The sequence below is a fragment of the Peromyscus maniculatus genome, chromosome 10, assembly GCF_049852395.1.
Source record: "Peromyscus maniculatus bairdii isolate BWxNUB_F1_BW_parent chromosome 10, HU_Pman_BW_mat_3.1, whole genome shotgun sequence".
Lineage (NCBI taxonomy): Eukaryota > Metazoa > Chordata > Mammalia > Rodentia > Cricetidae > Peromyscus > Peromyscus maniculatus.
This window is the reverse complement of record NC_134861.1, coordinates 71,748,132-71,809,079: the sequence shown is the minus strand read 5'-3', so window position 1 is coordinate 71,809,079 and position 60,948 is coordinate 71,748,132. Positions and strand designations below refer to the sequence as shown.

The window sequence follows — 60,948 nt, the reverse complement described above, 5'->3', positions numbered from 1 at the left end:
TACAGGCCATCGGAATTTTTAGAGGAATTATCTTGGATATGAAGAATGTTTTGAACAGTACTGATATCTTCAAAAGAAGATAAAATCTTATTTATGAACCCAGGATCTATTTAAATTTTTTTTTCTTGAGTCTAATTTAGCCCAAACCATGCAACACTTCCAAAGTTACCATGGAACACACTGGACCCAAAGTGTCCCAACTGCTGAACAATTGCACCAAACCACATTTCACTGCAATTCACAAAGCCCCATTTTATTTTAGTATAAATAATAGCCATCGAGGAAGAGGCAAAACAAACATTTGACTATCAGCATTCAACTGGAGAGCCATTTTCTTCAGACATTCATGAAGGGCTTTGGGCTCCATCTTCAAAGTGGCAGGGGACACAGTGACAGGCACACAAGATTGAAAGCATAAAAGCATATTCTCATGAGGACCAGGCAGTCCTTGTTGTTGGAGGACCAAATGGAGTCATCGTTAATGTAAGTTGAATCAAAGTTCACGAGGTGTAAGTCCTTCTTAAGATACACATGGTTCAGCCTGTTCACTGTTCGAGCGAAGGAGTACTTAGAGGCACAGCTGTAGGCCTCCAAACGGTACACTTTGTTGAAGTGCAGGTCAAAAAATGGATTGTCCTAGAAGAGAGAGAGAGAGAGAGAGAGAGAGAGAGAGAGAGAGAGAGAGAGAGAGAGAGAGCTGGTTTACTTTCTATTCAAAGTCATTTCCAGGATCCCATGGTCTGCTGGCTGTGCCTATTGATTGTAAAGTATTAGTATCAGATATATTTCTAAAATCCACAGATCCGCTTTCCAAAGCCAGGAGAGCCAAACGGAATCACTTCTTGAAAGTCAGCAGCACAATCTTTGCTTTATCCCAGCCCTCAACTCCAGCGGGCATTCCCAGGGAGCCCACAGGCCACTCTGGCCAGAGAAGCAGGCAGGCTAGCTGCAGATCTTCATCTTTCCTTCTAGTCTTCTAAATCCAATCTACCTGACTCATACCCAGCTCTTCAGCAGACCACCTGCTGCAACCTCCCTTCCTCCTCCCCTCCTCCCCTTTCTAGTGGACCACATGATCTTCTACTCTAACCATTCCCCAAATGCATTAATTCACCCCAGCCCCCAACTCCAGCAGGCATTCCCTGGGAACCTGCAGGCCACTCTGGCCAGGAAAGCAGGTAGCCTAACTACAGATCTCCACCACTCTCCTCTCTCCTCCAAATCCAATCTCCCAGTCTCACACCATTTTTGCAGAAGACCACCAGCTTTGCCCCCCACCCCACTTCTCTGCCCCCATCTCCAGTGGATCATGCAGACCTTTTCCTCCAGCCCTCTTCCTCACTCATCTGTTATCCCAGCCCATAACGCCAGCAAGCTTTCTCTGGGAACCTGCCAGCCAAGCCTGCCAGAGGAGCAAGTAGGCCAGCAAAGACTGTAGGCAAGCTTCACATATTCACTTTTCCTTCTCTCCTCCATATCCACTCTTCTAGTCTCCTCTCCAGCTCTGTAACAAACTGGCTGTTGTGGCCTCTCCTCACTCTCTGCCTCCATTCCCGGGAGACTAAGCAGACCCTGGGGGGACAGTGTCGATGGCCATCCCAGAGACATGAAGGCAGTTCGGTTCAACACGATTCGGTAGCCAGTGTTGGTTCAAACATTGAGAGTCTGATATTCAGTAGTTTATTTTAGGCATATTTAAACACAGCACTGTTTGATAAAAAGTTTCAGGTGATAATTAACTCCACCCCACTTTGATGTACATCAAAGCCTGAGACGTGATTACATTGAAACTGTCAAGTATAAGTGATATCTTTCATAAAGACAGGTTCTACAGATTGAGAAACTAAGCTCAAGGTAAGGGTCTGGGGGATGATCTGGTGTGGTCTTGGGCCGCACAGCACAAAAGTCATCAGACGTTTAACCAGGTAGAAAACAGGTCATACATTTCTCCCTTTGAAGAGACAAGCCTGCATGTTTAACATTCTTGGTTTCTCTAGTGCTTATCTGTGAGCATAAGGACCTACATGCTTCCTACGGAACAACTTGCTTTCCTCCCTCCTGTGGACCCCCTCAACCCTCTCTAGCCCATCCCCTTTCCTAAGTGTCAACTCCCAATGCCTAGGAACACATTTACCTGAAAACCCCAATGACCACACCTATCAGATCCCAGAATAACTTCCTACCAGGCAACACACAGTCACCACACTCTATTGAGAACCAGAGAGGGCAACAGAAACCAAGGAACAAAACACCCACCCAACAAAGACAATTCCAGATTTCAGCAACTAGAATTACAGTCTCCCCAAACTCAGATGCCTAGATGCCAGCATAAAAACACAATAGAGAGTATCCAGGACAATATGTCTCCACTGGAGGCCAGCAACCCAACCACAGTAGGCCCTAAGTACTGCAACAGAGCTGAAGCATGAGAAAACCCCAAAACTAGTCTTTATGGACATGATAGAAGTCCTTAAAGACAAAATGAATAAATCCCATAATGAAATCTATGAACACACACACAAACAGTGGAAGGAAATGAACAAAATTATTCCAGACCCGAAAGTGAAACTAGAATCAATAAAGAAAACCCAAACTGGGGGAAATCTGGAACTGAAACCTAAGAACCCAAATAGGAACCTCAGAGGCAAGCCTCATCATTATAAGAATGTAAGAGATGGGCGAGAGAATTCAGGCTTTGAAAATATGATAGAAGTAGATACCCCAGTCAAATAATATGTTAACTCTAAAAACCTCCTGACATAGAACATCTAAGAAACGCAGGTCAAAGGTACAAAAAAATATTTAAAAAAAAAATCATAGAAGAAATTTCCCTTTCCTAAAGAAGGAGATGCCTATCAAGGTACAAGAAGCATACAGAACACCAAAAAGACTAGGCCAGAAAAGAAATTCCCCTCAGCACATAATAATCAAAACACCAAACATATAAAGCAAATAGACTATTAAATGCTGCAAGGAAAAAAGACCAAGTAACATATAAATGCAAACCTATTAGAATTACACTTGACTCCTCAATAGAGGACCTGGACAGATGTTGTACAGACTCTAAGACATCACAGGTGCCAGCCCAGACTACTATACCCAGCAAATCTGTCAATCACAGCAGATGGAGAAAATAAGATATTCCAGGATAAAAACAAATTTAAGCAATATCTACGAATCCATCCTTATAGAAGGTGCTAGAAGGAAAACTCCAAACTAAAGCAGTTAACTATACCCAAGAAAATACAAGGAATAAATAATCCCAGACAAGCAAATCAAAAGAGGGAAAACACACACTCACACCCCAAAACTGAAATCATAGGAATCAACAAGCTCTGCTCCTTGATATCTCTCAATATTAATGGTCTCAATTTCCCAATAAAAAGACATAGATTAACAGAATGGATGAAAAAACAGATCTTTCCTGCTGCTGCATCTAAGAAACACATTTTAACAGCAAGGAGAGACCCCACCTCGGGTAAAAGGATGGAAAAAGATATCCCAAACAAATGGACCTAAGAAGCAAGCTGGTGTCACCATTTTAATATCTGGCAAAATACACTTCAAACCAAAACTAATTAGAAGAGAGGAAAGGACAGTGCATACTCATCAAAGGAAAAATTCATTAAGAGGGCACTGGAATCCTTAGCGTCTATGCCCCAAACACAAGGGCACCCAAGTTCATAAAAGAAACACAATGGCAGCTTAAATCATGTACTGATAGTGGGAAACTTCAATACCCCACTCTTGCCAATAGACAGATCATGTAGACAAAAACTAAACAGAGAAATGCTGGAGCTAACTGATATTATAAACCTAATGAACCTAACAGATATTTACAAAACATTTCACACAAACACAAAAGAACATACCTTCTCAGACTGCATGGAACTTTCTCCAAAGTTAACCACATGCTTGGACACAAAGCAAATCTCAACAGATACAAGAAAATTGAAGTAACATCTTACATCCTATCAGATCACCACGGAATAAAGCTGGATATCAACAACAGAAACAACAGAAAGCTTATAGACTCATGGAAACTGAACAACTCTCTACTGAATGAAAAATGGGTCAAGAAAGAATTTTTTTTTTAAAAAAGTTAGTACTCCAGAATTCAATGAAAACGGATACACAGCATACCTAAACTTACGGGACACAATGAAAGTGGTGCTAAGAGGAAAGTTCATAGCACTAAGTGTCTACATAAAAACCTGGAGAGATCTCATATTAGCAACTTAACAGCACACCTGAAAACTCTAGAACAAAATGAAGAAATAATCAAACTCAGGGCTGAAATCAATAACATAGAAACAAAACAAACAAACAACAAACAAATACAAAGAATCAGTGAAACAGAGAATTGGTTCTTTGAGAAAAAAACTGACAAGCCATTATCCAAATTAAGTAAAAGGCAGAGAGAGAGAGAGAGAGAGAGAGAGAGAGAGAGAGAGAGAGAGAGAGAGAGAGAGAGAGAGAGAGAAGGGGGATGTAAATTAACAAAGTTAGAACTGAAAAGGAGGACATAGTAACATATTCTTAGGACCTGCAGAGAATCATAAGAACATACTTTAAAAGCTTGTAATCCACCAAACTGGAAAATAATGGATAATTCTTATTGATACATACCACTTACCAAAGTTGAATCAAGACCAGATAAGCAATGTAAAGAGACCAATAACCTCTAGTGAAATGGAAGTAGTCATTAAAAGTTCCTTCCCCACCAGAAAAAAGCCCAGGGCTGGATGGTTTTAGTGCAGAATTTACCAGACTTCCAGAAAAGAGTTAATGCTAATATTCTTCAAATTTTTTCCACAAAATGGAAAGAGAAGGAACATTGTCCAATTAGTTTTATGAGGCCATAGTCACCCAACAAAATTACAGACCAATTTCCCTTATGAACATACATGTAAAACTTCTCAATAAAATACTTGCAAGCTGAATACAAGCACACATCAAAAAGATCATCCACCACGATCAAGAAGGCTTCATCCCAAAGATGCAGGGATGGTTCAATATATGTAAATATGTCAATGTAATCCACCTTATAAACTATCTGAAAGACAAAAAAAACACACAGTCTCATTAAAAGAAGAAAAGGCCTTTAACAAAATCCAACACTTCTTCATGATGAATGTCCTAGAGAGATTATGGATTCAAGGAAGATACCTCAACATAATAAAGGCAGTTTACAAAAAACCAATAGCTAACATCAACTTAAATGGAGAAAAACTAAAGCAATTGTATTAAAATCAAGAATGAGACAAGGCAGTCCATGCTCTCCATACCTATTCAATATAGTAGTTGAAATCTTAGCTACAGCAATAAGACACTGAAGGAGATCAGGGGAACACTAATTGGAAAAGAAGTCAAAGTATCATTATTTACAGATGATTTTATAGTATACATAAGTGATCCTAAAAGTTTCACCAGGAAATTTCTATAGCTGATAAACACTTTCAGCAAAGTAGTTTACAATTAACTCACAAAAATTGGTAAGCCTACTATGTACAAATGACAAACTGAGAATGAGATCAGAGAAGCATCACTTTTCACAATAGTTTCGAAAAATATAAAATCTTGAAGTAACTCTAATCAAGCAAGTTGACTTGTATTATAAAAACTTCAAGATATTAAGGGAAGAAATTCAAGAAGATATCAGAAGATGGAAAGACCTTCCCTGCTCATGGATAAGTAGGGTTAATATAGTAAAAATAGCCATGCTACAAGAGCAATCTACAGACTCAATATGATCCCTATCAAAATTCCAGCACAATTCTTCACAGATCATAGAAAAAGAATCTTCAGTTTCACCTGGAAACACACACACACACACACACACACACACACACACACACACACACACACACACACACACACACACCAAGGACAGCTAAAACAATCCAAATGATAAAATAACTGCTGGAGTTATCACCATCCCTGATCTCAAGTTGTACTACAGAGCTATATTAATAAAACAGCATGGTATCAGCATAAAAACAGACATATTGATCAATAGATTTGAATTGAAGACCCAGAAGATAAATTCACATACCTATGTACACCTTATTTTTTATAAAGAAGCCAGAAATACACATTAGAAAAAAAGACAACACCTTCAGGAAATTGTGCTGGTCAAACCGGATGGCTACATGTAGAAGACTCCAAATAGACCTATACTTATCACCTTCCACAAAACTCAACTCCAAATGGATCAAAGACCTCAACATTGAACTTCATAGAAAAGAAAGTGGGGAATAGTCTTGAACTTATTGGCACAGGAGACAACTTTCTGAACACAATACCATTAGCACAGGTACTAAGATCAACAATTAATTAACGGGGCCTCATGAAACCGAGAAGCTTCTACATAGCAAAGGACCCTGTCAGTTGGACAAAGTGGCAGCCTACAGAATGGGAAAAGATTTTTACTAACTCCTTTACTAGAGAGAGGGCTAATACATAAAATATATAAAGAATTAAAAATACTAGATATCAAGAAAACAAACAACCCCAAACAAACAAAAAAAAAAGTGGTACAGATCTAAACAAAGAATTCTCGAAAGAGGAAACTCAAAATGGCTGAGAAACACTCAAAGAAATATTCAATATCCTTACTCATCTGGGAAATGCAAATCAAAACTACTTTAAGATTTCATCTTACAGCTGTCAGAATGGCTAAGATCAATAAAACAAGTGACAGCTCATGCTGGCGAGAAAGTGGAGCAAGGGGAACACTCCTTCATTGCTGGTAGGGGTGCAAACTTGTACCACTCCTATAGAAATTGGTGTGGTAAATTCTCAGGGTGATGGGCATGGATGTACCCCAATATCCAGCAATACCACTCTTGGATGTTCACCCAAATGACACTTTGTCCTACCACAGAGACACTTGCTCAATTATGTTCATTGCTGCTCTATTAATATTCAGAAACTAGAAACAACCTAGATGTCCCTCAGCAGAAGAATGAATAAAGAAAATTATGTACATTTACATAATGGATTATTACTCAGCCATTAAAAACTTAAATCATGAAATTTTCAGGGATATGAATGGAACCAGAAAAAAAAAAAGAATCCTGAGTGAGTTAATGCAGACCCAGAATGACAAAAAATGGTATATATTTACTTAGATGTGGATGTTAGCTGTTAAGTCAATGATAATCAAGCTACAATCTGTAGAACCATAGAGGTTGGGTAATGAGTAAGAGACTGGGGGTTGAAGGGAGACTGATAGATCGCCACAGGAAAATGAAATAGAATAGATAGTTATGGACGGGTTGAGGCAGAGACTGGAATGAGAGGATCACATGGAGACAGAAAGGGAAGAGGGGATGAGGGAGGGAATGTGAGGAGAGATAGCTAAAATTAAGGGTCATTTGAGGGGTCACATGGAAACCCACTACAGTAGAAGCTTCCTAAAATATATACATATATGAAGGTGATCTAAATGAAGTCACCAAATAATGGGGAGATGGAACTGCAACTGGCCATCTCTTGTCATCAAATGAAGCTTCCAGTTCAATGATTGGATGACATATAATTTAGTTGTTGGCCAAAGAGGTCCCATAGAAATCCTCAAACAACCGGGCTATCACCAAGACTAGGTATAGGTTGCTCTCCACAAACTGATTTCAAAGCCCCAATTGCTGAAGACAACACTTATAAAACTCATTGAGCATGGAGAAGAGGGGAGTCTACATAGAGCCTTTGCCCCTATGTTCCAGGGTCTTTGTCACAGGAAAGTACTCTGCAAGCTACCAGAGGAGACATGTGAACACCTACCCAGCGCCACCCTTTGATCTACAATGGTGTCCTGCCTGCAAGATGTGCTAGTGCAATGGTGGCACCAAGTCTGTGGGAGTGACCAGCCAACATCTGATTTGACCTAAGTCCCCCTCCACAAGAGGGAACCCATACCAGACACTGCCATTGTGACCAAGAATCTGAGAGCAGATAGCCAAGGGTAAAACCAAATACTACTGTAAACAAACAAACAACCCCCCAAAAAACCAAAAACCCCCAAACCAATAATAAAATTACTTCTAAAGACATCCTGCTATATCGTAGATCAGTGCCTTGTTCAGATCTAAACGGGATGTCTCCATTAAATCCTTTCTCCCAGGGCTCAGGGAACCCTGAGGAAGAGGAGGTGGAAGAAGTATGAGAACCAGAGAGGATGGAGGATACCAAGAAAACAAGGCCCTCTAAATCAACATGATAGGAGCACACACAAACTCACAGAGACTGAGGCAGCACGCACAGATCCTGTATGGGTCCGTACCAGTGGGGATCCTAGGAGAATCCCCAATTGATAACCACTTGCAAATGAAAATTGGCTTCCCCCAAGGGAGTCTCACTGGGGAATCAAACTGCTCTTAAGGGTAGGCTGCATGCCCAGCAGTAGATGGCCAAGAGAAAATGAACTCCAAGGCATCTGTGGAGGTTCCTTGTCTCATATTGTGTCAGGGCTCTTCCTTAAAAAAAAATCTTATTATTTTTATCTATATTTTATCTTTTTACCTTTTAGATTCTTTGAGTATATATTATGGTTTCCAGTTTAGTGTTTTTATGGGATTCCTGAGTGTGCGAACGAGTGGATTGATCTCTGTTTCTTGTGCCTTCTCTTGGGCTCTTTTCCTTCTGTTTGTTTTGCCAATTCTGATGTGTTAGTTTTTGTTTCATTATTATCCTGTAGAAGCCTGCTCGTTTTCTAGTGAGAGAAAGAAAGGGGGTGAATCTAGATGGGGGGAGGAGCTGGGAGGAGTAGAGGGAGGGGAACCATAATCAGGATGTATTATATGAGAAAAAAGTCTATTTTCAATGAAAGGAAAAGAAAAAGCAAAGAGGAGCAAAGAATGTTTGGAACATCCATGTCTTTTCAGTTGTATAAATAAAACGTCATATAATGTGTAGTTATCACGTTTTTCCAGTACATTTTAGAGGGTGGGTAAGGATGGAAGAAGAGAACAAATCCTCTTGTAGACTTCTGGAGGGAGCCATAGGTTTCTCCCTATGTGGATTAAGAAATCGGTCCCTTCTATTTGAACAGCCCCTGACAGTGGGATCCGGATCCATCCCTGGTGCATGAGCTGGCTTTCTGGATCCCATTACCTATGGTGGGAAAACCTTGCTCACCCTTGATGAAGAGGGGAGGGGCTGGGTCCTGCCTCAACTGAATGTACCAGGCTTAGCTGTCCCCACATGGGAGAACTTACCCTGTTGGAGGAGGGGATAAGGGGTAGATTGGGGGTGGGGAGCAAGAGGAGGGATGAGAAAGGGATCTGTGGTTAGTATGTAAAATACATTTTAGAAAAAAGAAATCGGCCCTTCACACTACTTTGGAAGCAAATGGGGACACACTGGGTGGCTAACCACCCTTTGACACTGTGCAGTTGACCAACTTGATAACTTTGAATTAACAATGTAGAATAAGCATTGGCAAATAGTGAGAGCCGTGAAGTCGTTTGACAGATATGGACAAAAAAATCCATAGCTCTTGCTGTTTCTAGTGATTTTTTGTTGTTGTTGTTGTGTTAAAATCACTACAATCCTTGCTGCTATCAATAGAAAAGGCAATGCTTTGTAGTAGTGTCCAAAACACATTTCCATTTACAAAATACACTTTCTGCCCTGCTCCTAACTAGCCTGGAGGGCAGAGTTCACATGATTTGTTTTGCATTCCTGGTATTTATCTATTGCAACTAGTAAGTTCTCAACAGATGTGTGCTGGGGTGATGTGAGTGCATCTGTGAAAGGAGGGATGGAATTAAGCATTGTCCTAAATAACAAAGAAACTGGCAAGGTCCAAACCACACAAGAATACTAAGATCCTTGAGTTCCTGTTGTGCAAATTATTTATCTGATTTAACAGCCCTCCCCTTTAGATCAGTGGTTCTTAACCTTTCTAATACTACAGCCCTAAATACTGTTCCTCATGTTGTGGTGACCCTCAACCATAAAATGATCTTCATTGCTACTTCATAACTGTAATTTTGCTACTGTTACAAATCATCACGTAAATATCTATGTTTTCTGATGGTCTTAGGCGACTCCTGTGAGGGAGTCTTTACTAAAGGGATCTTTACCCACATGTTGAGAACCACTGCTTTAGACCATCATTTTAGATGGAGTTGCTGTGACATGTTTGTGAGATCAGTTATATAAGCTGCTAGTATACAGCTTAATAAATGGATGGTCCCTTTTTCAGCTCTGCCCAGCCTTTGATACTTACATTAAGATACTCCCTTAGTTTGTACAATCAATATTTAAAAGACATAACAAAACCACGCTCTAGACTAGAGGTTGGAGAGGTGGTTCATTGGATAAGTGCTTGCTGTCCAAGTATGAGTATCTGAGTTCAAATCCGCAACACTCATGTGAGAAGCTAGGCATGTCGGCATGCACTGGTAACACTCGTGCCAGGGAGGAGCAAGCAAGCAGAGACAGGAGGATTCCAAAGGCTCAATAACCAGCGATTGTTGGTACTAACTATACTGTCCAGTCTAGCCAAAACCAGCAAGTCCCAGGTTTGTTGAGAGACCTTGCCTCAAAGAAAAGCAGGGAACAGCCTGCATACACAGTGGTAGCACACACCTTTAATCCCAGCACTTGGGAGGCAGATGCTGGCAGATCTCTGAGTTCAAGGCCAGCCTGGTCTACAGAATGACTTCCAGGACACAGAGAAACCCTGTCTCGAAAAACAAAAACAAACACACACACAAAAAAGGGGGGGCAATTGAGGAAGAGATCTGAAAGTGACCCCCAGCCTCACGTACATGCGGGCAAGCACACTTACACACATATCTGCATACATGCACCCTTCTATATTCACACCAGTGCTTTACAAAAGTAATAGACAGGTTGACCACAATAGCACACGTCTACACTCTTAGCACTTGGGAGGCCACTAGCAGGTGCATAATGAGTTCCGGGACAGCTTGAGCTACATAGTAAGACTCTATTTACAAAACAAAAATGAATGACGAACAGTGGTGCAATGATTTCAAGGCAGCACTCTGCAAGTCACACCTAGCAACTATTTTCTAGCTATCATTGTGGTAGTTGAAGAACGATTACAGAGAATCTCAACCAAAGGAAATCATGCTGGTTGTGCCTCTAGGTTATTTTCTCTCCCAATTCTTGCCCCTCATCATGTGGGGAAAATCTTTCACGTCTTTGAAATACTTAGAAAAGACTGATATTTTCCTTTAGCCTAATAATTGAAGGCTGAGCAAGTGTCTGTTCCTCCCTCTCTCCTTCCTTCCCACTCTCCTCATTTTCTCTGTTAAAATTCTAGAGCTAATAAGGCAACTCATGGATTGGTAGTAATCCTTTGTATATAATTGGGGTAATAGTTCTCGAAGAGGTGACATTTAGGAGACCCATGTAGTTACTGGCAGAGCCAGGATAAGAACTGAAATCTCAGCCAGCCCAATCCAGCTTTGGTACAGTAGCCTATCTCTTGTTATACTAGTCATTCTTCAAATCCAAAATTATTTTTGTTTCTGCTTTACAAATTGAATTTAATTGCGGTCCTTTCCATTTTAAAATTGACAACTAGCTTGAAATTGCTCTATTTACCACTGTATCGTTACCATTGATAAAAATACCACTGTATCATCACTAGTGATAAAAATCACAATAAGTACTTACTCCTGAGGATTCAACCCCAAGAGAAAGGTAGAAATTCCCAGAGGAGCCAGGAGGAGAAGTTTTTAAGAGAATGAACAACTATTTGGGTAATATAGTATTTCTCCTAGCAATTTAGTATTGCAGGTAGATCCTTAAGTAATAAGGGAAGCAGAAAGGGTGAGTTTTCCATTTTTATCTGGTTCACGCTCAACAACCATGATCTTCAAATTGAAAAGGGGATAATCAATAATTTTGCAATGAAATTAGAGGCCAGGAAAAGTAGGGAAGAAATAGAACACAGTTAAATGCTTCAGCTGGAAGTAGGCTTCATACACATGTTCCCAGACACCAGCCAAACTCAGCAAAAATAACTATGACAAAGGTAATATTTGAGAAAGAGGCAGGGGAGACAAATGGGCTAAAATTGGATGAGGACAGCTAATTTCTAAACCACGGGTTGGTAAACGTGCTGTAGATTTCTTATTAAGACTCAATGCAATAACTGGATGTCAACATGCAGAAGACTGCAAATAGATCCATATCTGTCACCATGCACAAAACTCAAGTTCAAGTGGATCAAAGACCTCAACATAAATCCAGTTACACTGAACTTGATAGAAGAGAAAGTAGGGAGTAATCTCAAACAAATTGGCACAGGAGACCACTTCCTAAATATAATACCAGTAGCACAGACACTGAGAGCGACAATTAATAAATGGGACCTCCTGAAACTGAGAAGCTTTTGTAGAGCAAAGGACATGGTCAATAAGACCAAACGACAGCCTACAGAATGGGAAAAAATCTTCACCAACCCCACATCTGACAGAGGACTGATCTCCAAAATATATAAAGAACACAAAAAGCTAGACATCAAAATACTGAACAATCCAATTAAAAAATGGGCTATCGAGCTTAACAGAGAATTCTCAAAAGAAGAATCTTGAATGGCTGAAAGGCATTTAAGGAATTGCTCAATATCCTTAGTCATCAGGGAAATGCAAATCAAAACAACTCTGAGATACCATCTTATACCTGTCAGAATGGCTAAGATCAAAAACACTGAAGACAGCTTATGTTGGAGAGGATGTGGAGCAAGAGGAACACTCCTCCACTGTTGGTGGGAATGCAAACTTGTACAGCCACTTTGGAAATCAGTATGGTGGTTTCTCAGAAAATTGGGAATAAGTCTTCCTCAAGATCCAGTTATACCACTCTTGGGCATATACCCAAGGAATGCTCAATCTTACCACAGGGATAGATGATGCTCAACTATGTTCATATCAGCACTATTTGTAATAGCCAGAACCTGGAAATAACCTAGATGCCCCTCAACTGAAGAATGGATAAAGAAAATATGGCACATATACACAATGGAGTACTACTCAGCAGTAAAAAACATTGATATCATGAAATTTGCAGGCAAATGGATGGAACTAGAAAATATTATCTTGAGTGAGGTAACCCAGACTCAGAAGGACAAACATGGTATGTACTCATAAGTGGATTCTAGCTGTGAGGGAAGGGATGGCCAGACTGCAACCCACAACTCCAGAGAGGCTAGCTAACAGGGAAAGACCCTAGGAGGGACACATGGATGACCCTGTGAAAGAGAAGTGGATGAGATCTACATGAGTGGACTGGGTGTGGGGGTGGCAGAGGGTGAGGATTGAGGGATGAGAACATAGGGAAATGGGAGGGTCAAGCTGAAACAGGAACAGAGTGGGAGGGCAGGGAGGAAGATACCATGATAGATGAGGACATCATGGGAATAGGAAAGGCAGGGTACTGGGGAGGCTCTCAGGAATCCACAAGGTTGACTCCACCTTGGTCTGCTGGCAGTGGTCTAGAGGGTGCCTGGACTGGTCTGCTCTGGTGACCAGCCTAGCAAATAACCTAGCTGTCATCATAGAGCCTTTGTCCAATGACTGATGGAGGCAGTTACAGAGATCCACGGCCAGGCACCAGGCTGAGCTCCAGGAATCCAATTGGTGAGAGAGAGGAGAGATACTGCAAGCGAGGGACGTCGAGATCATGATGAGAGGATGTGCAGAGATGATGGACCACACTAGTGGAAGCCCATGAACTGTGGACTGGTGGCTGTGGAGCCCCCATGGGACTGGACTAGGCCCTCTGGATATGGAAGATGGTTGTTTGGCTCGAACTGTTTGGGGGGCACCCAGGCAGGGGGATTGGAATCTGTCCCTGGTCTATGGGCAGGTTCCTGGAATCCGGTGCCTGTGGTGTGACACCTTGCACAGCCTTGGTGCAGTGGGAAGGGGCTTGGACCTGCCTAGGCTCAGTGTGCTGGGCTCTGCTGACTCCCCAGGGGAGACCTTGATTTGGGGGATTTGGGGATGTGGAGTAGCTTGGAAAAGAGGGCTGGGGGTGGGAGGAAGGAGGAGATGGGATCTGTGGATAGTATGTGGAGTGAGTAGAAAATTTCTTAATAAAGAAAAATGAAAAATAAAAGAGTCAATGCAATATAAAAATTTGGTAAGTGCCAAAAAGTATAATGAAGACAATAGCTCAAAATTTGAACCACTATCACTCAGGGAATTATTATTAAAGTTTGTTTTATATATAAATGCACCTACACATATGTATATTTATGTGTAAAATCTAAGGTTTAACATTTTGTATTGAGTACAAACTAATCTAATTGTAGACATGCCATAATATGCTTAATCAGTTTTTAAGTCCTCAACATTTAGGTAAAATATATTTTCAGAAAATTTGAGTACTTAGGACACAAAACAATGACATATCCCAATTCTTTGACCAAGAATCTTGTCAAATATACTCAGTTTTAAAAGCGGTATTTCTAGGTGACCAAAAAGCTAATAACAGAGTGCATAAAGATTCAGAAAATGACAAAGTTCAGACATTTTTGACTGGAACAGTCAATGAGTCACTGGCAACATCAAATGTTTATGGCCTAGAGAAGGAAGGAATTCCCAAAACTTAACCAGAAAAATCTGGGTTTGAGAGGGTGGCCTTGGAAATGTCAACTGTTGGAAAAAGTAGCATTTAAAGTTGTAAGACTGACTGGTAGATTGTGTTTAACCTGTCAAGAAGAGCTTAGGGAAGATGCTTTTAGATTTAATAGACAAAATTCAGTTTCCAACTCATAAAAGCAAATCATAAAAGCCAGTGTAGATCATCTCAGGAAATTAATCCATACCACTTAAGAACAATATAATGTCATCTTAACACTTCGGACATGCCAAGAATCTATAAAGCAGGACATCGAACGGAACGATCTCCTGCGTATCGATCCTGTGCTACCTTTATAGAATGCTAACACTTACGGTATCTGCTTCTTTTCCATCAATCATCTGAAGATCATTCAAAGACCACTTTTTTGTTACTTCATACTTTTCATCCAGGCCTACTCTGTAGTGCTTTACCATGATGATTTTTACTTCATCAGTTTTGGTCACTGTAGGACAGAAAAAAAACTTCGTTTATACAAACTCTTACTTTAATATACTCTCCAAGTCACATTGCAGTATTTATTTACCTCCCTTTTATTTAATGACCTTCTACTAAAATTATAAGTACACTCCTAATATAAATCCCAGTGTAACCTGGACTTTTGCCAACATGCTCCCAGATTTGCTCAAGACATTAACTTTATTTTGTGACAGCTGTCCGTCAGAACACTGAGCAGTGCACTTTGAACTCTGGGCTTTGTGGTGAGGCAGAAAATAAAAGGCTGGGCATGCCGGGCGGTGGTGGCACACACCTTTAATCCCAGCACTTGGGAGGCAGAGCCAGGCAGATCTCTGTGAGTTCGGGTCTAGCCTGGTCTACAAAGCGAGTTCCAGGAAAGGTGCAAAGCTACACAGAGAAACCCTGTCTCGAAAAACAAAACAAAACAAAACAAAACAAAACAAAACAAAAATGCAGTGTAAAAAAAAGGCTGAGCACGAGCAGACAGTCGAGGACAAAATGTTCACTAGAACAAGTCAGAATCTTAGTTGATGAGCATATGAGAAAATAAGGTACGAATAGCAAACAGCTCTGCTCATACAGCGATTCAGTATTGAAGAGCGACATTTCTTCTAAACCTGCTGTGAACCGTTAAATGCAGACGTGCCTGTGACACATCTTCCAGTGACTTGTTTGATGACGTTTGAGATTCTCGCCCATGTCTCTCCAACTCTAGTGTTCAAAATGTGCCACCAGCACAGAGGGTGTTATTATTCTACTTTGAGAGGCATGGGGGAAATCCTTCCGTACTTAATGTGAACAAAACGAGAACAATAATTTCCTGGTCCTGAAATCATTTGTCTCTGGTCTCTTTGGAATACTGAGTTGTTCTATTAAAATTATCGATGATTCAAAAATTACTCAGTATTTAGCAAGTGTTTGCTATTTGCTGCACAGATTATAAGTGGCACAGGGAGAGAAGGGAGAGACCTGGTTTCTGCTCTGATGCTCAGGATTTCAGTAGGAGGACAAGACTATCCACGGGTCATATCTACCAGGTTATTGTAAGGAGGTGGCAGAGGCCATAGATGAGGTGCCTGAAGTTTTCCTTGCAGATAGTTAATGTCACCCGGCAGGTTGTAAGCTGATTGTGTCTTCTCGAAGTGAGACTGGAATTTGTTTTGGGAAAGGATTACTTGGGTTCTGGGAGGTTTCCTTTGGCAGGCTGCTGTGATTTGAGTGGGTCCCCCCAAGTTCTTGTGCTGGAAACTTCATCTGCATTGTGACAATGTTGAGAGGCCAGGCCTTTAAGAGATTAGGTCATGAGGTCAGAGCCCTCATGAATGGATCAATGGTGTGACTGCAGGGGTGGGGTAGCTTTTGTGGGGGTATGTTCCTAATGAAAGGATGCTCGGCCTAACATCGGTCTCTCTTTTCTCCTCTCGTGTTCTCACTCTCACACTCTTTCTCTGACTTCCACTACAGATGATGTAACAAGGCTCTCACCAGATGTGAGCTCCTCAACCTTGGAATCCTCATCTCCTCCTAGAACTCTGAGAAATGAATCTGTTCTTTATAAATTACTAAGTCACCAGCAGTTTGTTATAGTAGCACAAAACACATTAAGACATGTGACCTTCTAGCCATGTAGCTATAAAGCAATACATTACAATATACTCATCATCATAGCTGAGTGACATGAGCAGGCCATCCAGTGGGGAATTAGAGGATCACCATGTGGGTACTTCTAGGAGAGGACAGTATGAGGAGGCTGACAATGGGAGCTAAATTTTATCAGGTGAAAGGAAGAGAGTGGACTGTGTAGTTTGGTTGGTATTAACATATGGTGGACAATAAGATTAGCTAGGTTTGGAAAGTTGTTAAACTGTTTTGAATGACTTTGGACTTCAAAAGAAGCAGGAAACACTCTGGAGTTGTGATGTTTAGCATTCATCCTCTGGAGAATCCAAATCTGGGGGACCCAGAAGTGACCGTGATGCCAGAGTTAACAGAGTGAGTCCCGCCTCCTAGAGAAGGGAGTCTGAGCCAGTTGATGAGTCCAACATGAGGGCATTGGGTCAGGGGTTCCGTGTATGCGCCTACAGTGACACCTAGCCAACAGTCCCCCTTCCCTCTGTGAGCCAGGATTTAATAACATGGTGTCCTGTGCAGGAATTTCTCTGGCAGCACAATGCACAGGACTCATTAGAGAAGAAAGTGGAGCTGAAGGGCCTTGGGGGAGACAATGCTCTCAGGGGGCTCTGCTGTGCAGAGTCCTGGAGTCAAATCCTGACACCACTACAGTGTGGTTTACCAGAGGTAATTCGTCTCCAGAGAATAAAGGTCACTCACCGGTGTTAGGAAGGGGACACGAGAGGAAAACAGACTCACACGGAAAAGTTGAAACACACAAATGACCGAGGAGAGTGGCCGGTAGACAATCACGTTTGAAGGGTTTTATTTAGTTTGCTAAAGGCTGGCAGTAGCCTCAGAATGGTGTGTGGGTGGTAAACAAATCAACGAGTTGAAGCGAAGTTTAAGAGGAGGCTTTGATGACCCTGGATTAGGATGCTCCACGGTGGAGAGCAAACAACGGTGGTGAGTCCACATGGAAAGGGATGGGATGCGGGCCAGATGGTGGGATGCAGTTGATGTACATGTGCAGTGTCTGCAAGTTACTCAGGAGGGATTGAGATGGAAGTTTCCTAGTCTTGGAGTGATTTGAGACTTGTGTCTGCAGAATGGTTTTCCAGGGGAGACTCAAGGGGACATCTTCAGAGGAAAGAAGTGAGAGAGTGGAGAGAAAAGATGATCGCTAAGAGGCTGGAGGGGAGAGGAAGAGGCAGGCCAATGGCACGACGCCACAGAAATCAGATAATGAGAATAGCTCAGAGTTTGAGGCTGATCTTGGGGATTCCCTGAGGTGAGACAGAGGGGCATGGGTCTGGGTCTGAATCGGAATCGGAGGAAGATTGTTGACTCCTGTTTGAAGGCTGTTTCTTTATGGTGACTGGAGAAGGTGGCTTGCAGAGGACTCCATGCACTAACACAGACTGCATGTACGCTGTGTGCTGGCCCCTGGGCCAGGTAGGATTCTAAAAGCTAGCAGGAAGAGAGGCATTTGAAGAGAAGGATGACACATTTGGGGACAGAGGAAGTAACTGAGGTGCATGTCTGGAGAAGACATCAATTACAGGTCTTAACTTGGGGCCAATGATGCTGAGACTCTGGGATCTTCCCGACATTGTGAGAAGTTGGCGTGTTCCTGCACGTCTGTATTTTTCTAGCCCCAAAGGAGACCCATGCACATGGGCCTAGATGTTAGCCTAGGAAGATGGTAAGAGAAGAGGACAAGGAGCGGAGCGTGCTGGTGGGCTGAAGAGGAGGCGCGGAAGGTTTTACAGCTTCCACCAGGAGGCGGTTGTGTCTATCTAGTTAGAAGGTCCGCCATCAGTACTGTTACTGGCCCAGCTTCCTGTCTCACCAGCCGTCGATGGGCGGGGAGACAACAGGAGTAAGGAGATTGGGAGAGGTAATTGGGCATCCTACAAAAGTATGATTTTCAGGGAGCAAATCCCACGGCATAGTCTACGAGTTATGAAAGCCTGCTGATCGACTGTGGAATCACTCATCCACTTCATTAAGCCGATAAATATTTAAATGTCCCCTGTGAATCAAGCACAGTGCTAGGAATTGAAAAAAATAATGAATTCCCATAAGGCACCCTTCCTGCTCTCACTGCGACTGCAGAGAATGCGGGCTTCAGAAGGAAATACGCTAAGGATGCTGTGAAAAGTGCTGTGAATGAGGCTCTGTTGGAGGATGGCATAGGAGAGGGGCGTGGCCAGGACAAGAGAGGAGGGGCATGGCCGACTATCTGGGTGTAGGAGGAAAGGCTTAGAGAGGAAGGAATCTGAGTTGTAACAGGCAACCGAACTTACTAGAATGAAGACAGGGATAAAGGCAATCTTAGCAATGCATGGGTGCAAAGGCCCCAAACACTGGGCACTTCTGAGTCTTGGCAAGTCTTTGGCGTTGTTGGCATGAAGCAAGAAGGTGGACAGGTAGGAGGAAGAAGGTGAGGGAGGAGTTAGTTCCTGAAAGGCCTGGAACAGGTCCAGACGTTATTCTGAAAACTGTGTATACGGGGGTGTCACCGAAAAGCTTTAAATAGATGGAGAGGCCATGATTTAAATTTTAGAACATTTTCTTTTTTTTTAATCAAGTAAAGATATTTATTCTTTAGACTTATTCAGAATTTACACACACACACACACACTCACAACCTTGGGTATCAGTCCTGCTCAGCCTCCCTTTTGAGACAAGGTTTCTCACTGGCCGTTCTCACTGAGTGGGTGAGGCCGCCTGGCCAGGGGCCCCAAGAGTCTGCCTGCCTCCACCTTCCTAGTGCTGAGATAGCAAACATAATTTATATTAATTAGATATACAATATATGCAGTTAGGTAATGTATTAATTAAATATATTTACCTCATGATATTATCTTATATTCTGCATGCTTATTTTATTTTTTGGTTTTCTGAGACAGGGTTTCTCTGTGTAGCTTTGGAGCCTTTTTTTCCTGGAACTCACTCTGTAGGCCAGGCTGGCCTCGAACTCACAGAGATCCGCCTGCCTCTGCCTCCCGAGTGCTGGGATTAAAGTTGTGCGCCACCGCCACCCGGCTCTTTATTTTATTTTTGTTAGTTTCATATACATGTACAATGCATGCTGTTGTATTCATTCCCATCACCCTGTCTTATCCCCTTGCACTCCTATTGACTTCCTCTCCCTGACTAGCCCTACCTCCTACTTTCTTGGTGTGTGTGTGTGTGTGTGTGTGTGTGTGTGTGTGTGTGTGTGTGTGTGTTGTGCAGGTAGCCACAGCTGTGGCAGGCTCATGAATGCAACAGTCATGCGACATTCAGAAGGCTGTATTTCATAGTATACCGCCTCATCCTCTGGCTCTTTGACTTTTTCCTCCTGTCCTTCCTGCTATTCCCTGACCCTGGAAAGGGGTGTACCCATGTCCTGTTTAGGACCGAGCACTCAACCTCACTTATCCTCAGCACTTTTGAGCAGCTATGAAAACATTAAAACAGCCGGGCGTGGTGGCGCACGCCTTTAATCCCAGCACTCGGGAGGCAGAGGCAGGCGGATCTTTGTGAGTTCGAGGCCAGCCTGGGCTACCAAGTGAGCTCCAGGAAAGGCGCAAAGCTACACAGAGAAACCCTGTCTCGAAAAAACAAAAACAAAAACAAAAAAAAAAAAAAAACAAAAAAAAGAAAACATTAAAACACTCTTTTGGGAAGTTCCATAAAGGATGGGTTGGAGACAGGGAAAGGAGGAAAGATGTTAAGAAGATAATCCCTACCAGTCATCAAATTTCCTTACCATCATGGTCATTAGCTTAGTACTAGACTCAGAAAAAACATAAAGGGTGTGTCTGAAAGTTAAGTTTTTCCAAGATGATGTAGTGCAGAAGGAGAACAGCCTCCTTCATTTGACAAGACAGCCTGCTTAGTGCTAAGGACTTTCCAAGAGTTCTCTTTAGCCACGAGCCAAAGGAGTCTGCTGAGGCTGGAGTTGACCCAACCCCTAATTTCCACGCCTGAGCTTTGCTGCCAGCTGGAATTAAGTGGCTGTCTCCACATTAATGCAGCTGGAAAATGGAAACTTGTCACATCGTCTTAAGAACCCAACTGCGTTTTACAAAGTGTAACTGTTAGGGAGTTGTTTTCTCTTAGAGGATCAGGTTTGTAATTATGGTTTGGGGTGATATCGATGGACCTGGCTTGAAACTATGGTTTAGGGGTGATAGCTATGGTTTGGGGTGATATCTAGGGACATGGTTTGTAACTATGGTTTAGGGGTGATATCTGTGGTTTGGGGCGATATCTACAGTTCTGGGGAACTGTAGAAATAGCCTGTTCTGGATTTAAGATTTTATTCTAATTTTTCCAGGGCTTATATTTCAGTAAATATTTTCAGAATTCCAATCTTTGTAATTATCACTATTTTAATTTTAAAGCAAGCTTTGTCATTAAGGTATTTTTCCATCACCTTTAAAAGAGCTGCCAGTATTTAGGAGGTTAATGGAAAGAGGACCAGTCATTGATTTAAAATAATTAGTCAGGATCGAGGAAATGTGAAACTCACAATTAAGCCTCCCAGAAATGCATTAAATAAATAGATGGTTCTTTTGTTTTATAATCTGGTGTTATGTAATGGTTTTCATCATTTAAATTAAATAATGGAAGAAGTTATCATGAAATACTTTTAAAAGCCTCAGTGAAATGTCACACTCTATTGCTAATGCCTTGTGGTTGTTGAGATGGCTATGGCTGATTTCACCATATCATATTTTCAAATAATATTTTTCTAGAAATATCTTTATAAAATCCATTTCAGGCCACACTGTGAGCCTTTAGAATAGTAAAAATGATTGGCTTTAAGCAAGTTAGGGCTTACGTTATTGGTGAACTTATAGAAATACAAGACACGTGGAAGAGAAAGAAACAGATTTTGTAGAAACGGAAGTGTTAAAAAACAAAACTAGCTATCCAGTGGGATTTACACAGGTTTGTTTAATCAGCTCCTATCTAGAATATTCTCAGCATACCTACCGAAAGCCACGTGGTAGAAAAGTAAGCGGGAATGGACCTGGCTTTCAAGCCTCTGATTGTCATCTACTGGTGGGTGATCTTGAGCAACTGTAATTTGACCTTATTGTCCCTAAGAAGCGACGAATGAGCAAAAACATAGGAAGCTCTTGAAGTTCCTGCACTCACGTGCTAAGAGGTAAAATTAATTCTTCTCAGTTAGAAACGTGGTGACGTGGAAAGAAGTTGGGTTTAGAATTGGAATGATTGTCTGTAACCTTAGGCTAATTACTTAACTTCTCGAGATCATTGTTTCCACATCTGTAAAACATCTCATCTGCATGAAGATGACAGGAAATAATTCACAGAAGTGGCATTAAATGATCTCATACCTGACTCTGAGTAGGCATACCTCACAGCCTAGTGCTAAGGACTTTCCAAGAGTTCATCTCATCTACTAAGTTCATCCTAATAGTGAAAATGATTAAGCAGTTTTCCTTCTTCAAAACTTCAAAGTCTCTATGCATGCTACAAATGGTGTGGCTTGGATTGGTAGATCATTTTGTGTATATCTATATATACATATTTATATCTCCAAAGTGTTAAATTAACCACTGGGAAAATCTGTCTCAGGTAACCAATTGATGAGGATAGAGCGTGTATGGTTGATTTTATTTATTTGTTTAGTGTGTGTTTGGGTACTTGTGTGTACACAGTTATAACTGTGTGTGTGTGTGTGTGTGTGTGTGTGTGTGTGTGTGTGTGTGTGTGTGTGAAAGAGAGGGGGAGGGAGGGAGGGAGGAAGAGAGAGAGAGAGAGAGAGAGAGAGAGAGAGAGAGAGAGAGAGAGAGAGAGAGAGAGAAAGAGAAATCTACTTTGGTAGACAACATTTTACATATCAGAATTTTGCTTGTAACCGAGTTATGTAATAACTTTTGTGTTGTATGTAATTTTAGTAAGATATACACTTGTTTTATAAATCAACTCTGTATTAATTCCCCCCTTTAACCAATATAATGAAAGGGCATTCAAAGTATAATTTCTGCAAGTGTGTTCTCTTTAGGGCCACAAATTTCTATACTGTTGCAGAATCAAGTATGTCCATAGCTATATTACAGAATGAAAACAAATACACATGCTGCCTGTGTTCTGTTCTGTGCTCAGGATTTGTACATGGCAGCTTAGATATATTATGGCCCAAGTCTCGTTATGTTGGCATGATGATAACAGTTTTATGTATATGAAAACTTTTCAAAATAGTATCCCATACTTCCATGCTCACAAACAATCATCAATTAGCAGAACTGTTCTCAATTTAGTGTCCAAAAGCTACTCAGTGAAATCGAAACTTTTAAACATTCTTTAGATTTGTGGTCTCTGTGAATAAGATCCTGGGAAGTCACAAATTTACCAAGGGGTTCTGAATGGAGCCTTGAAAAGTACTTCCAAGCAGCTTCCTTTGCATATTATTTTATGTAATACTCATAAGTGAAGTGACTGATTTGTTCTTTTCTTTGACTCATGAAGAAAAATGTTCTGGGTAGCATCAAAACCTAGTAAGTAGAAAAATACTCAGTCCTCATAACTCTGACAAGTATCACTTATTTGCAGATTAGTACTTAGGAGTGTCTATATTATAGATCAGGATCAGCATCAGGGAGAACATTCAGGTGTTTTATTCTCTTGGAGGTTGGGTGACCTCACAATATTATACATTCTATACATTCAAGTAAACAAGTGTAAAATGGGCCCAGTATAACATTTAGAAAAGGGACCAGGAGAGGGTAATATTAGGTTGCAAGGAAGGACACAATGCAGGCTAAAGACACCCGAGGCATGAAGGAGGGTATGAAGCTAAATGTTTTTCTAGTTTCAACTCTGTCATTTTCTTTTCTTTTTTTATGGCAGATAAGCTCATAAAAATGTAATTGTCAGTGAAAATGTAAAACCCTAAGGAAAGCTCCATGGCTTCAGAATGGCCACTCCTGCTGTGCAGAAGTTCAGAGGAATGAAGAGAGGTTCACAGAGACTGCGGCAGCAGGCAGAGGACCCACACAGGTTCAAGCAAGAAGGGGTCCCAGCACTGAGAGGGGAAGCAGACAAGGGGTCCCGCCACCAACCAAGAAGCTATCTGCAATTGATGCCTGCTGGCAAAAGGAAAATCCGTTTTCTCCAGTGGAGTCTCACTGAGTGTATCAACCGTGGTCCAGGGCAGGCCTGAGAGTAGCTGGCCAGCCCAAAATGAACTCACTGGTAGTTTTTTGCAGACTCCCACCCCCCATTTTGTTGCTATTTTTTTTTGTCTTATTGGTCTTTTGTTTATTTGTTTTAATTTTCTCTTTTGTTTCTTTTTTTTTTAAGGAGGGAGAGAGGGGAGGGGTGGGGGGGGGAGGGAGAGAGAGAGTGTGAGGAGAGAGAATATAAAGTTGAGTGGTAGGGAGGTGGAGAGGATCTGGGAGGAGTTGGGGGAGGGGAAAACATGATCAAAATATGTTGTGTGGAAAACAATTTTTAATTGAAAAAGAAGTATAAAAAATGCAGAGTTCGGACTAGCCAAGTATTTGTTTGAGTGGGTGCCTTAATCTAGCTGCATGCTGTTTTCATTTGGGAGTTCATTACAATAAAGTGATTTTTATTAAAGAAAATACCCATGATTGAAAAATGTTTTCCTAAAAGTATAAGAATACTTAAAATAATCTATATATGAGTATATGCATAATTTAAAAGGTAACAGAGTATATCAAGTCTTTATTATATATTTTATTTTTACTATACATATGTATTTACATATATATTACAGCATATATATATATACACACACACAATCCAGTGTATATGTTGACATTAAATATTTTTGTACATATTTTAAAACTTAAAGCTGCTTCTTTTAAAGCCCTATTGTTACTTGCTTAAAAAATAAACTACCTTTAATAAAAATTCAGGAGGGAGAATAGTAGGGGAGCCCCTGATAGGTGTTAACCATTTTTATTAATTCTTTGAGACTGTCATACAATGTGTTTTGATCATATTTACTCCCTCCCAACCCTTCCCAGATTCATCCCCTACCTTACCTACACACTCAACTTTGTGTCTTTCCACCCTTTTTTAAACGATTAAGGTTAATTTGTGGTGCTCATATGCTCTTGGGTATGTGGCCATCTGCTGGAGCGTGGTCAACCCACCAAGGGCCATACCCTTAAAGACAGCCGACTCTCCCTCTTCCAGCAGCCATCAGTTGCCAATAGCTCCTCAGCTAGGGAAGGGGTTCCTAGCCACCTCCCCACTCCATGGTGGGATTTGATCTAGCTTGAGATTTGCGTAGGTCTTGGACAGTGTGCTCTCACAGCCACTGTGATTCCATATATGCAACTATCCTGTTTCTATTTCTATTTCAGAGATGCCAGCAATAAGGTCATAAAAGATCATTATCTTATCCCCAATTTTACAGCTGATAGGCAACAAATCAGGGTCAGACTTCACAAGAAGATCTCATGTCAAGAATTTCCAGGTCTGTTCCACCACGTCCTTTTACTTCCCATACAGTTTTGGCTAATGCTACAACACAGATTATCAAACTCTTCTTATTACACATGTGACTCCCCCCCCCCCAAACCTGCAAAAAACAGAGCTCCTCCCTACACTGGAAGATGCTGCTTCTAACTGCCAGGAACAGTGGTGTTTTATGGTGGGATAGACTAGTCCCAGGGAGAAATCACCATGCAAAGCCTGAGATGCAAAGGATGTAGGTCCCAGGGAATGCTCAATGTACTTTGTAGCTACCTACTGAGAGGGACATTGAGTTTATGGTGCCTTATTTTGATATCAGCCATAGAATCATCGAGATTTAATAGAAAATAGTTCTTGTTTTGAGACCACTGCAAAAGATGGACATTATTCAGACAAGAAGGAAGTTCAGCCATGGTTAAATATCTTAATTTCTTTAATCAGAAAAATGCACAATGGAATATGACTACTCTGGACCAATGGATCTCATAAATAGGAACCACTGGATTAAAGAGGATGAAGAGGCAATCATGTGACCTCTACTCCCTGGAGATTGACAGTGCTTCAAGTATGGAATCATCTGCTTCAACAAGTGTCCAATGACTCTTGATTCATGTTAGTAGATATTTTCCAGGTAAAGCATGGTCCCAACTCTTCGGACTGTCAAGAACATTTAAACTGTTGTTTGGTTGAAATGTGTTTGTAATGGTCATTTAAAATAAAGTGTTACATTTTGGGAAAGTGCTTCCAGGCTGATGGAAATGAATTCTAGCTATGAAAGTGAGGAACTAACAACGCTTAATGTGTCAACTTTATGTGGAATATCATAAAATCATGTCTTCCTAATCTAGAGAAGAGTTTGACTTCCTTAGCACACATCAGAGTCACTGAATATTTTCCAAATGCTTAATTGTAGGATATATACAAAGCAAGTTTAGTTAATTATGTAATTGTTGAAGGGAGTCACTAAGATATGTTTGATAAATTAGATTCATAACTTACCATGGCTATTTTATTTTTAAAACTTTTTATTTTAAAATACTGCCAATGCTACCTAACGAGAAGCTACTTATATAAAGCATGAATCATAACAGGTAAAAATTATTATATTTCTTATTAGAATGGGCATCCTCTTTAGCATAGTGGGTAAAAATACCTTTTAATTCGGTGATTGGGTGATGAGGATGCAATGTGGTCTATTAAGTAATCTTAATTTACCTTTTTACATAATTTATTTTATGAGTCGATTAAGTCTCTTACATTTGTTGACATGCCAAATCCCCATACTTCATATGTGTAGTATAATGAGCTTAGGCGTTAGATAAGTATTACTATTCTTATTGTTGGATAAATACTTACATATTTATTAGAAATTATGACCTTCTAAAGAATTCTTAGAATTTTCCCCAAAGATGCTTGGCTTCCTCATGGCATGTTTATAATGCTCTTCTAAACCAGTTTTCAGGAGGATAGAGATAATGAGCTGTATGAAAATGGGTGTTTGCCTTTCAAAAGGAACATCTGCAGCCAACACTAGACTTTCTGACCTTTTTTCTCCTAATCCCCTGAAGGGTACTGAGAGGCTTGGGCCAGGAAAAGGGATAGCTGCACACCCAATTCAATAACGACACAAACATTTCTATTTAAATTCATAAAAGGTTTGGAAAATCATAATTAATGCAAAAGCTGGTGCACAGACAATTTTCTTCTATTTTAAAAACATGAAGGAAATTCTTATTTTACTAAATACTTTATACTTCAGATCTTTACATTAGGGTTTGTTCCCTCATCTGTAAAGTTCTATCTTCATGAACTAATTTCTACTATTAAAGTATTGGTAATAATTTTCTGTAAGAGAATGTTTTTAAAGAGAATTTCTTTCTTCAAAATTAACCACCAGAAAGGCTCAATAGGTCCTAGGAGGAAAAGTCTAAGGTTCTGTATCTGTTCCAGACAGAAAGGCATTGGGAATGGCTGTATAACTTGGTTCTGCGATGCATTTAATCATATTCAGAATGCTATTGGATTTTTAAAAGTGAGCCTTCTTCATACACCAAAATTGTATGCTGTGAAGCAAATTAGATAAAAGATGGAGGGGGAAAAATGATCAAACCAAGAAAAGTACAGACCCAGTTTCTCTTCTGAATCATTAATGCTGTCTAATATATATAACGTTCACCTTAGTGCTTTTAAAAGTCTGTAAAATATACATTCCTTAACCTGGCTAATTAAACCCTCAAGAAGATCCATGCATTCCTGAGCTGGGTAGGAAGACAGACACGATTCCTCTATACTCCTTATTCATTCACCTTTGAGCTCTTTGCATTTTGAAATGATACCAGAAAGCAGCACTACTTTACCTGACACACAGAGGTAATACCTGTCCTGGACCGAGAACTCGATCTCAATAAACTCGCAGAGATTCTGCGCCAGCGGCTTGAACAGTTTTTTCTCCAAGTCTTCCTTCACCAGCGATGACATCTCGGGTTCCACCTGGCTCGTGTTTGAGTTCAAGCTCACTCACTCTATCTTCGCTGCTGCCGCTGCTTGCTGCCGCTTAGATGTCTCCTTTGGGTGTGCAAGCCTCCGGCTTCCCACTCTCTTTACCTTCTCACTCGGAGCAAAGGGCCAGGCTCCCGACACTGGGTGCCTGCTCAGTGGCAGCCCCACCTCAGCAGCCCAAATCCAGTATTAACCCCCCTCTGGCATCTTCAGCATCCGGCCTGCTGCAAGCTGCTCTCTGGGATCTCTCTGCGGGCTCGCGGAGGGGGGAACGTATTGATGAACACTGACAGATGGCCACCGATCTACTTGTGGAGTCTCCGGGTCGGCAACCCTTTCCCCTTCCACAGCAGCACTCTGCAGAGAAAGACCACTACTTCAGCTTGAGGCCATTATATAAATCAGCTGTCTGGCGCTATTGATTGGGATCATCTTCCATTAAGAACTTCGCTTTCACTGCCCAGAAAAAAGGCATCCGTGTTGACTCCTAACACTTCCAACAGGTCTCCTCTCTCTTCCCTTTGCCCTCCTGCAATGCACTCAAGTCTTCGCTTCCAAGAGTTTGCACAGATTCCTAGGCCTGAGTTATTTTTAAGATGGACATTTAGATGGGTCCACTTTAATTCTATATGTGCCTCCGCTCAAATGAAAATATATTAGGCACCTGCTAGGGTGAAGCATTCATTACATTTGTTTCTCAGGAGGATGAATTTCCTCTTCTCAAGGAGCTTATGATCTAATAGAGGAGAGACACCAAGTAAGTCTTTGAACCATGAAAGTTAGAACACTGCATAAAAGAGAAGGGAGATCATGAGAGGACCAGTGTTTGCATGAAGTGTCAGTCACTGCCCTGTTGCTGTGAAGGGACACCATATCCAAAGGAACTTCAAAAAGAAGGCATTTAATTGGGAGCTTACTGTTTCAGGGGATGAGTTCATGACCATCAGTGGTAGGGCATGGCACTGAGAGCTTACATCCTGATCCACAGGTAAGGGAGAGAGATAGAGATAGAGATAGATAGACAGAGACAGAGAGATTGGGTCTAATGTGAACTTTCGAACCCTCAAAGCCCACCCCAGTGGCACACCTTCTCCAATAAGGACACACCTCCTAATCCTTCCCACACAGTTCTATCAACTAAGGATCAAGCATTCAAATATATGAGCCTATGGGGGCCATTCTAATTCAAACCACCTCAGCAGGGGTCTGAGGAACAGTGGCCTGTGAGAGGTCTGGAACAAGACTGGCCAGAGAGCACAGAGATGGAGGAGGAGCCAAAGCCTCCTAAAGCCCAGGGGGAGTACTGCCCTGAGTGTTTCCTCTTCAAAATTCATGGGTGCTTAGGACTGGTTACAAGCATTGACTGCTGCTCTTCCATGTGACATGGATTCAATGCTCGGCATCTTCCCAGTGGGTTTCATTCCCAGCACCTATGTATTGGCTTGCAACATTTATAACCTTAGTGCCAAGGAGATCTTAAGCCCTCCAGTATTCACAGGCACCAGTCACACATGTAGTACACAGACATACATGCAGATGAAACACCAAGTAAAGGATAACCAGGCTACAATCCACAGACCCAGAGAGGCTAGGTAACAAGGAGGGCCCAAAGGGGGATGCATGGATTTCCCTAGGAAGGGGAAATACAGGAGATTTCCTGGGTGGACTGGGGGGGGGGCAGGGCATGGAAACTTTAAGTATTGGGTTGGGGATGGGTGGAGGGGGAGAATGCTGAGAGAGATGACTGGAAAGGGGGGCTTCATGGGATTGACTAGAAGCCTGATGTAAGGGAAACTCCCATGACTCTACAAGGATGGCCCCAGCTAAGACTCCTGACAGGAGTGAATGCATAGCCCAGGAGGTGGTGGCGGGGGGTGGGGGGGAATGGTGTCAGGGACATCACAGTAAACCCTACAGAAATGGCTATCCTGGCTCATGGGAACTCACAGAGTCTGAGCTAACAACCAGGGAGCCTGCATGGGACTGACAGAGGCCCTCTGCATATATGTGACCGTTGAGTAGCTTCACCTATCTGTTGGACTCCTGGCAATGGGAGCAGGAGCTGTCCCAGGTGCTGGCTCTTGGGAACCTGTTCCTCATGCTGGATTGCCTTGCCCAGCCTGAATACAGGGGGAGGTACTTGGTCTTAAGGCAGCTTGATGTGCCATGCATGCTTTGCTGAAGCCCATGGGAGGCCTGCCCCTTTTTGAGTGAATACAGAGGAGGGGTGGATTGAGGGAGGACAGGGGGAGGGGGGAGGAAGTGGAAAGAAAGTAGGGAGGGGAGGCTGTGATCCAATGTTAACTAACTAACTAACTAACTAACTAAATACCCAAATAGAAAAAAAAAATAGATAACAGGCTTTCCTCCTGAACCTGTCAAAGAAATAGACCCTAGAGCACAGAAAGCTGCCAGGACGGGCTCAGGTCAGGCTCTTACACACACTACCCCACAAACTCCCAAGACTCTTTTCTCTTCTAAAAATGGGGACTCTTTAAGGCTTACTGTCTTTCCTGATTTCCTTGGACTGGACTTGAATGAATAACAACAACAACAACAATAATGATAATAATAAGGTGTCTCTGTAACAGAGAACAGAGACATGAAGGCAGCCTGGCATCCGGGTCCTCTAGCCCCAGGAAAGGACTAGTTGGCCTGTCTCAGATCTGACTTTACCCGCCTCTGTCTCACAGGGCTTTCTTTCAACTGCGATGGCTATAGGTACCGGGGAGGGTGGGGAGTGATGAGAATTTCTTTTCCTCTTGATTTGGCCAAGCCTCAAATGAGTATACTTTACTCTGCCTATTTTTGTTACTTCATCTGGCCAGAATTCAGGAAAATGGAAGCAGCTGGTTTATGGATCTAAGTGCCCAGAAATACTAGTCCTAGGTAACAAGTGGTTCAGTTTTTGTAGAGGCCTAGAATGTTGGGACCTGTGGTCCGATCAGCGTTTAAGCTTTTGTATAGACTTACGAAGCTGGGATTCCTCAGCTGGTGTTCTCACTTCTAGGACTAGGTGTGGGCACCCTGCTGTCCCCAATGCCAGCTGCTCTTTGTCCCCTCTTCACGTGTGTGTGTGTGTGTGTGTGTGTGTGTGTGTGTGTGTGTGTGTGTGTGTGTGTGAAGATGACCAGAGAGGCCAGAAAAAAAAGGTATAACGTTCCCTTGAGTTGAAATTACAGGTAGTTGTGAACTGTCATAGGGATGCTAGGAACAGAACTCAGGTCCTCTAGAGCAGCAGCCATTGTTCTTAACCACTGAGCCATCTCTCCAGCCCTGAGAGAGGCCTTTCATTGGAGGGTTGTAAAGTGGAAAACAGCCCAGGAAAGGTCTTTTCCAGCCAGCTCACCAAGCGAGCCAGTCTGCTCACACAGCCAGAGAGGGGCTGTTTAAATGGAAATGACAATCTTCATTTAGAGGAAGGTTCGAATTTCCACTCATTATGACATCATCCCCTTTGCAGCAGACTCAACTGTCCCCACTAGGCCACCAGGGGGGTGTCCCCGGCCTGACCCCACCTGGATGGGAATGTTTGCAAGGAAAGTGTGCAAGCTGTTTAGAAGAGTCCCAGCTGGGCCGGCACCCCCAGGAACCCGTTGTTCAGTTGCTGTTGTCTGTAGCTTTCCACGGTACCAGTTCTCACCGTAGCCTTCTTTTTAGGGGTCCTTTCTTGTTTAGACTTCACGATTTCTCTTGAGTTCATGCACATGCCAGTGATTTGGGGCTGGCAAGGATCAGCTTGGTAAGCACCGAATGTGTGCATGCAGTACTATTGATCTTAAAGAAAGCTTTAATTTTCTTCGACTAGCGACCCCCATGGGAACCAGCTCTTCTGATGTTTCTCTAGCGTTCTTTCCTTTCCTGTGGGAGAACTTCCCTGGCTTGTGAGAAGCCACTGGGCTTTGTAGAGGTGGAGCTGCTTGCCCTGCATTGGGCTTGACCACAGCAACCAACAAACTTGTGAACCAGGCCTGGATTTGGCTCATCGACATCGTCCTTTACTTAGTGTGAATGGTTCAGGATTGTACATGTGACTCAAGGGGGGGACTGCGCCTAATTTATTGGCTCCTAGTCCCAAACCTGCTCTTTTTCATTTTGCTTTACAATCGTAAGGCTGAGCCCTAGAAAGAGTTTGGCTTTGCCCACTAGCAGAATGGTAAGCCATGTTTAGATTTATTCTGTATTTATAGATATACCCATTTATTCACATATAGTTATACACATAATATATGTAATTATTTAAAATGAAATATTTAAAAAATATTTTTAAAGAGAGCATGAATTTGAAGGGGCAGCTTGGGAGGACTTGGAGTGAGTGGCCCTTCCAAGGCAACAGCATCCAAAGATACTGCCCTTCTGGTCCTGGGCCTCTGTTACTGTGGTCATGAGAGCCTTGCGATTATACAGCGGGAACTCTCTCTCTGCATCCTCTGCCTGGTTCTTGGGTCCGGAAGATGAAGTAAGCTAACATCTGAAAAGCTCTTAGAACTGTGCCTGTCAAATAGCTCTATCTGAAGACAGCTATCACTGTGAGTTGATTGGTGGCTCTCACATCGTTATGACTTCCACTCATCCGTGGCCTTACCCATAGACTTCGTTCAGCCAGACTCTCTGGCAAGGGTGGCTGCTTATACAGAGCAGGTGCAGCCCGTCCAGTTCACTCTCTCCCAATTGGCAAGATGCTTCTGTAGGAAGACCTGTCCCTGTGCCTTGTGGCAAATTTCCTCAGCAACAGCGGCTTCTGCTTCCTGTGTAGCTATGCCCTTTGGAAGGGGTCTCCAGCTCATCAGTATTCAACCACGGCCTTTTTTTTTTCTTTTGTACCTTAGGTTCTTTAAATTTTTATTGTTAATGTTATTATTATTATTGTTATTAAATTAGCTTGTCAAGTAGTAGTTTTTTTACTTGGGGTTTTCATTCCACTTTCATGCCGGTTGATTTTCTATCTCCTACCCACAACCTGCTTCTCATCTCCCTGCCTCCCTTCCTGGTTGTACCTTTCACACCAAGTATTACCTTCTACTTGGCTCTCTTGCCTTCCTGCCCTGCTCCTCTTTACCCCCCCCCCCAGTCTCATGGCCCCTTTGTAGTGTCCTGGCCTTCACTCATATTTACTCCCATTTAGACACGCATAGTTCACAGCTAGAGGCTAGGATCCGAACGTGAGAGAGAACATGCACTTTTTTGTCTCCTGCTGCCATAACACCTGAAGCCTGGAGCTAGGCGCTGCTCATCTCTACCTGCCATCTCCATGCTGTTCCGAGTCTTTTCTTGTGTTTTTAGTGACTTTTTCTTCACAGAGATAAAGGGGGCAGGACTAACGTTTCAGGTAAACCACCTTCCACACACTGCTAGTTAGAGATATGATACATTAAATTCTCCCTGTTCAGGAAAGCAGTTGGGTTCAGTGCCCTAGCTGATCCTGATTGTTGTATAGCTAGGCGTGGTCCTCTCTCATTGCCTTTTTCTTTCTTTTTAAGATGCTGGGGGCTGGGGGGGAAGGCCTTTGCCTTCCTTCTTCCCACTGGATCTGGAGATGAAAGAGGAAAGTAAGCAGGAGCTGCCTGAGGCCACTCTCCCTGACAACAGAAGGGCTATTTTCAGTATAAAAGGAAGAGAAGATGAGGTCATGCACAGAGAGGGAAAATAGACGTGAGAAGATGAAGATGGAGAGGATCGTGTTGGCATCATCGGGAGCCCTTGGGTCCAGCCATGCCTGGAGGCAGCGCTCCATCCCACAAACTGTGCTGTCGTCTACCTACTTTCTTAAGTGTGAATTCACTTTTTTCTCTTGAAAACTGGAGAGTACTAATTATAAGTATAAAGTAGCTTTGCTTAAAAGAGAATGAGTACTCGCTCACTTTTCATTTTGTTTCTATATTGAATTTATTTTTAAAATTTTATATATGTATACTGTTTACATATTTCCTGTTCCCTCTAATCCATCCAATTCCTCCCAAACTCCCTCTCAAATTCATGGCTTCTTAATATATCTCTATCTATATATATAGTATATCTATATATGAATAAATGAATGGATCTATAAATGCAACCTATCATATTCATTTAGTGTTGCTCATATCTGTATATTTTTAGGGCTGATCACTGGTATTGATAGCCAGTTAGAGGGCTCGTCCCTGGGGAATAGTAATTCTCTGTCAGCAGGCTTTAATTGTCCATAGCTCTTGATCGTGAGGTTTCCTAATCTATTCTGGGATGTCGACCGGTGCTGTCATTGTTTAGGCAGCTGTAGTATTGAGATTTCATGAGTGGGTATATAGGAGAAACACACACAGAGAGAGACAGACAGACAGACAGACGACGGACAGACACTGCCCCATCGCCCCTGCAGACTCTCTCCTTTAATGATGGCTCCTGAGCATGACTCCGCAGACAGCTTCTCTCTATTGTTTTGCTCCCCATGGTTGTGCCTGAGTGTGTCTAACCAACTTTTCTTCTGCCTTCCTCTGTCTTAGATGAAGTTATTCACGGCCTATATCACACATAGATTTATCCACAGCAGGCATCCTAGTCCTCTGGGTCTTACAATCTGCCTCTAACTGTTAGGTCTCAAAGCCATGAACAAACAGGCTAAGAAACAAGCCAAGCTAAGGCCAGGCATTCATACGTGAGAGTAATCCTCTGTGTTATTTATTTGGGAACTGGATGGCAGACCCCCCAAAAGAGCCAAGAGCAAGGAGTAAAAGAGCAAAGAGTAAAAAACAACCAACTACAGGCATCGCTCAGTGAGGGGTATGTGCTCAGTGAGGGTATATACTCAGTGAGGGGTATATACTCATTCAGTGAGGGGTATATGCTCAGTGAGGGTATATACTCTGTGAGGGGTATATACTCACTCAGTGAGGGGTATGTGCTCAGTGAGGGTATACACTCAGTGAGGGGTACATGCTCTGTGAGGGGTATGTACTCAGTGAAGGGTATATACTCACTCAGTGAGGGGTATGTGCTCAGTGAAGGGTATACACTCTGTGAGGGTGTATACTCTGTGAGGGGTATATACTCACTCAGTGAGGGGTGTATACTCAGTGAAGGGTATATACTCACTCAGTGAGGGGCTACAGCAATTTATCATCCTGCAGACACTGGAGATTCCCACTGTTTATAAAGTATACATTACTGTGACAGATATTAGGAATTTAAAGCTGAATATTGCCCTGCTGTAAAGAAATATTATTGACCATTTATTTAATTTTCTGAAACCTAATGTGTTGACATCTGGAGCCCCAGTGGCCCTGGAGGACTAACTCTTTGCAGCAACTTCAAAGAATTCCCAAAGATAGTAACCTCAAGGGTGAGTAGGCTTACTGGTGGCTACACCTGTGAAATGTAGGCCAACCAACCCAGCAGTCACACTCTCACACTTAGGGGAGGGGCACCCCACTACCCCAGGAAAGACTAGAGTCCACTAGCCAATCCTAAACACGCTTGCTCAGCCTCATCTATCTATCGATGCCCACAGAAACCACAATAAAAGCTCCTGTCCACAATTTTGCCCATCCCTCTGTGCCTTCTGACCAAGCCTGGTGCCTGCTGTGTGCCCTAGACCATCCCTGTTTGCTGTAGGAGCCCCTGCTTTGGGAACCTTAAGTGCAAAGAGCCATCTTCTTTATGTCTTCTGACCCAGGGGTTTTACTGAACTTTAAATATATTTTAAAAAGACAGCCCTATGGAAATGTTGAGTGTTTTTCATACTCACTACAATGTAACTCGAAAATAGACTCTGTGCACCTGCCTGAGGTCCATCTTCATTAGTAATCTGTATTTAACAGTCAAACCATCCACAAGAGTTTCCAAGCTTCTATCAGGTTCACACATTCCTCTCTGATTTTGACCAACTCCAGTCCCCTTCAGGCAGCTATGAGCTACTCATGCTCATTGGTTATTGTGGGTGCCATTCTCATACACATGGCTGTGTGGAGACAGTACTCCCTCAGCACATACTTATTTTGCTTCAGAGCAGTGAGCAAGTCTCTGAGCTATTGCTGTCTCCCAGCAGGACTGTTATCCCCTCAGAAAGAATTAATTCATATCAAACTCAAGCTGCAAAATGCAGGTGCCATTTTGGGAAGGTAGTGGCTATACAAGCCATTTCTGACTCAGGACAAGACAGTCAGCCTCCCAAGGCCAAGCTGTTGCTAACCAAGATAAGTCCCAACTATAAATTATCCCAGAACAGTGTATTATTGAAACATTGTTCCCATTTCTCCATACAATGTCTAAGAGCCACTTTTTATCAAAACTTTTTCAGCATCTAAGAAGATGATTATGTTTTTATTTCAGTCTGTTTATATGATGGATTACATTGACAGATTTTCGTATGTTGAACCATCCTTGCATCTCTGGGATGAAGCCTAATTGATCATGATGGATGATTTTTTTGATGTGTTCTTGGATTCAGTTTGCCAGTATTTTATTGAGTATTTTTTACATCAATGTTTATGAGGAGATTGGTCTGTAATTTTCTTTGTTGCATCTTTGTGTGGTTTGGGTATTAGGGTAACTGTAGCCTCATAGAAAGAGTTTGGCAGTGTTCCTTCTGTTTCTATTGTGTAGAACAATTTGAGGAGTGTTGGTATTAGTTCTTCTTTGAAATTCTGGTAGAATGTTGCACTGAAACCATCTGGCCCTGGGCTTTTTTTGGTTGGAAGACTTTTAATGACTGCTTCTATTTCCAGAGGAGTTATAAGTCTATTTAAATTGTCTATCTGGTCTTGATTTAATTTGCGTATATGATTGTCCATTTTTTTAGATTTTCAAATTCAGTCCCAGAGAGGCCAAGAATACCTAAACATAATAAAGGCAATTTACAGCAAGCCAACATCAAATTAAATGGAGAGAAACTCAAAGTGATTCCACTAAAATCAGGAACAAGACAAGGCTGTCCACTCTCCCCATATCTATTCAATATAGTACTCAAAGTTCTAGCTAGAGCAATATGACAACAAAAGGAGATCAAGGGGATACAAATTGGAAAGGAAGAAGTCAAACTTTCATTATTTGCAGATGTTATGATAGTATACATAAGTGACCCCAAAAATTCTACCAGGAAACTCCTACAACTGATAAACACCTTTAGTAACTTTGCAGGATACAAGAGTAACTAAAAAAACAAACACACAAACAAAAAAAACAGTAGCCGTCCTATACACAAATGATAAATGGGACGAGAAAGAAATCAGAGAAACATCATCCTTTACAATAGCCACAAATAATATAAACTACCTTGCGGTAACTCTAACCAAAGAAGTGAAAGACCTGTATTACTAGAACTTTAAGTCCTTGAAGAAAGAAATTGAAGAAGATATCAGAAAATGGAAGGATCGCCCATGCTCATGGATAGGTAGAACCAACATAACAAAAATGGCAATCTTACCAAAAGCAATCTACATATTTAATTCAATCCCCATCAAAATCCCAACACAGACCTCGAAAGAATACTCAACTTCATATGAAAAAACAGAAAACCTTTACAATAAAGCACCTTTTGGAGGAATTACCATTCCAGACTTCAAGCTCTACTGTAGATCTGTAGTAATAAAAACAGCTTGGTATTGGCTTAAAAATCGACATGTGGACCAATGGAATCAAATTGAAGATCTTGACATTAATCCACAAACCTATGAACACCTGATTTTTGACAAAGAAGCCAAAACTGTACCATGGAAAGAAGAAAGCATCTTCAACAAATGGTGCTGGGATAACTGGATGTCAACATGTAGAAGATTGCAAGTAGATCCATATCTCTCACTATGCATAAAACTCAAGTCCAAATGGATCAAAGACCTCAAGATAAATCCAGTTACATTGAACCTGATAGAAGAGAAAGTAGGAAGTACTCTTGAACACATTGACACAGGAGACTACTTCCTAAATATAACACCATTAGCACAGACACTGAGAGCAACAATTAATAAATGGGACCTCCTGAAACTAAGAAGCTTCTGTAAGACAAAGGACACAGTAAATAAGACAAAACAACCTACAGAATGGGAAAAGATCTTCACCAACCCCACATCTGACAGAAGGCTGATCTCCAAAACATATAAAAAACTCAAGAAACTAGATGTCAAAATATCAAACTATCCAATTAAAATATGGGCTACAGATCTAAACAGAGAACTCTCAACAGAAGAACCTCAAATGACCAAAAGACATTTAAGGAATTGCTCAACATCCTTAGCCATCAGGGAAATGAAAATCAAAATGACTCTGAGATACCATCTTACCTTTGTCAGAGTGGCTATGACCAAAACACTGATGACAGCTAATGTTGGAGAGGATGTGGAACAAGGGGAACACTCCTCCACTGTTGATGTGAGTGCAAACTTGTACAGTCACTTTGGAAATCAATATGGCAGTTTCTCAGAAAATTGGGAATCAATCTACCTCAAGACCCAATGATACCACTCTTAGGCATATATCAAGGAATGCTCAATCTTACTACAAGGACACATGCTCAACTATGTTCATAGCAACATTATTTGTAATATCCAGAAACTGGAAACAACCAAAATGCCCCTCAACTGAAGAATGGATAAAGAAAACATGGTACATATACACAATGGAGTATTACTCAGCAGTAAAACCAATGACATCATGAAATTTGCAGGCAAATGGATGGAACTAGAAAATATCATCCTGAGTGAGATAACCCAGACTCAGAAAGACAAACATGGTATATACTCACTCATAAGTGGATACTAAAGTTGAAGCAAAAGATAATCAGACTACAACCCACAGCTCCAGAAAAGCTAGGAAACAAGGAGGACCCTAAGAGGGATGAACGGATCACCTTGGGAAGGGGAAAAAAAAGGAGATCCTGATGAGTAAACTGGGGATGGGGGGGGCGCAATAAAGAATAGAAGATGGGGGATTAGAACATGTGGGAATAGGATAGTTGAACTGGGGGAGGGATGAAGTGGGAGAGCAATGAAAGAGATACCTTGAAAGAGGGAGACATTATGGGGTAAAGAAGAAACCTGGTGCTAGGGAAACTCCCAGGAACCCACAAGGACAACCTTAGACTAGACTACTAGCAATACTTGTGAGGGTGCCTAAACTGGCCTACCCTGGTAATTTGATTGGTGAATACCCTTAACTGTCATCATAGAGCCTTCATCCAGTAACTGATGGAAGCAGATACAGAGATCCACAGCCAAGCACCAGGCCGAGCTCCAGGAGTCAAGTCGAAGAGAGGGAACAGGGATTATGTGAGCAAGGGGGGGTCAAGATCATGATGGGGAAATCTACAGAGACAACTGAACCAAGTTCAAAGGAACTCACAAACTTTAGACCAACAGCTGTGGAACCTGCGTTGGACAGGACTAGACCCTCTGCATACGGGACAGAGTTGTGTAGCCGGGTCTGTTTGAGGGGCCTCTGACAGTGTGATAAGAATCTATCACTGGTGCATGCTGTGGATACCACTCTATATAAATAAAATACTGATGGCCAGTGACCAGACAGGAAGTATAGGTGGGACAAGGAGAGAGGAGAACTGGGGAAACAGGAAGAAGGGGGGAGAGACACTACAGCCACCGCCAGGACAAGCAGCATGTAAAGACGCCGGTAAGCCACCAGCCATGTGGCAAGGTATAGATTTATAAAAATGGGTTAATTTAAGATATAAGAACAGTTAGCAAGAAGCCTGCCACGGCCATACAGTTTGTAAGTAATATAAGCGTCTGAGTGATTGTTTTATACATGGATTGTGGGATTGCGGGGCTTGGTGGAACCTGGAGAGAAGCCCTCCAGCAACGAATGGCACCCAGCAACAGGTGCATGAGCTGGCTTTGTGGATCCTGTTACCTATGGTCAGACACCTTGCTCACCCTTGATGGAGCAGGGAGGGGTGTACCTGTAACCAAATGTACCATACCAGGCTTAGCTTCCCCCCCATGGGAGAACTTATCCTATTGGAGGAGGGGATGATGGGTGGGGGTGGGGAGGTAAGGGGCAGTGGGAGGAGGGATGAGAGGGGAATTAAATAGAAAAATAAAATGAAAACGAAACAAAACAAAACAAAAAAGAGCCACTCTTTAGCACGCCTCTGCAGACAGTTTCCCTCTGCTGTTTCACTTACTGTGGTTATGCCTCATTCTAACAAACTTTACTTAGGTCTTTGATTTCTTCAACTGCCAGGCTGACTCATTTCTTCCTTTTGTTATTATTCAGTGACACTGAGGATTTGAATTTAGGGTTTTATACATGCTAGGCAAATGCTCTACCATTGAGCTGTAACCCCTAACATATTGTTAAAAGAAAGTCTCCTTAAATTGCCTAGGCTGGCCTTGAACTTGTGATCTTCCTGCCTCCTTGTAAGCTGAGCTTACAAGCCCAGTTTCATCCTGTGTTTTTCACATTCTGCCTGGTTATCCATGTCCCTGTCTGTCTGTCTGTCTGTCTGCTTGTCTCTCTCTGTTTCTCCTAGATTGTTATACCCTTGTAGAAAGAACCATACTTTAGGCTGTGCTGTATTCTCAGCTACTAGCAGTGTCTGCTACATGGTGCTCCATTAGCCATGTATCAGATGCATGGAAAAACATTGGATTGTAAACTCCCTTTGGGCAGGAACTATGTTAGACTTCTTGTATACTCTGGGATACTTACTGTAAGACCTGGCCTATAGATTATCAATATTGAGTGAATCTGCAAGACCCTGCCTATAGATGATCAATATTGAGTGAATCGAGTAAGCCTATGGGTCGGCACGATAAGCAGAATTTAGAACCTCAAGGGACAGAGAAATAGAGGTGCAGGGAAGTGAATGTCTTCTTGAAGGGGACTGGGTTGGTTCACTTTGGCTGTCCACTTGACACACTGTAGAGTGGAAAGAGCGTCTCAATGAGGAACTGTTTAGATTAGGTTGGCCTGTTGGTGATTTTCTTACTCTTGTTAACTGGAGTGGGAAGATCTGCCCTGTATGTGGGCAGCCCTATTTTATGGGCTGTGCCCTGGACTAATGAAAATATGAGAGTGAGATGAGCATGGGCATACATGCATTAATCCATTGGCCTTTGATCTTGACCGTGGATGTGATGTGAGCAGTTGCTCCAAGTTGTTACCACCTTGGCTTCCACACAGTGATGGATTATAAGCTGGTATTGTGAGCCAAATAAACCTTGTTTCCCTTAAGCGGCTTTTGTCAGGGTATTTCATCAATGCAGTGGGAAATGAAACGAAGACACTAAGCGTGATTGAGACTAGGAGGAAGGTAAAGGTGTTGGGAGGCTTCCCACCTGGCCAAATCTTGCTCTTCGTTATGTGTGTTTGAAAGCCTCTCCATTTTCATAATGTTAGAAATGTATCATGGCCTTTAGGACAGCAGATACTTGCATGTGTCTCTGGTATTGATGTCATAAAATGCAGCAAAACGGTGAGGAACTCAGCTGTTGAGGTGGGCTGGAATTGAGGAATTGGCAGGTGCCAGGAACAGCATCGTTTCCCTGTGACTGACACATAGGAAGGTGATCTGAATCCCTTTGCTCGCACAAAACTTTTACTGACTTTAATGATGTCACACACACCTGACTCTAAGCTCAGCAGTATCGCATGGACTACCAATTAATTATTAAACTCTGATGCAAACCGAAGCGCTGGGATTGAACCTAAAATGTGGTGTTCAGAGAGATCTGTCACCAGGCAGAAACACACAATGGTAACCTTGAAAAGGATTTGACTGGGCACAAAGACTTTTCATTGAAAAGACACAAGTACTCTTGTGTCATGAATGAAGCCATTGAAGGAAGCAAGGATCATCCTTCTGCCTGGAGATAAAGCTAAAAGGCTGAAGTGGTTAAAACGGTGAGGAACTCAGCTGTTGGGGCAGGCTGTTTTTGATTTCCCAAAAAGAGGCTATGGCTGGAGTCTGGCATTGGGATGAGGGCCCTCCAGGTTGCCCTTGTGGCTGTCCCTGGTGAGGAGGTGGCTAGAGGTGGCTTTTCAAGCATTGAGAAGATTACAAATGGGACTTAGTGCTGTTTTGGGAAGACACGGCCCTGGCCGGGGTGAAGCATTCCTGAGGAGTCACTAACTGAGGCAGGAAGCCCCTAAGGGTGAAACCCACCAAAATCAGCTAGGTCCCTTCTTCCACTCATGGTCCCCCCAAGGCTCCAGGGAGACCCCTATTGGCAAGGGGAGTAAAGATCACACAGCCAGTGCACAAATGGGGTTTGAACAGTTCTAGAGTCAGGGTGGCCACCCCAGGTATCTGAAAGACCCTAGCCCTTCAGGCTTACACCCCCAAGCCTCAGGAAGGAGAAACTTCAAGCACCAGGAAATGAGAAACTAAAAATCTAGTTCCAAGGGCAACCTGACTTAGCCATTGTTCAATCTCCCCTGCAACCATATAACAATGTAAAGAGATTTCTGTTAAGAGATGTGCTCAACTGTGACTGGGATAGTTGCAGGTGTTCCAGGAAGGACCACTGTGACCTTTGTGTAAACTCCACTCCTGCCCTGATACCCCCCCTTGAGGTTGACATAACTGTACCCCCTCTGTGATCATTCTGTAACCAGACCATCATGAAACGAAATTTCGTTTGTGAAACGAAGCTGTATGGGAATTGTAATCTTGTGGGTTTTGTGGGGTTTTTCTTTATAAGCCCTTATGGGGCTGCAGTAAGATGCGGCTCTTGCTCTTAGGAGCAGAGTTTGCCCTTCTGTACAGAAGCTTAATAAATCCTCATGCTTTTGCATCAACTGGACTGGAGTCTGGGTTCTTGGGGCGATCACTTGAGACCCCCAAATTTTGGGGTCCAACAGTATCAAAAAATGGGTTAGAAGCAGAGAGGCAGCAATTTAATGATGAGTGCAGGTGAAGTTTTTCTTTGGTCCAGATTTCTGACAATATCATCAAGTCTTGATGTCAGCAAGCGCAACCTGGAATCAATTTGACTGGACTTACTTATATATCTGATCTGAAATTATTTACCTTAAAACATTTGTGAGGGAAGAAAAAAAAAACTTGACGTAGGAAGCGAACTGAAATAAAACTAATAACTGTGGATCAGTGTTGATAACTGCCAACCTTGGGGTGTGTTACACTGTTCTTTACAACTTTGGTGTATTTTAAATTTTTCCATGATGAAAGCACAACCAACAGTGGAAAAGGAAGTGATGAGGAGAAATGGAAAGTTCCAGAAGGACCTGTGCAGACTACGGATTTAGAGTGTAGAAGAGACAGAAGACTCTTTTCAGGTATGAAGCAGAATATGGAGGAGGCAGCCCTGCCCTTGTCTCAGTCCTCTCCTACCTGATGGTCTTGAGTCCATCTCGTCATCTCTCTGAGCCTGTTTCCTTACTTATGAAATAAAGAGAGGGGCAGTGGTGGCGCATGCCTTTAATCCCAGCACTTGGGAGGCAGAGGCAGGCGGATCTCTGTGAGTTCGAGACCAACCTGGGCTACAGAGTGAGTTCCATGAAAGGTGCCAAAGCTACACAGAGAAACCCTGTCTCAAAAAATAAATAAATAAATAAATAAATAAATAAATAAATAAATAAATAAATACATACATACATACATACATACATACATACATACATACATACATAGAGTCAAAACTCTTCATCCTCCAGGCCTAGCCTGGGCCTCACATCCATTGTGCTTGCCCAGCCTGGTGAATCCTTGGAACCTCACCTGCCCATGCCACTCCCAGCTTCCAGGCCCAGCCTAGGTTTGCGCAGCCCACAGGCTGGCGTAGCCCGGTGCGTGCCCACGACTCTGGCTCACCGGGACCGCCCTCAACACTGCCAGGCATGCTGCTCGGGCAGCACATTTGCACACCAGCTATCTGCTCCACTTGCACGCTTTCTCGTCTTCCACTGAACTGGAAACACCCCTACATTGGGATTATGACGCTAGCCACCCACAGAGCCTGCTTGATGAGCGAAGGAATTGATTTGGGGGTTAACTCACGAGACAGAATAAAGGAATTTGTCATAGGATCCTGGAAGGGTGAGGCACGGTCTAACGAGATTCTCTGGAGAGCTCTGCCCTGGTCCATACCAGCATCCAAAACCACGAGAGTGAAGAAGGGAGACTGTATGTACATCCCAGGTCTTAAGGGTCCCCCAGCAGCCACGCCCCAGGGCCATGTACCTCAAGGTCCTGGGCAGGTATAACAGCTACCTGCTACCTCCCTAGGGGTGGTGCTTCAGGGCATGACTCAAACAGCCACCCACCCCACCCCTATTCTTCCAATTCAAAATCAACATTGAGAATATGGAGGATTAACCTACCGACTCCTCATACCAGACCTGGAATCAACCAAGCTTGGGCAACAACAATAGAAAATAAAATTTTCACTTTTTCCCTTTGGAAAAAAAAAGAGGCCAGTTTCAGCTTACACATTTCAAGACTACACTCGGATCCGTTGCTTTTTACAAACGCTCGAAGAGTGCTTTTTATATAAGTATTCCTTGGGAAACACGATCTGGTTGAGACAATGGCATCAGATGGGAAGCCACCCATAGTAACTGACACTGTAATGGGCGGCGTCTTAAAAGCATAGGGAATTTTATTTAGTGTTCCAAGATTAATGACTTACTGATCACTATTCTGGGAAAAAGCACTTTGTCAGTGTTGGAGGATATGCTGATCATAGGTCCTGATAGTTCTTTTAAAAATTATTTTATAGCTTCCCATTAGTATACGTTCAACTGCTAACTAATGGGGTATTGTTGGAGGCACTGTGCTTATGAAGGTTTTATTCTAAAGTCTGAAGCATGGTAAATTATATATTATTACCCAGTATTACTGCTCTTTATGATGCTATCATATTTCTACTGGAAAATATTAACATTAAAATTCATACTTGACTGGCAGCTTGAATTGAGTTGAAATGGAGAGGCTTTCTGCCGCCAGAAAGGTGGCCATGGGTAAGTTTCTCAGTTAATTCAATAGCCTCCACTTTAAAAAAGTATGTCTAATCTTTTATCCACCACCTCCCTCTAAGCGCCAGGGAAGCAACGCTGGATGCAGGACCTGAAACTTCAGTTTGACTGGGTTACAAAGACAGCAGACACAACCAGGAAAACTACATTATTTCAAAAGCATGGTTAGACGAGGTATGCCATTAACCAGTAATGCTAGGCAAAGTGGGAAAATTGGCAGCGTTATCAGGCATTTAATAAAACATGAAGAAAAATAATTTAAGAAAGCTTAAGGCAGAACTCCCAGGAACATTTATTTTAAGAAATGCAAGAAGAGGCTATTATGGGTACCAATGGGAAGGATGCTGAACTCTGACCTTTCTGTTTTAGATTAACTTTGTCTTCTCGATGATTTAGTTGCCTAAAATGGTCTCTAATTTATCCCTGTTGCTTGTTCATAGTAATATCTAATTCTGTACATATAATTTTAAAAGATTGCTTACAAAACTTCTCTGGAAAGCAGCAGCCAGGTGTGGTGAAGGAGACCTGTAATCCCAGTACTTGGCAGGTAGAGGTGCACTATCTCTAAGTTCAAGGCCAGCCTGGTTTACACAATAAGTTCCAGGCCAGGGAGGGCTACATAGTGAGACCATGTTTAAAAAATAAGTAAATAAATGTAAAAAATAAAAGAAAGGGAGAAAAGTAGCAGTTTGCTGTCCCTGGAGGAAAACGCTCCCAACTGCTGAGCTATTTCATTTAACTTGGATTCTGTTTCTTGTAGATTGCATATTCCACTGTCAGTTTTTCTTAGGGGAAAACACAAGATTTATCACTTTAGATGCATGATACAGTGTGCAGTGGTCACCACTATCCATCTCAACTTTCCATCCTCTCCAAAGGAAATCCCATACCCACTGACCAGCCGCCCCACCCCGGCCCCCAGCTGTTAGCATGCTTTTGGGCACTACGCAGTTAACCTCTCTGAATAGCTCGTAGAAGTGGAATTGTGCACCATTTGTTCTTTTGGGATGAGTTGTTTCATTTAGCATGATGTATTCAAGGCTCGTCCACACTGCAGCATGGACCAGCATCCCCTTTCTTTCAAAGGCTGAATACCGTTCCATTATCGTCCATATTTTGTTTACCATTAATCTGTCAGGAGGCAAGGAAGTTATTTCTAGCTTTTGACTATTGTAAATAAGGGTGTTTTGAACACATTTGTACAAGTACCCATTTAAGCCTTTGCTTTCATTCTTTTGAGTAGATGCTCAGAAAAGGAATTATTATATCATATGGTACTGAGCTTAATCTGGTTTTTTTTTTTTTTGAGAAGCTGTCTTATCATTTTCCATTTTGGCTCACTATTTTACACTTCTAGCCACAGTGCAGAAGAGTTTTATTTTCCACACCTTCTCATCAACACTTGTTATTTTCTGTCTTCTTTAAATACTGACGTCATGACTTTGGGGGTGTATATACTCAGAAGTGGAACTGTTCAATCAAGCTGAAATTGTTGCAACAAAATGTCTTGGGTACTGATGTGGATTTTTTTTTATATGTGTTAATGTAGCTTTTCCCTGTGCTACTCTTCTGTCCCTCTCTGTGATGAAATATCCAAGAAAGTCGGCTGAAAGGAGGAAGGATTCATCGTGGCTCTGGTACACCAGGGTTTTAGTCTGCGCTCGGCGGGCTCCATCACTTTGGACCGAGGTGAGGGGGGACATGACAGAGGCAGGAGGGTGAACAGAGGAGGTCATTCATCTCATAGCAGCAAGGAAAACAGGAGGAAGAAGGGCCCAAGGACAAGATAGGCCCTTCAAAGGGTACGTCCCCAGTGACCACGGCCTTCCAACGAGGACCCCTCCTTCTGATAGCACACTAAACTATGCACTCATCAATGGACTGACCCACTCATGAGGTTAGCACCCTTGTGATCTAGTCCCCTTGGAACAGTGCCTCAAGCTGGGGACGAAGCTAACAGCATGTGAACCCTCAGGACATTTTGTGCTAAAACCATGACATCGTTCTGACAAGGGGTCGTGCCAAGCCCTATCTTCCCAGTCAAAGGCATAAGCTGCCAAAGCACGCACTCTGGGTGTGTTTGCGCTCTACCTTCCAGAAGATTTGCCTCTCTTTGTATTCTCTCCTTTCTGTGGAGTTTTTATTTCTGCGATTACACACATACTTGCCAAGAATTTTTGGTTTCCTGAAAATTTATTTTAAAAACGTCTTTGGGTCTGGAAAGATGGCTCACTGAGTAAAAGCACTTGCTGCCAAGCTTGGCTGCCTGAATTCCATCCCCCGGCCTCACAAGAGGAAGGAGAGAACCGATTCCTGAAAGTTGTCCTCTGACCTCCACAGGTGCACCAAGGCTTGAGCAGGGTGAGCACGCGCGCGCGCGCGCGCGCGCACACACACCTGTAACAATAAGTAAAAAAGAGACCATGAGTTTGAAACAGAGCAAGGGTGTGTGTATGTGCATAGGAGGGTTTGGAGGGAGAAAAGGGAAGGAGGAGATAATCTCAGAAAGCACAAAAAATATTATTAAAGGACAAGGTGGGGAGACATTGAGGAAAACATCCAACGTCAAACTCTGACCTCCACATGCACCTGCACACACACACACACACACACACACACACACACACACACACACACACACACACACACACAGGGGAGAGGAAGAAACACTCTTTTCTATTGGATAAAATGCTATTTTCTATCGAAGTACATTGTCTTTACTTAAGCATTATCCTGCCTACAGTAATCTCTGCTTTTCTGATTCCCCTCCCCATCTCCCGCTTGGTCCTCTGTTTCAGTCCCTCTTGTAGACCTGTGCTTCTTCCATAGGTATTGGTACTGCTTAGCCATTAGCTCATGTGTAAGAGCTCTGAGCTATCTGGAAGCCATGGGCTTGTGGGACTCACTGGAGGGTGACTCCCAGGGGGCATTTTGTGGACATCATCACATATACCAATTTAGGATGCTCTTTTTTTCCCCTAAGGAAGTATCTTCTAGTTTTTTACTTGAAAGAAACAGCCCTGTGTGCATGTTTAGAAAATGACTCACCAAGAAAAGGGATTGGAGAGGGAGTTGTCTCAACACACACACACACACACACTAGGTAATGTTGTGCTTGCAACTCAGGCTACAGCACATGGCCCTCTTCTGTGCCTAACATCCCTGAACAGAAACCCTGTTTTCTGTCTCCAGAGCATGAGCCTCCAGTGCCTGGGGAGGACGATGTTGGACAGGTGCACAGAGTGGGAGTGATCTGAGGAGCTAAATGCTTTCCCCATAAACATTGCCTGATCCTTCAAGTTACCCTAGTTTTGCTGCTTTCAAAAATATCTGGTGCTGCCCATTCCAGAGATTTCTAGGATTCTCAGTGGACCTGGAAGGCTTCTTAGCTGTCTCTTTGCAGGTTTAGGATGGAGATCTAAGTCAGCCATCTGGTTAAAAATAGGAAATTTCAGTGAGGCAGGGCAAAGACATTCTGGTGACCTATGCACAGACTGGTGATGATTGCGATTAACAATGTATTGGGAACTTCAAAATAGTGAAAAGAAATGATGCAAATGTTCTCACCACAAAAAAAACTATAAATGGCTATCTGTGTTAATTACGTGACTTGATAATTCCGCAAATGTATGCCTTGTATGGAAACATCATATTGCCTTCCATATGTAAAGCTATTTTTCTCAACTAAAAAGAAAATAAAAATCCCATATAGGAGTCAATTATCTCTTGTTCACTATTTTTCATTTATTACATTTTTTGCTATATTCTTTATCAAACTCTTAACCTTGTATACTTTATGATAACCATTTGATCATTTTTGTGAAAGTACATATATGCGCTTGATTTTTTTTTTCTCTTCAGAATGCTATAGATATTCTAGTTCTAATGCCCTAAGCATCTAAAACTTTGGCGGTGGAAATGTGACAAAAAAAAAACCACCCCAGCTCCAGTGGTGCAAGGCTATGTTGTACAAAATATAATTCCCCCTAATTGCCAGCACATCTTTCTGTATTGTCTGTTCATCATAGCCATGGGGAGAAAGAGCCACCATCGGTGAGATGGACTGACCTGCTTGACAGGTTATCTTTTTTTGGTAAAAGGATATAGAAAGGAATGTTAAGGGTCTTTGGCTATTCGTGAGGATTATCTGTGTTAAATTCTTTGTGATCTCCCAGCCTTCAGTGAGTTTCAAATATGTGTTATTCATGTATTGATTGTTATGTGTATGTGCGTGTGATATGTTTGTAGAGGTGTGTGTGTTTGCCATGGGGTTTATGGGGAGGTCAGAAGACAAATTTCAGGAGTTGGTTCTCTCCTTCCACTGTGGGTTGTGGGGAGAAACTCAGTTCACCAGACTTGTGCAGCGAGCGTCCTTACCTCCTGAACCATCTTGCCAGATCAGCTTCAAACACTTCGTAAATCACATCTTCCAACAAATAGTAGTTGAATGATCGTGTTACTTCAGTGTGGTATGTTTATTCAAAATGTTTTCACAATTACAATGATTAATACAAGGTGTGTTCAAATAAAGAAACAGGCATCAGAGAGACCAGATAAGCATCCTGAGTCAGAACAAGCGGTAAGGACATTTCTGAGGTTGGGAAAATCAGGGTTTTTGTCTCCTTGTGTATCCATTTGGTACAATAAGAACCACCTTGTATCTTGAGAAGAGTATAGTCTAAGAGGAGGTTTAAAGTAGACTCTTGTTGGTTGTTTTTGCTCTTTTGGGGGCCTGCCACAAGCTCCCAAATAAATCACACATGGAGGCTTATTCTTAATTATAAGTGTCCGGTCTTAGCTTGGCTTGTTCTGAGCCAGCTTTTCTTAACTTAAATCGTCCAGTCTACCTTTTGCCTCTGGGCTTTTTCCTTTTCTTACTTCTGTAATCTTACGTTCACTTCTACTCTGTGGCTGGCTGTGTGGCTGGCCCCTAGTGTCCTCTCCTTGTTCTCTTGCTCTTTCTCCTTTGTTCTCCCAGATTTCTTCTTCTATTTATCCTCTCTGTCTACCAGTCCCACCTATCCTTTTTCTTGTCTTGTTATTGGTTGTTCAGATCTTTATTAGACCATCAGGTGTTTTAGACAGGCACGGTAACACAGCTTCACAGAGTTAAACAAATGAAACATAAATAAAAGTAACACACCTAAAACAATATTCTATAACAGTGGACTTCCAGCCATTTGTGACGATTAGTTCCTAAGTGCCTAGTGATGTGCAAAATGCTTGACACAGTGCCTGATTGATCTTCATTATGATCTTCCTTTGCAGAATAGGAACTGAGAGGCAGAGAGGCAAAGGAACTTGCTGACATGCACAGCTGGTAAATGCAGGGGTGAGGCAGGGAGCCCAGGTCTCTCTGATGTGAAAGCTCCAACTCTTCCCACATTCAGTTACCTTTTGCACAGCAAAAGGCCAGCAGTTTAGTTGGTGTAACAGTAAAATAAAAGGAAATAGCTATTATATGCCATATGCTACTGGGCAGTGGTTCTCAACATATGTATATTGGATATTTTCATTACGATTCATAACAGTAACAAAATTACACTTATGAAGTAGCAACGAAATAATTTTATGGTTGGGGGTCACCACGACATGAGGAACTGTACTAAAGCACTGAAACATTAGGAGGGTTGAGAACCACTGTTTTAAGGGGCGGGGCCTAGTGGGAAGAAGTTAGGTCATTGCAGTATATCCTCGAAGGGGATAATGATGCCCTGGACTGCTTACCTGCCTACAGTAGGTGAACAGGCCTTCCTCATCAGAGCATCCACTGTGCAGTACTGAACCAACCTAGTTTTAGAGAAACAGGGTCTAGTGCCCAGAGTGTAGCATGAATCTTAAAAGTTCTTATTAATAAAGTCAAACCTGAGGCCAGTTATTGGGGTGAACCCTGGAAGATCAGAGCCAGAACAAGCCACAGCTACCTCACTTTGTCAATTCCTCAGCTGGTCTTGCTTCCTCAGACTGGAAACTTCTGTGTCCTCATCCCAATGGCTCTCAGCTAAACTGCTGCTAGAGCCTGAAAGCTTAACCATCCAAATGCTTGACCAGCCAAATGCTTCTAGTTTCTGGTCCTCATACCTTATGTACCTTTCTGCTTTCTACCATCACTCCCTAGGATTAAAGGCTTGCTTCCTGGGATTAAAGGCGTGAGTCACCATGCCTGGCTGTTTCCAGTGTGGCCTTGAACTCAGAGATCCTAGATGGATCTCTGCCTCTGGAATGCTAGGATTAAAGGCGTGTGCTATCACTGCCTAACTAGTGGCTTTTCTGTTCTCTGACCCCAGATAAGTTTATTAAGGTACACAATATTTTGGGGAACACAATACCACCACACCCAGAGATTGAAACTCTGAGCCACAACAAGCCCTTCCTCTTTTAAGAGTTGATTTACCTCAGATGTTTGCTGTTGTGCTGGGAACCTAACAGCCTCCATCTCCACTCTTCAAAGAGAAGCATATGGAAGATTAATTTGTTTGACTTTAAACCCAGAGAAATTGCCAGATAAAACGAGGGTGTGCATTTCAGCAGTCTCCTAGATGTGGACTCTTTAGGTTATGGTTAAGTTTAGCATTGGGGTGATAATCTCACCCTCAGTGTCCAGCTATGTAGAACAACTGGATAGCCCTTGCTTAATAACCCAGCTGGTGTGGGCATCTCTCGGAACACCACAGTGGCAACAGATCAAATTTATGTTTGGCAAGCATTCATGCTGTCATTGATTCCAAGTGAATTACAAGCACGGTTTTATATAAAGTGCTATCCCGAGTGCTTGCATGCATTTGGACTTAGACCCAGGAGTGTGTGAAGCAGCTGCTCTCATTAGCTCCCTTTACAGATAAGGAAACTGAGACACAGGATACCAAATGCTGGAACCAAATTCAAACTAAGCAGTTTCCCTGTCATTAGGGCTTTTTCTCAGCAGCGGGTGTCCACCCTTCAGCTTCTCTGAGGCCAGGCTTCCAACGGGACGCAGCTGTACCTTGGGAAGTGAATAGCCCTTGTTATGGAATATCTAAGAGATCATGCCCTAAGACTCCAGTGTGATGCTTAGCTAGAAGATGACAGGAAGGGGAGTCTATGTAACCAGTCTTAACTACTTAAACAGGGAGCACACTTTAGTGTTATGTTCCATGGGTCCTTGTGGGGTCAGGCTGGGACTGGAATGCTACTGGACCCACATCTTTGCTTCTTGCCTCTCCCAGCCCCTGCTCACCCTGCATCCCTGAAGTCTCAAACCAATTGTATCAGAAAGCTTGTCTCGGGCTCTGCTTCTGTGAAACCTGACTGAAGAGGACCACTCTGCTATACTAGAGTTTTCAAAGGTTTATCTATTCACTAGCACCTAGCGATGCACCCAGTGGGTTCAGAGTGTGACAGAAGACCCTCTTTTGATTAACACAGTGGGATTATATTATGGAAGCAAGACTCCTAAAATAGTCATGAGTTTCTTAACAGGAATGCGTGTTTTCTGGGAAATGTCATTAGGCAGGTTAGTACAACATCAACAGACTATATAATTTTATGGACTCATTGTCAAATATGTTGTCTATCATTGATCAAAACTGCTTTATGGGGCTGGAGAGATGGCTCAGTGTCAAGAGCACAGCGGCTCTTCTGGGTACAGCAGTTTGATTCTCAACACCCATGTTGGGTAGCTCAACAATTGCCTGTGATTCCAGATTCCAGTTCCAGAGGATTTAATGACCTCACCTGACCTCCTTGGGCACACACACACACACACACACACACACACACACACACACATACACAAATAACAAAATAATTTTAAAAAATATGCTTTATGTGTGTAAGAAAATGATAGAATGTCTTTCTAAGATACTCTTCAGGCAGAGACTTCTGTTCCTACAAAGGATGTAGATGAGTGTGAAAACTGATCACTGATTTTTTGATTGGTGATTGACAGGAAGCTACATTATAACAACTTCATAAAAACTAAAATTGACATTTACAATGTATATTTTTAGAAGTTTCTATACATTCATGTACCTGTAAATTGTTGCCAACATCATAATGAAAATATCCACCACTTCCAAAAGTTTCCTCTGTCTCTTTGTCATCTCTCTCATTTGGGCACCAGTCAGCCATTGATCAATTGTATGTCTGTTATGGGAGTCTAAGATTGAAGAAGATCATGAGCTTTAGTCTGTGTCCATCTACCTTGCCTAAGCCCAAAGCCTGAAGGGATTTTCCTGGAGAAAGACTAATGATGAACCTGGAGTAAAGGGAATGGTAGCTGTTCTCTGCTCATCACGGAAGGGATGGGTACAAAGCCATACATAACGACAGTGACGCACGCATTCAAGGCATTCACTGTGTGGCACATCCGGATGAAAGGGACAATTTAAGAGATGGTATCTCTGTACTTTAGCCGTATGATCAAAAGAAAAGCATTCAGTCCAAACCCATCACCCCAAACCACAACTCTAGAATTGCCATTACAAAGGGGACCTTGAAGGATGTCTGTCCTTCAGGTCTGTGGTCCATGGGATAGCTGATCTTGATTGTCAGATTGGCACAACCGGGGAGAGGGACCCTCAATTGAAGAATTGCCTCAATTGGGTTGGCCTGTGGGCAGGTCTGTGGGGCAATTTCTTGATTGCTGATTGATGACAAGGTCCCAGCCCACTGTAGGTGGTACCATCTCTAGATTTGCTGGGCCTTGGATCTACAAGAATGGTAGCTGGATGTAGGTCTGAAAGCAATCCAGTAAGCAGTGTTCCTCAGGGCCCTCTGCCTCAGTTCCTGCCTCCAGGTTCCTGGCTTTAGTTCCTGCCCTGGCTTCCCTCAGTGATGTAATGTGACATGGAAGATGTAATAACCCTTCTCCTCCCCAAGTTGCTTTTGGTCATGGTGTTTATCACAGCAGCAGAAAGCCAACTGGGACAGTCCCTTAGTTCTATTGTTCATTCCAGAATGAGGAGACACACACCCTTCTCATTTTACCCTAACCTATAACTCAAGATTTAAACTTGCTGCAGCACTCACCTAGGGTTAGAGTGCTTGGGGACATTATGCCAGAGCCTCAGAGTGATGACGAGGAGTCACAGACCTGGATAACCTGGCTTAACACCTTTGGTTTGTGGCTCTCCTCACTTCTACCCATGGGAAGTACCCTGCCCCAACTCCTGAGTTCAAGTCAAGCCCACTTCAGTTCTTTTCTGGGACCTGTTAATGCTCACTTTATTGCAACTTTCTGGAGGATGCTTAGGACACCCAGATAGTTGATTCATAATCTAAGGCTGATCTTATTGGCCTAGATAATTACTGTCTCATACAGACATGATAAACCACAAATGTGAGCTGTGCATATAATCTTAACTTTTTGTAGCTACATACAAAAAGGGGGAAACAGAAGTTGGTCATGATGGCACCTGCCTGTCTGTTATCCCAGCAGTCAGGAGTGAGAGGCAGGAGGATGGAGAATTGAGACCAGTGAGGGCTACATAGTGAGTCTGAGGGCAACCTAGGTTATATAGTAAGGCTTTGTCTGGAAAAAAAATAACATATAGGAGGAGAAACCAGTGAAATTACTCTGTGTGTATGTGTATGTGAGACAGAGACGGGGGGGGGGGGGGGGGGGGAGGTGTTGAGCATCATATACGTTCATAAGGATGGGTGTGTGTGCATATGCACGCAAGTGTCCATGCATATCCATATGTGTATGGAGGCTAGAGGTCCACATGAGGTGTCTTTCCTAGCTGGCTCTCCCATGGAACCTGAAACTCACTGGTGGAGCTAACCTGGCTGACCCGAGCCTTAGGGGTCCCATTCGAACCCAGACCCTCCAGCTCTGGAATTACAGATGTGAACTGCCACACCTGGCCTTTTCTGTGGCTTCTGGGGACCCGAAGTCAGGTCCTCATGCTTGTGCCGCAGACACGTTACTGACTGAGCAACCTCCTTGGCAACCTCCCCACCCCCCAAATTACTTTTAATACATTTTAACCAGAGCTTTAAAAACTATAATTTCAGTAATATGCATATATCTTTTAAATATTATTTTTAATATTTATTTATTTATTGTGCGAATGCTTTGCCTGCTTGTATGTACATGCAATATGTGCATGCCTAGTACTCATGGAGGCCAAGAGAGGGCAGTAGATCCTGTAGAGCTGGAGTTACAGATGCTTGTGAGCTGCTATGTGGGTTCTGGAAACACAACTTAGATCCTCTACAAGAATAGCAAGCACTCCTAATCTCAGTCATCTTTCCAGCCCCTGAAAATTATTATTTTAATTGTGGAACTATAGAGGATCCCATGTGATAATTCACTACATCTATACCATATGTGGTGGTCAAATTAGGACAACTGACCATTTCTATCTCAAATGTTTTATAGAAAGGGGGAATTTTCAGACTACTCACCCAACAAGGAATTAATACCCAAAATATGTAAGGCACCTTTGACTCAATGCCAGAAACAAAGCAATCTGATGAAAAGGTGGGCAGGAAGTATGAATAGATTCTTCTCAAAAGAGGAAATTCAGATGACCAGCAACCTTGAGAAAGAAGGGTCTCCTTCATTAGCCACCAACGAAATGTGAGTCAAAGCCACGGGATACCACATTTCCAGTCAGAATGAGTCAAAGGACAAAACCCATTTGGGGAGAATGTGGTATGTCATTGATGGAGGGCAAGTTAGTGTGGCCACCTTGGAGAACAGTACGAAGACTCCCTGAGCTCTCCACACATCCAGCAATCTATTTCTGAATGTCTGTATTCAAAGGCAATGATATCAGCATATCCAAGAAACACCTGCACACTTGTTAGCCAAGATCCAGAGTCAATTAGAACCAGTCAGTAGATGAGTGGATTGAGAAGATGTAAAGAACATTAAGAAGTGATACCTAGTGTTTACCATGAGATGAATGGAACTATAAAATGTTATTAAGTGGGAAAAGTTAGACATAGGCAAAAATTGTCATGGTCTCTCTCATATGCAGTTTTTTAAAGTCAGGTGGAACGTGTAACAGTGATTGGTGGAAGCTGGGAAGAGTGGTGGGAAGAGGGGATGATGGTCATCTAAATAATGGGTATCCCAAAGGAGTTAGGTAGAAACAGTAAGTCTAGTGTTCTATGGGACGGTGATGGGACAATGGTTCACAAGAACCCGTTATACATCCCGTGAGCAACTGGATGAGAGGAGCTTGGAGGTGCCAGCTCTTGGTGCTGCCTCGTGTGAGGAGTGTGTCTCAATCAGTTCCTTTGGGAATGGGCTGTCACAAGTGAGCCTGGCAGCCCCGATTCCCTTTCTACATGCATAGCTCAGCACTCACATGCATTCCTGCGACCGTCCAAACGGAAAGGGTGTGTGTTCGTAAACCCCAAGAGAGATAATTCAATGTCTTTTCTTTGTAAAGTATCCAGCATATGTTTTATAACAGAAACAGAAAATGGGCTGGGAGAGCCGCTTGACAATTAGTTTAATTTACAGTGAGTTTTAAGCCCAGGCCAGAGAGGTTCCCCCTGGACCCTAGTTTGTACATTCATGTGTGTGTTTGGCTCAGGTAGGGGTTTTACCTTCAATACGGTGCCGGCACCTTAAGCAACTGCTGGCCCAATCGGCCATTGCAGCCCCGCAGCTCCCAACGAAGGTTGAGCCCCCTGTTCCCTCAGGCACCAGCTCAAGCACAGCCTATAAAGGAAACTTCATCTAGATCTCCAGCCCTCTGCAGAACTCAGGATGAATCAGGTTAAATCAGGATGAGTCAATCAGGCTGAGGTGGAGTTCCGCTCGCTCAGAGAGGCTGAATAGCAAGTAGCTCACCTTCTCTCCTCACTCGTGTCTCCCAAAAAACAGGGCGTCCTTCTGCTCAGCCCCCACTTAAGAACCCTGGCTACACGTGGTTCCTCCCTACCACTTCCTGTCAGCTGGCCTGCTGACTCAGCCTTCTGGCCCCAGGTTAATTTTATTTAATCAAACAAATGTAAGACGTCTTGGCATCGTTAACAAAAGCAGCAGAAACAAATGTAACACACCTTGACACAGTTAAAATAATATTCCACAACAGGTAGACTCATCTCCATGCTTGCTTGTGATCTGGTATGTTTTGCCTGTATACCCCTTTATCATGTATACATTTCTATGTGTGTACTATATATTTGTTTCTACTTATAGTCTGTTTCCTTCAGGTACATTGAAAGGAATCGGGCATGGTGTGGATGCTGTTTTACTTGAATACCACCAACCAGCCAGCTAGTAAACTATCTACCATGAGCAATTTTTCTAAATGTAGCGTGGTGCGTATTTTGATTTACATCTAATTAATAGTGATCTGATTTCTAGAATAATGAACTCTTTCATTTTTAAAGTGATAAGCAAGATGGGTAAGTATATCACCTTGGGACATGGTAAAAAAGAAGAAAAACAATGCCAGATTTTCCAGGCTGTGGGGGAATGGCTCCTTCTACTCAACGATGTGGGAGTACTAACTCCCACGGAGGTTTTGGGGTGACGTCACAGGACTTCTCAAAAATCAAAGTGTTCATACAACATCCCATGGCCTAAGGATCAAGAGTTGTGGGATCTCTATTATGTTTTCTTTGCAATTCCACTTTTAAAATTGTCCCCATGAGTACACTGGATAAGTGTTCAGATTTGTACATCCAGGCATGTGCATCTAGTTGTTGACAATTTTGGAAAGGGAGACATTTACATTGACACCTGTTGGGTTCCTACCTCTATCGGATACTGTAGCTGATGTCATAACAAGCGGACACTGATGGAACCTGTCTTCACAGGACTTACAGTTCAGCACGGAAAACAGTCCATTCAGCATTCACTAAGTGCTGTGCTGTGGGGCCAGTGTGCGGTACATAAGTGGGGTGCTGAACCAAAGCATGGGGGAGGCAGTACAGTCTCACGGGAGGGGACGTGGAAGATGGGTGCTGAGAGGGGACTGACTGGATTAATGTATTGTCGTGCATCCTGTACTAGATTATGATGCAGCTATGAAAACGACACCCTAAAAATGTTACTGTATCACGGAGGGACCAAATCAGCCTACAAACTAGATGCTGTCAAATACATTCTGTCCTATGTGTGCACCTAGGTATATATATTTGTATATATCAGTATGTGTGTACATATTCTAGCAAGAATTTGCAGAAAGACACAGACTGAGTGAATGAGAGAGAGGCGTGTGTGTGTGTGTGTGTGTGTGTGTGTGTGTGTGTGTGTGTGTGTGCAGCATGGGTGCATGCAGGAAAGAGAGACGGTGGGTGGGGGGGGCGAGAGATCTTAAATGCATGGAAGTGAAATAATAATTGTGTTTGGTAAAATTTCAGTAGATTTTCATTTTGAAAATAGGAAACATTATTTTAATAATAAAATTGTTGCGCCGGGCGGTGGTGGCGCACGCCTTTAATCCCAGCACTCGGGAGGCAGAGCCAGGCGGATCGCTGTGAGTTCGAGGCCAGCCTGGGCTACCAAGTGAGCTCCAGGAAAGGCGCAAAACTACGCAGAGAAACCCTGTCTCGAAAAACCAAAAAAAAAAAAAAAAAAAAAATAATAATAATAATAATAATAAAATTGTTGCTGGATTTTAAATTTGAAACATAAAAGCAATACAGGTTTAATGTAAAACTTTGAAATTATAGGGAAGTTATAAAGAAGAAAATTTAAGAGATTAAAAATCCCAAATGGCAGAGGATAAACCTTAATGTTTTAGAATGGATCCCCTGTTCTTTCTGTGCATATGAATCTTCTGGACATTTTCATATTGGTGTATGTTTTGTAGAGTCGCTTAGAATTTTTTCAAACTCAATTCATATTGAAAATAATTATAGTTTATCTATGACTTCTAGCATAGATTGGAAGTTAATTCTGTAAACTCTTATGTCTAAGAGAGTTAATTTCCTATTATATATAGACCGTCTTGACATCAACTAGACCAGTTCACCCTTCTCAATTCTTTGGCACAGTTAAATGATTATTTTCTTCTGCTTGGTGGAGTAGACTAAACGTGATAAGTTAAGTTCTTTCTTTGGACGCCTGTGAACAGCATCATTAGACCCCAGTGACCAGCTCTAGCCACGACAGGAGCATCATTCCCATGTAGACACACCACACAGTGGAGTGAAGTTTCTGGCTTAAGGATCATGTGTTCTTTCAACTCAGACATTTCCTGAGTACATGACTGCTATCAGTCATTCATTTTATTAAAAAAACAAACAGAAAAAAATGAATCAGAATACTTCCTGCGTCAGGGAGCCCCAAACTAGAAATTCCCCCCCATGCCTGTGTGTGTGTGTGTGTGTATGTATGTTTGTGTGTGTGTGTATGTATGCTTGTGTGTGTCTATGTATGTGTGTGTGTATGTTTGTGTGTGTGTATGTATGTTTGTGTGTGTATGTATGTATGTATGTGTGTGTGTGTATGTATGTGTGTGTGTGTATGTATGTGTGTGTGTGTGTGTGTGTGTCTCATTACACATGTGGAGGTCAGAGGACAACCTTGACTGGTCCTTACCTTCCACCTTGTTTGAGATGGGATCATGTTTTTTTTTTATCACTTCATATACCAGGCTATCTGGCCCATGAGCTTCCTGAGGACTCCCCTCTCTCCCCTCCCCCACCCCCATCTCCCCACACAGCCTTGGGGCTACAGAGAGCGCGCTGTCGAATTCACCTTTATACAGGTGATTTGGGAGTTTGAGCTCAGATCCTGATACTTACAGAACGGGCTCTGTGCCCACTGACCATCTCTTCCGCCGTGAATTTAGAATTTTTATCATCACATGTCGGATGGGAGGAGAAACTGGCATCATGTTACAGTGTAGAGGTCATTTTCTTTCACCTCAATGACTAAGGCCTGAAATAAAATTCCAAAGGATGGCAGTGCACGAAGGCAAGCTATCGCAAGCTACAGCTGTACTTCCTCTCACGGTGTGACCCTCAGTCAGTAGACCAGTATTCAGACTGAAGTCTCTAAATTACAGGAAATTCAATAGTCACTGTGCTTTTATCCACAGCTTCATTGTCTGCAACTTTCAGCTTACCCATGGTCACCTGAGGTTCCTAAATGTTAATATTTGCCTTGACTCACTCAGCAGGAGAGACCGTATTCATGTAACTTCCATGCTGCAGAGGGTGGCCGTTGTTCTGCGTCACCATTTTAAATGCACTGTTGTGCTCCTTTATAAATTAAACTTTATCATCAGTATGTCTGCATAGAAAGAGGAGAGTCTGTTTGGGGCGTTCTGTTGTCCGCAACTGCAGGTAAACATGGTGTTCTTGGAACATCCTGACTCCCCTTTGTAGGTTTCTGACCTGAGGTCAAGCTGTGTTCCAGGGACGCACTCCCACTAACTCCCATGAAACCCCTCTCAGCAGACATAATGGTTCCGTTGTCCAGGTGATAGCCAAACTTATTTCCCTACACTATGACTGGGCAATTCCATGCAGGCTGCTTCCATTGTTTTAGGCACATCTATTTCCTCAAGTTAGTTCAACAAAGTTTAAGTGTAGAGTTAAAAGTCAATATATCACAGGCACACAACACTTTGAGTTCCCCAGGCTAGAAGTCCTTCCCAGATCGTTAGAGAACCTTGTGGCCATGGGGACAAGGAGGGTGCAGTCAATGTTAGCATTCTTTGCTTTACAGAGCAAAGATTTGGAAACGCTGAAGAGGTCGCTGTGCATTCAACCCAAGCAAAGAAGCTGGGGAACTCTCAGAGAGGTAACAAAGGAAACTGTTTATTTTTCTGTGACTTAGAAAGTACAGTTCTGCCCTATTTTGCTTCTCCACCAGTGTGAACAAGAACAACCTAACACAAAATACAACGTGATGTCATATTATTTTCCTGACATTTCTATGGATTCTATTTGATCCTTGACTCAATTTTTAGGATTTATAAACAAAATGGGGTAACTCTTTTCTTTTGATCTGGTGAAGCAATTCTTTTCTCTCATCATTTTTAAACATTGATTAAAGAAATATTAGTCCTTGCCGGGCATGGTGGTGCACACTTTTAATCCCAACGTTCAGGAGGAAGAGACAGGCAGATCTCTGAGTTCTAGCCTAGTCAGGTTTACTAAAAATAAATATAAAAAATAAAATAAACCATGTGCTTTTAATCCTTGAGTTCTTATTTCCTATTCTGGTTTTCAGTTGTTTGAAGTATGTGCATGAGAGAAAAATGTGATTACAGAGCTGAGTGGTTTTTTAGCCTGTTAAAATGTTTTCTGTAATTTTCAACCTGCTAATCTTTGAGTGAACTCCAGTGAGCCATTCTGTAGACACAGATTTCTGCTCCTAAGAGATCATTTGGATCTTTTCTGTTTCTGTTAAAAATTTAATGTGCTTAGGCAAACTGAATTTATATTTGTTGTTTTTAG

The 60,948-nt window shown here is 42.5% G+C and overlaps 1 protein-coding gene across 1 annotated transcript; it reads right to left on the bottom strand.

The window, feature by feature from the left end:
- Positions 1 to 226: 226 nt before the first annotated feature.
- On the bottom strand, positions 227 to 28,067 carry Exoc1l (exocyst complex component 1 like). The gene is made up of 3 exons (XM_042285463.2): positions 27,531 to 28,067; positions 14,943 to 15,073; positions 227 to 636 (listed from the first exon to the last, which is right to left on the bottom strand). Exons 1-3 carry the CDS (start codon positions 27,649 to 27,651, stop codon positions 370 to 372), a joined length of 519 nt encoding a protein of 172 aa, XP_042141397.2. The 5' UTR covers positions 27,652 to 28,067; the 3' UTR covers positions 227 to 369.
- Between the last annotated feature and the right edge of the window lie 32,881 nt (positions 28,068 to 60,948).

Coding starts and splice junctions, on each gene's coding strand:
- Exoc1l (XM_042285463.2), bottom strand. CDS start 27,651: ATGTCATCGCTGGTGAAGGAAGACTTGGAGAAAAAACTGTTCAAGCCG. Junction 15,074..27,530: donor GTATTACCTCTGTGTGTCAG/GTAAAGTAGTGC, acceptor TCTGTCCTACAG/TGACCAAAACTGATGAAGTA. Junction 637..14,942: donor ATGGAAAAGAAGCAGATACC/GTAAGTGTTAGC, acceptor TCTCTCTTCTAG/GACAATCCATTTTTTGACCT.